General features: G+C 39.5%; 2 protein-coding genes and 1 pseudogene across 2 annotated transcripts in view; 1 reads left to right on the forward strand and 2 right to left on the reverse strand.

The window, feature by feature from the left end:
* The window catches only part of MMP3 (matrix metallopeptidase 3), an 8,505-nt gene extending 6,434 nt beyond the window's left edge, over window positions 1–2,071 (reverse strand). The window contains exons 1-4 of the mRNA XM_030917858.1: window positions 1,824–2,071; window positions 1,057–1,301; window positions 816–964; window positions 553–678 (exon numbers count right to left, since the gene is read on the reverse strand). Of these exons, the coding sequence (XP_030773718.1) occupies window positions 553–678; window positions 816–964; window positions 1,057–1,301; window positions 1,824–1,928 (625 nt within the window). The 5' untranslated portion in view covers window positions 1,929–2,071. The remainder of the gene's footprint in view (window positions 1–552; window positions 679–815; window positions 965–1,056; window positions 1,302–1,823) is intronic.
* A 19,051-nt stretch (window positions 2,072–21,122) lies between these two features.
* MMP12 (matrix metallopeptidase 12) lies at window positions 21,123–33,443 on the reverse strand. Its single transcript, XM_010379064.2, has 10 exons — window positions 33,245–33,443; window positions 31,270–31,517; window positions 30,193–30,341; window positions 29,983–30,108; window positions 26,268–26,429; window positions 25,629–25,752; window positions 24,673–24,806; window positions 24,135–24,294; window positions 22,515–22,621; window positions 21,123–21,573 (listed from the first exon to the last, which is right to left on the reverse strand). The coding sequence occupies exons 1-10, from the start codon at window positions 33,344–33,346 to the stop codon at window positions 21,473–21,475; spliced, it is 1,413 nt and encodes a 470-aa protein (XP_010377366.1). The 5' UTR covers window positions 33,347–33,443; the 3' UTR covers window positions 21,123–21,472.
* A 5,786-nt stretch (window positions 33,444–39,229) lies between these two features.
* LOC104674674 lies at window positions 39,230–39,581 on the forward strand (annotated as a pseudogene).
* Window positions 39,582–72,089: the final 32,508 nt, after the last annotated feature.

Consider the following 72,089-nt stretch of genomic DNA (forward strand, 5'->3'; position numbering starts at 1 on the left):
GAGTGCAGTGGCCGGATCTCAGCTCACTGCAAGCTCCGCCTCCCGGGTTTATGCCATTCTCCTGCCTCAGCCTCCCGAGTAGCTGGGACTACAGGCGCCCGCCACCTCGCTCGGCTAGTTTTTTGTATTTTTTAGTAGAGACGGGGTTTCACCGTGTTAGCCAGGATGGTCTCGATCTCCTGACCTCGTGATCCGCCCGTCTCCGCCTCCCAAGGTGCTGGGATTACAGGCTTGAGCCACCGCGCCCGGCCGAATGTTTGCATTTTGATAGGATAAACTTTTCTTAATAATGGTTACCCCTAGATCACAAAGATCCACAGTCATTAAAGAAATACTTAATGATATTTCCTATAGTATGCTTACCAATGTAGGAAAACTGTTAAAGCATCTGAAAATATTTTCAATAATAATTAAAACAAAAATATATTCTGCTGATCTCTGATCCACTGGAAAATCCAGAACATCTGATTTCTTGAGCTTTCTTGGTTATTAAGAGGTTTCTACATATAAAAAAATTAATGCCAAAATCATTTTGAGAGATGTGTAACTAACCTGTTGTATCTTTTGTCCATTGTTCATCATCATCAAAGTGGGCATCTCCATTAATCCCTGGCCCAGGGGCATAGGCATGAGCCAAAACATTTCCAGGTCCATCAAAAGGGTAAAAGTCTCCGTGTTCTAGTAGGAAAAAAAAAATATTGGAAAGATAGGTAATGAGGATCCCTTTTGGGCCTTTTCCAGTATAACAACAACAGATAGATGAATGGATACATTTTGTTTTGTTTTGTTTTGTTTTGATTTTTTTTTTTTTATACCTCTGACTGCGAAAGAGATCATTATATCAGCCTCTCCTTCATACAGCCTGGAGAATGTGAGTGGAGTCACCTCTTCCCAGACTTTCACAGCTTTCTCAATGGCAGAATCAATAGCATCTTTTGGCAGATCTGGTGTATAATTCACAATCCTGTAGGAGAAAAATTGAAGAGCATACTATTTTCTCCTATGACATAGTTTATAAAATTCTAATCTCATGTGAAAACCTTTCTGAACCATTACCTGTATGTAAGGTGGGTTTTCCTCCACTTCGGGATGCCAGGAAACGTTGTGAAGTGACCAACGTCAGGAACTCCACACCTGGGCTTGCGCATCACCTCCAGAGTGTCAGAGTCCAGCTTCCCTGTCACCTCCAACCCAAGGAACTTCTGCATTTCTCGGATTTTTTTAACAACAGGACCACTGTCCTTTCTTCTAACAAACTGTTTCACATCTTTTTCAAGGTCGTAGTAGTTTTCTAGATATTGCTAACAGAATAAGTATAGTTTTGAGGTCATTCTTACAATTTTTACTATAACTATTTATAATAAGTTTTGCAGTTGTTCACTTTTCTTAATCTATTTGGAGTATTTCTCTAGTTTGCTGAAATAATACCAAATTTTATAATATGATACTAGCAACATAAATATTTAGCTAAAATTACGTTGCATTAAAAAAAAACCTGAAGATGTTCCAAAGTAAGATACGGTTCATCCACTCTCCAGTTGTTATTCATGTGCCTTAAGCCCCAGTGCTGCTACTGCTATGGTGGTGTGTGATCTTAAGAAAACACCTAACCTTTCTGGCCTTTGTTTCTTCCTACATAAGAGGAGAAGCCCAAATGGTGTGATAATGAGACCTTTTCCACTTCCAACACTCTATAACTCTCTATTCTTGACCTGTTCCTACACAGTAAGCTCAAGCATTCTATGTAGTTTTTAAGACACACAGAATGGTTTGAGCTTACTGTGGAAGTTCCTCACCTGGCCAGGTCAGTTAGTGTTAATTACCTGAACAAAGTTCATGCTGGTGTCCTCATCCCTTGTAGCTCCATTCAACGGATAGGATGAGCAAACTGCCACACACAGCAACAGTAGGATTGGAAGACTCTTCATTTTCACTGGCTTTACTTCGCTCTGTGTTGTCTCTATGCCTTGCTTTCTTGCCTGCCTCCGTGCAGGTCCACCCTCGGGAGCCCAGCTTTTAAAGAGTGACAGTGTTTGTTTGGATCACCCGCAGCTTGACTCATCCTTGCTTTCATCCAAATGGCAGCAGGACCATTTCCAAAAATTTCAAATTCCAAGTGGGATGATACAACCTACTTTACTAATTTCTCTTAACCTTCCCAATTTTGCAAGGCAACGTAATGATTAATCTCCAGGAAGTGCTTCCTGTCTTGGTAGAGGAGAAAACTGAAGCATTTTTTTTTTTTTCCTCTGGAAAAATTGACTGGAGTTCTCTAGACAATTTATGTTTGTGTTTTTGAGAGAAGAAGTAGGCTGACTTGGTAAAAGTCAGAATTGTCCAGAACTTCTAAAAGGAGTTTTAAGAAAGACATTATAAAAGCAAAGAAAAGATGTAAGTGGAAAGTGTACATATATAGCTATAGTCTATACTATATACAGTTATACTCAAAACATAGAAGATAGTATCTGGAAGAAATTTAGAAGGGGCGATTTATTTTTTTGAAACTGATTTGTAACGGCTGTTATTGATTGTAACTGGATTTGCTGGTTCTTGAGGAGGAAAACCTCATGGGCAGAATAGAACAAAGAGGGTCTGTGAAAAAGAAGGAAGTATATTCCCTTTGGGTGGTTTTAATTCTGTACCCAATTTATTAAAGGGTGATGGGCCCATGTAGCTGCTCCATAAATAGTTGTAGAATTGAGATGAGTTACATTGCTCACTGGACTGAAATTCTCTCTGTCCTTGTCTTCTACATGTGTCTTATTCTCTTTCAATCTTTTCCCCTCCTCCCTAAATTCAAATTAGCAAATGCTTTGAAGTTGAAGAACAGAATCCATTCTAAATTCTCTCCTCATGCTCTTCTGTTTTCTTCCTTTCTTTCTTTTCTGTTTCTTTGTCAAGTAAAGTGTTTCTCACATTATTGGTGTATAATAAAAGCTTGAACGCAAGACTCTAAACATATTCAGAGGAAGACATTTTGTAAAACTTTCGTAGTCATTTTGCCACCTGCCACCATCCATCTCCCCGACACGTCCCTGATCACCACATTTTGTTTGTTCTTTCTTTCTTTGCTGACTTGCTTATTAGTTTGCTAAAGAGAAGAGCATCTTGGGAGTAAGAACTCAGTAGAATGATGGATACAAATGTGCATTTATTAGACCTTTAATAAGTGCCCATTTTTCTTCCTCTCATTTACATCTCTTTTGCATTTTCTTCTTTGCTTTATTTTTTGTGTGTTTCTTAATAAACATTGGAGAGATTTTACCCAACAAATTTAAAGGGATTTCTCTTTGGTATTAAGATCCCTATGACTGAAGATGCCCACACAGGTGATAGCCTACTTGGGAGGGGCTATACATCATACTTAAGCCTGCATTTTTAGACTAGATTCTGTCTAAAGATTTTTCAAATTTTATTTGAAAAATGGGGAAAGAGGTCTCACTATGTTGCCCAGGCTGGTTTTGAACTCTGGGCTCAAGTGATTCTCCTGCCTCAACCTCTCGAAGTGCTAGGTTTACAGACATGGGTCACTGCACCTGGCCTAAAGACATTTTAAAAGTAATATCCTATGGTTCTCTATTCCTTTGAGGGGGGGAAAAACAACAACAACAACAAAAAACATGTCTTGTCCTGATTGTAATAAAGGGAAAGTATTTGGCCACACTGAAATGAGGACAAGGAGAACAGAGTGGTGGTAGTGATGTGAATTTCAGGAAGAAACAGTGGAGGCCAACAGATAAAATACTGAGAGGTTAAAAGCATAGGGGCTGTGGCAGCTCTAATTCCTTCTAGATTAAGGTGCATCCTTTGTAAATTTTCTCTGGAGTTATAACTTATGTAAAACATATTTAAAGTTTAGAAGAAAGCCTGATAGATAATGTGTTTGCTTTTCCAACTGTTAAGATGTGATTGGCAAAATGCGCTGTGCTGTTACTAAACTAAATACAAAAGTTTGCCATATTTTAAAACAGCTTCAGTGACTTCCCTGGAAGATGTTTCCCAAGTCCCAGGAAGAGTCATTAATTATTGTTCAATGGTACCTTGTACCTGTCTCTGCTACTGTATTTTCCACACTGCACTGTAGTGAAATGGTTTATCTGTCTCTCTCATCCTAATGTAAGCTACTTGAGGGACCATGCCTCATTTGATTCTGTATTCCTAATACTTAGCATGGTATCTGATATGTAGTAGGTAACCAAAAATTACTTAGAGAACTAAATAATATATTAGTTGTGACTGAAAGGCTCACAGCAAATGTCAAACAGGTAAATTAAAAGTCAAAAAAATCCACAAATCATGCAGACGTTTCTAGATTTGCAGATTCTACATGTCATATATACTAAATATTCTAAAAACTAAATTTTTAAAAAGTTGTATTTCCACAAGAAAGATCAAGTTATCATCTAAAGTGTCTCTAATATATAATTGAAGTCCTCATTCATATGTCTGCAGAACACTCAAACTAATCTTGTAGAACCAGGAGTTTTCTAACCTTGCATGAGACAGTCAAATTGCATTTTGTAGAGTACGTTTTAAAAACCAATGGAGTAATGAGAAAGAATAGGTAAAATTAAAGAACAACTGAGTGTAAGAAGGAAGGGAGGGAGAAGGAGGGAGAAGAGAAGGGGGGAGGAAGAAGAGGGGAGGGGAGGAGGAGAGCAAACACTCCAGGTGTAGAGGGAGGAACTGAATATCAGGAGAAAAAAAGTGGGCATTTCCAGCAAGAGATGAAAATGACTGTTCCACAGAACAATCGTTTGTTATATGATTAAATAAATACAAGGGTCAGATAATGGCTAGTCTTACAAATCTGACCTTCCAGGGATCAGAGGCTTAGAATTAAATTTACATTCAATCTAATCCTTGGATTTAAAAACTGGCAGTGAAGCCAGGTAACATTCTATCTCATAACTTTTCACATTTGTCTTCCTATTTGTCATACTTCTCCATGACTAATCAGACATGATTGTGCAGGATCCTTGCTACTTCTAGCTGATAACTGACATAATCATTATTTTAGCTATACATTCATTTATCAAGTGTCTGAGTCTCAAGGGCTCCAGAATACCCAAACTTAGAGTGTAGATTTGAAGATAAAAATTTAGAAAATTTTAGTAAAAAAAAAAAAACTGACTTAAATTAGCTATTTAAAAGCAGAAAAGAAAGAAGAAAGGAAGGAAGGGAAGGAGCAAGAGGAAGGAAGGAAGGAAGGAAGGAAGGAGGGAGGGGGGAAGGAAGCAGGGGTGGAGGGAGGGAAGGAAGGAGGGAGGGAGGGAGGGAATATAACCTAGCCAAGGAGAGAATCCCTTATATAATTAATTCTATAAGAAATAGGTCTGGTGTGGTGTCTCCTGCCTATAACACCAGCACTTTGGGAGGCTGAAATAGGAGGATTGCTTGAGCCCAGAAGTTCAAGACCCGTCTAGGCAACATAGGGAGACCTCAGCTCCACAAAAAAATGAAAATAATTAGCCACTTGTGGCGGTGCACACCTGTAGTCCCAGCTATTTGGAAAACTGAGGCAGGAGGCTCACTTGAGCCCTGGAAGTGAGCTGTGATGGCACCGCTGCACTCCAGCCTGGGCAAGAGAGCAAGACCCTGTCTCAAAAAAAAAAAAAGTAAAAATTTGTACAGGAATTAAGCAGAACGTGCTTGCTTACTTTAGGTGTGTCCTTTAGAAAAAACTCATAGATAAAGTAGCAGATAAAGTGAGCCTGGAATGATCTGGAAATGGAGGAAAAATTGCTTCTTGGCCTTTTGGCTAAGAACAAGTGTGGAAATGGAGGAAAATTCAGTAACAGAGTATACAAGTATGCAGAGTCAAGAAAGAGTCTATATGGAAAATGCCAAAGAGTTACTTTTTATTGAAATAAAAGGTATGTGAAGGGTAATAATGAAAAATAAAAAACAAAGTTGTGAAAAGATAGGTTGGAGTCCAGTCATAGAAGACCATTAGTCTGTAGCTAAGGTGCTTAGAGTTTATTCCATTGTTGGTGGAAAGTCACGTGATATGGTCTGGCTGTGTCCCCAACCAAATCTCATCTTGAATTTTAACTCCAACAATTCCCACATATTGTGGGAAGAACCTGGTGGGGGATGATTGAATTATGGGGGTGGGTCTTCCCCGTGCTGTTCTCATGATAGTGAATGAGTCTCATGAGATCTGATGGTTTAAAATAAGGTAGTTTCCCTGCACAAGTGCTTTTTTTGCCTACTGCCTTCCATGTAAGACATGACTTGCTCTTCTTTACCTTCTGCCATGATTGCGAGGCTTTCCCAGCTACGTGGAACTGTAAGTCCATATTAAACCTCTTTTTCTTCCCAGTCTCTAGGATGTCTTTATCAGCAGTGTGAAAACAAACCAATACACTAGTTTCTACAAAACATTTCAAATACATTTTACATACTTAAATAAAATGTTAAATGTTTATTATAGAAAATTTAGAATATATAAAAAGTACAAAGAAGAAAATAAATCATTTGTAGTCTTGACCCAAAGAGAAAACACTACTAACACTATTAACTATGTACTTCCTCTAATTTTTTTTTTACGCCTGTGTATTCTTTTTCACATCATGCTGATCATGGGAGTTTATAACATTTCCTCTACATTTTCCACAATTTTGAATTTCACTAGCTGGACAGAAGTACTAATAAGACAACTTACTCCTTCTGAATTATAGGGCCATGTTGCTCGGACTGGTCTCGGATTCCTGGGCTTGAGTGATTTGCCCACCTTGGCCCCCAAAGTGCTAGGATTACAACATGAGCCACCAAGCCTAGCAATAAAATATTTCGATACTGGTATGCAATGTGTGCCATCACATTGGGGTAAACGGGGGTATTCATCACCTCAAGCATCGATCATTTCTTTGTGTTACAAATATTCTAATTTATTGTTTTAGTTATTTTAAAATGTACAATAATTACTGTTGACTGTAGTCACCCTGTTGTGCTAGATAAATACTAGATAATACTCATTCTAACTATGTTTTTGTATTCATTATCCATACCCACTCCCACCACCCCCATCTCCATGGTGGTTGTACTAATTTACATCCTCACCAAGAGAGTACGAGCCTTCCTGTTTCTCCACATCCTTGCGAGAATTTGTTATTGCCTGTTTTTTTTTTTTTTTTTTGGAAAAAAAGTCATTTTTACTGGGGTAACATGATATCTCATTGTAGTTTTGATTTGCATTTCTCTAATAATCAATGATGTTGAGCACCTTTTCGTATCACATAGCTTTTCATAGTTGAAATCAGACTATGTATTCTGATTTTTAGGCCTATTTGTAATAGAAACTTTCAAACATTCTAGTTGGAAGGGGAATTAGAATAGAAAAGGGATTAGGCAACATAAAGCCATCTAAAAAAAAAAAAGAAAAGAAAAGGAATTAGGCACAGGTAATTTCTGCACGTGATGTCTCAGTCTTTTTTCATTTATAAAAGCATAATGACTCAGATCACTCCACATGAGTGGTAAAAATGTTGAAATCTATCACTTAAATTCTTTGGGAATGACAATGGCTTTTATGTGGCCCCAGACAACTCTGGTTTTATGGAGGGAAAGAGCATTTTGTAATATTCTTGGCACAAATATTCCAGTTATGTAAAACAGAGTAACATAAAGTTTTCAGTGGTTCTCCAACACGTAGTATATTTCATCTGGTTGTAGGGTAAAATAATGATGCTTGATAAACAATTTTTCTCATATGAGGATTAGAGTGGATACAGGAGAACAGGTATGAAAAACATGGATAAAGCTTAACTCCAGGCTGTCAAATCCACCTGAAAAGATATTTTTCAATCAGAAAACTGACTTTTGCAAACAAGCTCAGTAAAGGTAGCTCCATTAAGCTTTTCATAGCCTGACCTATGCATTCTGGAATTGTTCATTTTTAGCGATTTGGCAATTGTATGTCTTTATGTAAATTTTTTCCAGAGGTGGTTCAGGAGTGAAATTTACTGATTCCAGCATGTCTGAGCATGTCTTTTGATAAAATATCCTATGGGAAATACCTTAGGTGAATATGAAAGTCAGTTCACAATCATTTTTCCTCTCTTCCAAAATCAACACCTGTTCAGTAGAGATACAGCTTCAATGTTTTCTATTATAGTTGATAAAAATATATATTTCCTGGCCCCTAAGAACAAATATCTTTCTAGATCTTTCAGATGACAAGAGATTCTTCAGGTTTCACGAGGCAAACATAGACAGGTTTCTGAATATTTTTTCTAATATAACTCCGCTGTTTTTATAAAAACTGGAAAATCATTCTTTAAAAAAGCTTTTATTTTATGTGCTCTAGTGCAAGTTTGGGAAAGGCTGCTTCAGTGGCTACTAAGGAATTGTCCTTTTAGACTGAAAATGTTCTGTGTATTACTCTTGATAAGTGACATCAGAACTGTGCTTCTGTGAGATTTATCTGGTAGCAGTGACTGAGATGGATTAGAATGTGAAGCAAGTGAAGTTGACTAGTTCAGGGGCTGTTATAATCATCCAAGTGAGGCACAAAGGCAACACGAAGGACTGCAGATATAAGTAAAAAGAATTAAGAGGCCGGGCGCGGTGGCTCAAGCCTGTAATCCCAGCACTTTGGGAGGCCGAGACGGGAGGATCACGAGGTCAGGAGATCGAGACCATCCTGGCTAACACGGTGAAACCCCGTCTCTACTAAAAAAATATAAAAAAACTAGCCGGGCGAGGTGGCGGGCGCCTGTAGTCCCAGCTACTCCGGAGGCTGAGGCAGGAGAATGGCGAAAACCCGAGAGGCGGAGCTTGCAGTGAGCTGAGATCCGGCCACTGCACTCCAGCCTGGGCGACAGAGCGAGACTCCGTCTCAGAAAAAAAAAAAAAAAAAGAATTAAGAAAGGAAAGTGATGTTACAGACAGAAAGTACAGGCAAGATGAGAAAGGCATGGCATGGCATTGAGGCTTGTGAATTGGGAAGAACTGGAATGAGCTAGTCTATAGTTAAGGTTGGGGTCCTTTCTTTGTGACTTGGCAAATCTTTGTCTGGTGTGGAAATAAACAAAGACCAAGTAAATAGGAAAAAGCAAAGGCTGTTTATTCAGAGCTTGCCATAGCAAGGGTGTCAGCCACTGTTGCTTGTGTTTTGGCAGAGACTCTGAGGCAGGTGGAGAAGAGGGAAAGCTTTATAGTGAAAAAAAGGGGGATAAACTGGAGGCTTTGGAATGGGGATGCTATAGGCAGGCTAACTAGCTGTAGGCATCCTGTGTGATTGGTTAGGAGTGCATATCTTTCTCTAAGTTGGAAGCAGGGACAAAAATTAGGGATGCTGTCAGTTATTAACCAACTCTTGCTCATTTGGGGCCAATTGTGATAGAAGCAATGCTTAGCTTCCTGGATTGTCACTAGAGGTAACAATCTGGCAGTCTGCAAATCTGACTTGCAGCAGGCTGGCCTATTTATTGTAGACAATAAATTGAGCTATTTATTGTAGACAAGAGGATTGGTTTCCTGAGCAGTTTGCCGCAGTTTGTGGGTCAAAGTTATATATATATATAAAATCTGGCCATTGTCCATTTGTACATTCAGTCTCTCACTGGAAAACTGTCTTTTAACTCCGTGGCTTAAGTGTCTCTGTAATGGATGAGTCCTGGATATTTCCTTAGCTCAATGACCTCTTCTTTTGCTACTCACATGATTTTTGCTTGAACTCCGGAATTCATAAGTGCTTCATTCCAGAGGTTAGGTTTCTTCATATAGTTATAACCAGTAATGCTCATTGCTCTGACAGATCTGTGGTAATGGTCCTAGGCACTGCTTCACCTCAGCTCTGACACAGCTCATCATCTTCTGAGTCATGACTTCATGAATGCTGACACATCCTTTGAATGGATCACATTATGTAAGAATGACAGAATGAAAGTTTGTGTTGTAGTAACAGCTAAAATTAAGGTTGATGTACACCAAGGCAGAGCTAGCTCATACAACTCCACAGAGCTGCTGTCGGTGAGCCAGCTTATTCCACATTTAATCCATGCTGCGGAAAGAAGAGAATCAGGGTTCTAAACTTTTGTTATACTTTATAGTTTTAGGATAATTAATGACTTTGAATCTTCTCAGAGTGTGTAATGTGGTCAAAAACACATATATACATATATATACATACATATGTGTGTGTGTGTATACATATATACATAACTTGTCCTTTAAGAACATAAATATATATATATATATAACTTATTTTTTATTTCATTTTATTTTATTGTTTTGAAACAGAGTCTCCCTCTGTTACCCAGGTGGGAGTGCGGTCACATAATCTCAGCTCACTGCAACCTGCACCTCCCAGGTTCAAGCGATTCTCATGCCTCAACCTCCTGAGTAGTAGGTGGGGTTACAGGCATGTGTCACTACGCCAGCCTAATTTTTTGTATTTTTAGTAGAGACAGGGTTTCACTATGTTGGCCAGGCTGGGCTTGAATTCCTGGCCTCAAGTGAGCCACCCGCCTCAGTATCCCAAAGTGCTGAGATCACAGGTATGAGCCACCATGCCTAACAAATATATGTATATACATACACACACACACACACGCATATATATCTTATAAGTTATATGTATATATAACTGTCCTTTAAGAAAGAGGAAAACCACCATATATTGATCATCAGCTAGGTATCCAACATGTTACATGTATTATGTCTTATCTTTACACCCACATTGCAAGGTAAAGATTAGTATCTCCATTTCACAGATAAATAAATTGAAGATTAGAAAAAGTCAAAAGGTTTATTCAAGTCCACATAGTCAGTAAGCAGCAGAGATGTACAAAAGTTGTCCAATGTAAATCAGAACAAACAGAAATAAGGGTTTGAAGTCTTTAGACTTATCTCAACTCCTGCTTCTTATCTGTTTATAATACTCTCTTGGACTGGACTTAACCCTTTCTATAAATTTTATCTTTCAAATGTTCATATTCTTGAAAACTGAAACCTGGAAATGTCTCTTAATTCAGTGTCTAATGGATAATTAGCATCAATTTTGGGGGTATGTCTCATCATTTTTCTAACTTCCTGCCCCTCTCTTTAAGCTTGGTCTTTTCTGCCCATCATCTTCCACTGGTGCTGCCCAGATGTGACCCAGTTAGGACCCAAGTCTATGAGCAGTCACTATGTGTCACTATGATTCAAAAATACAAAGCCTCCTCATTCAAGAAGGTTGGTAAATGTTCCAAATCCTGGGAAAAGAACAAAATCTTACTGGCTGTGAATTTGTAAGCACTCATCAACGTCAACAAAATCCAACTCTAAGGTTCTGAGTATACACATCCAATCCAGTACCTTTGTGGTTTGATACACATTTCACAATCCTTTTTTGTTTTGAAAGTCATATTTTATTCAATTATAAGATGGGAACATGCTGTTCAAGATCATGAATTTAGAGTATAAGTGGAAAAACCTCTCCTCAAACCTCACTTATGTTCACTTCTTTCTTAATATTTTCATAGTAACTTGACTGCTCCAAAAAGTACAGAGGATGTTGATAATTTACCAACTTTTAAATTTTGTACCAAATAATTGGGCCAAATAGTATCAAAACATATTCCTTGTTAACTACAAGACTATCAGCCAAGAGAGTCTAAGTTCTATAGTAGAAAAAGCATGGGTTTTGGGGTTAAACAGCCCCCAGTTAGAATCCTAGTTTCTGTACTCAGTAGCTCTGACACCAAACAAACCGCTTCTCTTCTCTATGACCCTTTTTCTTCACTCTTAAAATGGCAACTAAAATGTCTATCTTATGGGCTTGATATAGGCAACAGAAATTGTGTAAGAACTTCATGGAAAATAATAAACATTATTATTCATAGCAATTAGATAGCTAGAGTGAAGGCAAAAAAAAAAATGAAGTATGTCTAACTTTGGATGGTCTTAAGTAGTTGGGACTGAGGGTAATATGGGGAAAACGAAAGAGTGAACACATGAGTTCTCTTCCTTCTTGACAAGTCAGAGTGGTTATTAGGGGATGAATGTACTTAGTGAGGAGGAGAGCAGCAAAACTGGGAAATTCTGGGTCCAGAAGAAGTTGAGATGTGAAGAAATAAGTTTATTTTTTTATTTAGTTCAGCCTACTACGTGTCAGAGGCTTTACCTATTTAATTCTCAGAACAAATCTAAAAGGCAGATATGATTTTCCCTGAGATTCAAAGAGGTCCATAACTTGCCTAAGACCACACAGTGAGTCACAGAGCAGACTTTCTAACTTATCAAAATTGTGGACTTTGTATAACCAGTCACTGCCCGGAACTCTGCCTTTCAAGATATTTGCAACAGGTTGAGACAAGCCACACCTTCACTTCCTGCAACAGAGCAGATGATATATTCTGAAGGACTATTTCACCATAAAACAACTACAATCTTTTTTTTAATTAGGTAAGCACTCAAATTACTTTTATCTAATAAAAGTGAGCAGGAATTTTGCCTGTTTGCTGTTTCATTTTATACGTTATTTTTCCTGGGCCTTCATTTACAGGGTGTAAAACTTTAAGAAAACATTCTCAACTAACATTCTCATTAGAGGTAAATGATTCAAATTACAAATAATACTAACCTAAGCATTGTCATTACTTTTAAAATCCAAGTTTCTCAAAGTTTTATTTTTTACTTAATACAAAAATGACCTGGTTCTCCCTATTAGCTGCCCAACAAGCTGTTTAAAAATTATTCTTTGTTAAAGAGCAGATTACAAGAAATGCTTTCCATGCTCTTATCTTTTTTTTAAAAAAGCTCTTATTTTTAAAAAAACAAGATTCTGATACACATAACAAATCTAAATCAAAATTCACAAGTGGTGGCTGAAATCCTGTCAACTTTCAGCCCAATAAAATAGAAATCCACAGTTATGCATAAACAATTCAAAATTAAAGTTTATAATGGAAATGTCAACAAGTCATAAGTAGTACACATTACTACTGATGAGTTCCACTATACTTCAAGCACAGTAGATGTGCATACCTGACAGACAGACTGCTTAGAAAATTAAAGCTATTGGAGCTATAAAGAAAAGGAATATACAAATATGAACATAGAAATGCCAAAGCATTTGAGCCATTGAAAAAAGTGAATAACGAGGTCAAGAGATTGAGACCACAAGAGATTGAGACCATGCTGGCCAACATGGTGAAACCCCATCTCTACTAAAAATGCAAAAATTAGCCAGGTGTGGTGGTAGGCACCTGTAGTCCCAGCTACTCAGGAGGCTGAGGCAGGAGAATCACTTGACCTGGGAGGTGGAGGTTGCAGTGAGCCAAGATGACACCACTGCACTCCAGCCTGATACAGCGAGACTCCATCTCAAAAAAAAAAAAAAAAAAAAGTGAATAAGATGTGATGTAAACACATCTGATAGTTCTTTCTGTAAGCCACTGACCACTGGTTTATAAAGCTATGGTTTTATAATTCTTTTAAAAAGGAATTTTTTTCTACACTGCTGCATACAGTAATTTCATTGTACATTCTTGACGACAATACAATCTTCAAATCCTCTTGCAGAGCTTGTATGTATCATCAGAATTTCTCCAGAAAGTCAGCTTGTCATATTTTCAGCAGCCTGTGACAGAAAAGAACTTCTTAAACATGGCACTGTAGAATAATAGGCTGGTTAAATTAAGTACATCAAAATTAATTTCAAATGATGTCAGCTGGGATGGTAGAGTAAGGACCTTCAAAATATCGTTTTCCGTAAAACAAGAACATTATCAGAAAAAAAAGTCAAAATCAACTTTTTCAGAATCCTGAAAATGAATCAACTGCGTACAACAATCTTGTCAGCAAAAAAAGTGGTTGAATTTCAGAGAGCTGCTCAGTGGTGGTCTTGTAAGCCAACAACCCACAATTACAGCGAAAACAAGCAATCTAGCAGCTGTTAGAGTCCAGATAAGGTAAGAGCTCTTTCAAAACCCTATCTGAAGAATTGTCATTATTTGACCTGTCTGCCGGTTTCCTGGAAAACACCACTCACAAGGCTTGTTTTTATTTAACCTGACTCAGAACACACCCAGTGCAATCAACATTTTCCCAGGTCATTTGTCAAAAACAATCAGCAGTAGTTGTTTAACATCATAGCTGCCTGAGCAGGTAAACACTTGATAATTTCAAAATGCAGTCATTCCACATTTAGGAATATACCATAGAGAAACTCTTGCATTTGTGTTTTTTGAGTTAGACAGAAATCTACCGCCTCATCTGTAATAGTAAAAGACCAGAAATAACCCAGATGGTCATTGAACAGTACAGTGGATAAACTGTAGTATATTCATATAATGTTTTATAACTTTATTAAGCATTCAAACATATAAAATGCTACAACTATACTTACTATTATCAAATATTATAAAAATAAAGTATATATGAATTTTTTAAAGGGAGGAACTGTTATGTACTTAAGAAACCAAAATATGAGATATAAAAAGAACATCTGGGGGAGATGAAGACCAGTGAAGGCTGGACTTGCTTGTGACTATAAAGGTAGTTAGGATTTGTGTATAAGACCAAGAGTGCAGCAGTTAAGGAGAAAAGACATGAGGAGCAAATGTGCAGACGGGGCCATTGGTATGACAGGAGAGGTTCAATATGAACATATCAAATCATTGCACAATTTTAACAATACATTTATCAGTCACTGTTTCTGTGTCAGTGGTATAGATACATACATATATTATATGAAATCTCTAGCATTTAATAGCCACACTTCACAGATGAGTAAACCAAGATTCAGCAGATTAAGTGACCTTCACAAAGTGATGTGGTCAGATGAGTAGCAGCACTGGTATCCAGATTCATCTTGGATACTTTGGTCTTTTTAAATAATTGATACATTTAAAATTATGAAATGCTCCTCTGTATACAGTGAGTCTCAAACTGTAGCATGAATCAAAGTCACTCCAAGGACTTGCTTGATGAAAGAGACTTCTGGACTTCAATTTTAAATTGATTCAGTAAGTCTAAAATGGGACCTGAAATTTACATTTCTAGTAAGTTCCTGATTTATTGATGCTCCTGGATAAGGAACCACATTAGGAAAACCAGTTTTGTATCCAATTTAGCTGTTATTAACGTACCCACTCCATCTTTCTTATGATTAGTGTTTGCATGGTATATTATTTTCATCCTTTTACTTTTAACATAAATGTCATTATATTTAAAGTGATTTTCTTAGAGACAGGAAATAGTTTCAGTCTGACAATCTCTTTCTTTTCATTAGAGTGTTTGGACAATTTATAATTAATGTAATTATTGATGTGATTGGGCTTAAATCTACTTGCTTGCTGTTTGTTCCTATTTGTCCCATCTGTTCTTTCTTCCTTTTTCCTCTTTTCATATCTTCTTTTGGATTAATAGAATAATTTTCAGTATTCCATTGTATCAACATTATTGGCTTGTTATTTATACTTCTTTGTCTATTTTTAGTGGATTTTTTTGGAATTAAAATTTTTATCTCTATCTTTTCAGAGTTTACCTTCAAATGGAATTATACCACTTCAATTACACCTGTAAGAATCTTGCACCTATATTTTTCCTCACATCCTTTTTGTGCTATTGTTGTCATACATTTATTTTGCTTGTATATATTCTGTCAACTCCATAACACACTTTTATTTCTTTGCTTCACATAGTTATTTTTAATAATTAAACATAGAAAACTGCCTTTTATATTTACCTATATATTTACTCATTATGATACTCTTCATTTCTTTGTACTGATATGTTACCATTTGTTATCATTTTCCTTCTACTTGAAGAACTTCCCTTAACATTTCCTGTAGTGCTTTGTCTTCTGATAATCAATTCTGTTAATTATTGCTTGTCTGAAAAAGTCTGCACCATTTTTTATTTTTGAAAGTTATTTTCACTAGATATGGAATTCTAAATTGATAATGCCTTTTTTCTTTCAACATATTAAATGTATCACTCCATTGTATTCTCTCAATATGCAAATATATATATTTAGAGAGATATTTATTTATGTAAATATGTTTACATAAATTTTATAATGTTTAATAATATAAGATTACATTTTATAAATATAAATAAATATAAGATTACAGTTTATAAATATAAATAAATATTTCTCTGCATATATAGAAAAAAGTCAATAAATGTTTCTAAAATATATATAGAGAAATACATATATTTCTCTATATATAAGGCAGGGTCTTGCTCTGTCACCCAGGCTGGAGTGCAGTGGTATGATCATGGCTCACCTTGACCTCCCAGGCTCAAGCAATCCTCCCTAACTCAGCCTCCCAAGTAGCTGGGACCGCAGGTGTGTGCCACAGCTACCAGCTAAATTTTTGTAGAGAAAAGGTCTCCCTATATTGCTCAGGCTGGTGTCAAACTCCTGGGCTCAAGCCATCCTCCAACCTCAGCCTCCCAAAGTGCTGGGATTAGTCAAGTAATTTACAGATGAGTTTGATCTTTTCAAAGTTTGTTTTTAAGTTTTTTTTAGGGTGGGTCTAGTGCTGCTTTAACGGTAGGACTAACTGAGTCCTACTATTAAAGTGGCTTCACTGATTTCCCCAGGTGTTAAAAGATATCTTGCCATTCAGCCTGGATGAAATTCAAACCTCTCCTAGCCCTATGTAATCTTTGGGAATTGTTGAGTCTACAGTTCCTTGGTGGTGCATATGCAGTTTAGTATTCATCAGCAGACCTCAAGGGGACTTCTCTCCCAATTTCTGGAGTGCATTCTCTATGCAACTTCCTCCTCTTCCTTACTTTTCCCTGAAAATTATAGCCACCTCCACCTCCCTGAACTTTAGTATCTATCTTCGCAACTCATTGAGACCACTGTATTCTACTTGGTTCCTTTCCCCTGTGCTGTGTCCTGGAAATTACCTACAGGTAGAAAGCAGGGAAGACTGGGGGTTTGCACCATCAATTTTCTTCCTTCTTGGACTATTTGCTACACTACCTAGTGCTCAATGAATGAAACCATCTCTTTCATACATTTTGTTCAGTTTTATAGTTAATCACAACAAGAAGCAAAATCCAGTACTAGTTACTGCAATATGACCAGAAACAAAAGTGATCCTGGGATGCTATATTTATATACTAACACAAAAAAAGACAAGAGCTTAGATTTTAATCCTCATGGACTGGGAGCTGTCTTGCATAAATCAGCAAATCCTTTTTCTACGGCATATTATGACCTCCTTAAAATATTTTGGTGTTCCTATACCATAATGTTATAATCTAGAAAATCACCCCAGAGATGATACATATTGGAAAGACTATTATTTATGGTCCTCCTAAGATATCCCATTAACTTCCAAGTTGTGACCTTCTACCTACACACTAAACACTCCAACATTTTAATTTCTGGTTCAGACACCTTTATTGGGCCTTGATCCCATCCCGTTACCTACTAGACGTCTCCTCCTGGCTCTCCAGTTTCAACAGACCTAGTTATTTCCTTTCCATCAATCACACCACTATCTCTTCCGCAACCGGATTTTCCTTCTCTATTCAAAGTCACTTCTTAAACCAGATGCTTAAAAAAATCACCCTATATTATTCCTTTTCAGCTAGACTTCACATGCAAAGCAGTCACCAAACCTTATTATTTCTCTCTTCTAGCTGTTGCTCACATGTCTTCCCCATGTCTATCATTTAGGTTTCTAGTATTTTTTGCATGGACTAGTACAGTACTAAGGTAGTTGTTCTTCTCTGCACATTGCCTTAATTCCTTCTGGCCTATCTTCTATATTTCCATTCAAAAGATATTCTAAGATGCAATTTGGTCTTTATCCCTATTAAAATCCCTTCAATAAAGTCATATCATTTATGAGAGAAATGTAAAGTTTCATGACAATAAATTTTGTTCATGACCTAGTATCTCCTTCTCATCTTTTCCCTTTTTATTTTATTCTCCAATTTTACAAAAATATTCTTTTAGTGAGTCTTTGAGAAGCTCCGTTTCCACCTGGAATGCTTTTAGCTACGTCTCCACCTAACAAATCCCTCTTATATTTTAAAAACACATCGCAAATGTTGTTTCCCATAGGAAATGTTCTGTGGCCCCCAAATCCTTTTACAGAGATAAATTACCCCTCTATTTTGTAAATGCTTCTATTGATCTACTTATTACATCACATTATAATTTGTTTATATGTCTTGTTTGTCTTTACCATATTTTCTGCCTTTGAAGACATAGATTCCTAGTCATCTTTGAATCCCCCATGCCTATCACAGGGACTCAAATCTAGTATTGACATCAAAGATGTGAATCTGGGAAACTTTATGCAGCCCAAACACGGTACATCCTTTCCTTTCTTCTGTAAAGCCACAGGGTTCCTCACTATCCTATTTCAGGATAAGGGGAGAGGCAGAATCAGAAAGAGGAAACTACAGTTCTGGCAGGCTTCAGAAATTGCCTAATTTAAGGTTTTTTCTACTTGCAGTCCACAAGGTAGACAGTCCTGTTCTCTTCCTTGATGACTAATTTGTGCTAACGTATAATTTTTAAAGCCTAAAAATATGATTTTATGCAAATATGAAATGAACTTATTAAAGATATTCTTTAACTCACTAGCTAATGAGGGAATCAGTTCATAGAAGGGCCTGAAGAACAGACGTATATACAGGAAGGAATGCTGAAATAAATTTCCTAATGATATAAATAGGTAATATCTTTATAGGACAGTAAAATGTAATGTTTGAGAGTATCTCTTCTATCTGGCACAAATCAATTTTATCTCTAAGAGGTAAGATTTATTTGCATTGATATAGAACGAACCTTTCATGTAACTGTCAGTTCGCTACTATTTCTACCCTTACAGATTTATAAACTAGTCTACCCAATAAAAAGTCAAAGATGCATACCCTCATAAAATCAGTTACTCCAGAATATTAGCTAGACAATGTGCAGCCCTCAATTGTAAAGGCATCTGTAATTTCCAAGTCTTGGACATTTTCTTTCCTGACATCAACTAAATAATACTCCTCCATTTCCCAGAGAAAAAGTGATATTCCCCAGACGGGACACACACACAACTCCTAAGGCATTTTGAAGACTTTTAATTGAAAAGTAAAAACGCAAAGCTTTATAGAGTGAAATGCCAGAAGTTTTAGCTTTAACTTTTTCCGCTTTATAAATCTAAAAGGCACAATCTATTGGTAACACAGATTTTGGTGTCAGGCTGCCTGACCGTGCATCACAGCTCCAAGGTTACGTGACCTAGAGCAAAGTAAAAACTCCTGATGCTTTAGTTCTCTCATCTGAAAAGTGAGAATGACAGTGCTTACCTCATGTTTGTAATCAGGATTAAATGAGCTATTTTCATTTTATATTTTGTGTGTATACAGCACTTGGAACAGTGCCTGGCACATGGTTAACATTATAAGGATTTGTTTAACAAAATTCGAAAGTATAACACGGATAGAACAAAAGGAAGAAAGGTTCACATTTAAGTCTTTGAAGGCATCTTCATGAACATTCATGATACTGACTCTGGACTTTTATTCCTATTCAGCCATCATTTAAGAGAAATGCCTCCCTCCTGAATTATCTAAGGCCAAAGACAATTCACCCAGATGCCATTCAATTTTCTTTTGATGCTGATTCTGTAGGGAATTTTCTTCTTTTGAGGGAAATCCAGCATTTAGTAACTTTTGGGGAATAACATTTCTTCTGGTGGTGAATTGATTCTATTCCTTGCAAAGACAACTCTAATAATACTGAAGGAGCACATACTTGAGTTAAGAATGGATCTGAGCACAGCGGCTCATGCCTGTAATCCCAGCTCTTTGGGAGGCCTAGGTTGGGGGTATCCCTTGAGGTCAGAAGTTCGAGAGCAGCCTGGCCAACATGGTGAAACCCCCGTCTCTACTAAAATTACAAAAATTAGTTGGGCATGGTGGCTGGCGCTTGTAATCCCAGCTAATCGGGAGACTGAGGTGGGAGAATCTCTTGAACTCAGGAGGCGGTGGTTGCAATGAGCCGAGATTGTGCCACTGTACTCTAGCCTGGGCAGCAGAGTGAGACTCCGTTTCAAAAAAAGAAAAAGAAAAAAAGATCTGAGACACGAGGGACAAAGAGCTCTATCTCCCTCTAGATACTTTCTGAGCCTCATATTTCCCCTGATTTCAGCTCGTTCCACTAGCCAAAAATGATCATCCAACTTGAAATGAACTTGGTCATTTCTGCAAACTTAAGTACATCAATCAGCAATGATTTACCAATATATTGAAAACTAAAAGCATTCCACAAACCCCTAAGCTATAAGTGAGAGCTCTACAATGTATACAACCCAGAAGATAGGGGAACTATGTGTCAGGGTAGTGGAGAAAATGGATACAGGGACAGGCCAAATTGCCAGAATGATGTGCTCACCATGCATTGTGTGGTTTTTCACAATAAACCTGTGAGGTGGGTGCCTCCTAATTCTACTTCCTCCGAAGTTTAAGGAAGTTTAGATTTAATTGCTTGTTAAGGTCACACAGCAATTACACTGTGACACTTGACTGTGGATTTTACCAGAATGGGAAATTCCCACTTCCTCCCTTCTCTCCAGTCTTGTGGCCATACTCTATGAGTACTCCTTGGGGTCATGTGTAGCCTAGAGAATGCTTTCTTGCCTTGAGACCAAGGACACAGGTGGTGCTACCCAAGTGACCAAAAGAAATCTAAGCTTTTTTTTCTACTTGCTATATTTCTATTCATCCCTTGATACAGTCAGAGAGACTTGTTTTTATTTAGGAGTAGATTCAGAGTTATTTTCAAAATACACATTCTGTCTCTCAAGAAAAATATATTAAACACCAACTGATTGTTTTTCAATTTTTTTTTTTTTTTTTTTTTTTGAGATGGAGTCTCGCTCTGTCGCCCAGGCTGGAGTGCAGTGGCCGGATCTCAGCTCACTGCAAGCTCCGCCTCCCGGGTTTACGCCATTCTCCTGCCTCAGCCTCCCGAGTAGCTGGGACTACAGGTGCCCGCCACCTCGCTCGGCTAGTTTTTTGTATTTTTTTAGTAGAGATGGGGTTTCACCGTGTTCGCCAGGATGGTCTCGATCTCCTGACCTTGTGATCCGCCCGTCTCGGCCTCCCAAAGTGCTGGGATTACAGGCTTGAGCCACTGCGCCCGGCCTGTTTTTCAATTTTTTTATTTGAGCCAAAAGAGATATACTTAATTTTAGTTATGCCAAAAGTAATTATAATTTCTCAGTCCAAGGATGTTAGGAACCGACTTACAGAGCATGCTCCAAAAAGAATTCTCTTGGCCTTTGAAGGTATCTATTTTCAAACTTAACAGTAGAGTCAAGCAAGAATTGACAATTAGAGTTTTCAAAATTGAAAAATATTATATATTATATAATCATTATCTATGGTTTACAGATTTTATTTGTATGATACATATCTCTATGTAGTGGTACACTGAGGACATAGCAAATATGCAATAAATACTTATTAAACTGAAGTGAACTAACAAAAACCATTAATTACACCATCTCTAACAACCAAACCAGCTATTGCTTTTCAGTGTTTTGGTGATACGTTGGAGTAGGAAGTCATATTCGAATTGATTAGATCCTTGGAAGAAATAGTAGTATTCTGAAAATGAAAACAAATTAAATAGTTTAATTCCCTACCTGTATTTCTTTACAACAACAATAACACAAATGTGTTTTCATAGATTATCTAGAATAGATGACGTATGGGCTGTGGTTCATGCCCTTTACTACATACTTTGAGAGGCTGAGATGGGAAGATTGCTTGAGGCCAGGAGTTTGAGATCAGCCTGGCCAACATCACAAGACCCCATCTCTATTTTTTAATCAAAAAATAACAAATAAAAAAAAGATGAGATGTGATTTGAGAATGTAAATGTTGGGGACCCTTGGTATCATGCTCCCCAAACATCTACCTACAGCCAGTCATACTCCAAGTGGAGGACTCATGAGACAGGATATCAGACCCAACTAGGGCACACAGGGGCTTTGATGGAAGAAACAACACTGGGGAAGGGAGGGAATACAAACAAAAACTATTGGTCCCTTGAATAGTTGCTTAGGTTGGTCTTGTTTGAAGACATACGACACAAACTCAAGCTTTTCTCAACCCACCCTCAGTCCCCAGTCCATAAGGGCCTATGAGGGCAGAAGGGACTACAGGAAAGGTCAAGAGTGCAAGGTATAGGAAAGGGCGAGACTCCAGACTGCCTGAGTCTTGGCTGCCATGTGCTCACTTGCACATACTGTGTGGCTGATGTGGTCAAAGGAAATTCCAGAGACTCAGGTACATGGGAAATAGGAACAATCACATTCCTGCTGCCTGGCAGATAACCCTGGGAATACACCACTTGTGCCACCAGCCCCTGCTCATTCTAGCTCTCCTATTCAGAGCCACGTACAGTGTGAGTTTTTCCTTGTGGCCCTGTGGGGAACTGCAGAGACCTGTCCCTTTCCAATTTGGAGCCCTATTCTCTAATCTTAGAGGATGTATAGTTTTGAAATGGCATTTCCAGTATCTTCATGGTTTCCTCATCTACTTACTATTTTTAGAGTAGAAGACTGCATCAATTTTAGGCCCAATTCCTTGGAAGTTCTTGGTAATCAGTTTGGGATAACCAGGGTCCATCATCTGTCTCCTTTCATCATATCTGAGCAAGGAAGAAACCAGCAGAAACTCAGTCAGAAAGTGGTTTTCCTGACATGCACCACAAACCTACCTTCTCTACTGAAGAGCTGTTCCCCAAAGGGCTTAAGTTGTTCTGATGAAGAAAACCAAGGACCTAAACAGTTCATTGATTTCCTCTAAGTCCCTATAGGACTCAAACCTATGCTTCCTGACTCTGGTTAAGTCTTTTTCCCACTATCCCATAATACTTCCAACTAGTGCTTGTTCCTGCTTTATAGAGTCTGGCATAGAAGGTGATTTGGCTACAGCATAGGCCTTAGTGACCAATTTTTCAGTTGCCTGTCATTGCCTTCTTTTCAAAGCTATTCACTGAGACAAAAATACCCATTTCCCCCAAGAAAATAATAAACAGGTCAAGGGGCTAAGAGCCGGGGAACCAAAGGGATTTATACACACATGCTTGAGAGAAATTGAAAATAAATCCTTTTGTTTACAGGCTGTATGGTCATATCCTAGTTTCTCTCTTAAATTCTCTTTTACCAGCAAGTGAAAAGAGTTTTGTGTCTCTCTAGACTTCCAAGTGGCAACTGAATCTAACTGTTGTCTTGTTTTTATTCAATTTGGTTCTCTAAGTATTTATGGCTTGCTTAGCATTCTCTCATTGGCCTTTAAGGGAAAAATCGTGGGCCAAGTAGAAGCAGAAAACTAAACAGAACCACTGTTCAGAGGTGAAATGTCAATGTTCATAATAACAGGCTACAGCAAACTACGCCCATTTATGAGCTCTTTGGAAAGTGTTATTTGCTAAAATCAAGTTTTGTTTCTCAAACAGGGCTAAGGGCTGGTGGACAAATTCAAGTCATAAGCACCTGGTATTCAATTGGAATTAGATGTTGAGTTTTAAATGTTTAAGAATAAATAATAGTTGTAAATGTAAGCTTAACATATATGTTACGTCTCATGTCAACCAGGTAAGCAATCTAGGAAATGACTAGCTTACCCAGAAGAAGGAGTAGACAATCCTCTTCTTCAAAATTTAGACACTTGAGACAACAGAGACAGACACTCAAATGAGCTCCTATCCTCACTTGACCATATGACTTTCTTTTAAGGGAGACCTTGCAGGACCTCCTGACCTCCTGTCATTTAGAGGATGGTTTCTCATTTTGTCTTTTGAATCCGGTGATTATAGAAAGGAATCTGGAAATCCATAATCCTCCAAACTGACTGTAGATTAAATACTTGGTCTTGTACATCTATGACACTCTTTTCCAATGTGTTTCCACTATAAGAAGATGACATTTTTTGAAGTGTTTTTTTAAAAAAACACATTATCTACTATTTCATATATTAGAAACAAAAAACACAAAGAACTTGGTTGACAACAATGATTTCAGTCCTATATTCTCTTAATCTCTCTCCCTGGAAGGTCAAGGAGTTTTGGGAACTTGCACAGAAAACGTGCCTTCTAGAAAACCTCATTCCATGCCTATTTCACAATCTGAGGGGTGAAATGACCAACCATTAAAACTCACCTCCAATATTGGTTATCTACGAAGAAGTAGGTCCTATAAAAATGTGGGTTATAAACAGCGGCATCAATTTTTTTCACAAAGTCAGGAAAACCAAAAGAATATATGCTCTTGGGATAATTTGGCTGTGGTCTTAAGTTACTAATTAACCAGTATTTGTCATCTGTGAAGACAAAGAAATAGGGCAAATTTGAATTATACAGAAAGAGTAATAAGAAAATACTGATTTACTATAAACAACATAATTCCTTTCCCACAGTTATAAAATGTATTGCTTATTGATCTTAAACATAGTCTCTTTTCTTTGGTTCCTGTGGTTTTTTTTTCCCACAAGTATTACTATTTTATAGTTTACAAACTTTTCCCAGAAATTGTATGTATTACTTAGGTATTTAGGCTATTTTAGTTTACAGTTCAGAGCCACTATTAATAAAATCAAGAGTACTTTCTTGGCCTATATCTATTAAAAAGTACTAGTCTCTTCTTAATTTATTCTCTTCCTTGAAGTAAACTCAATGGCAAAACTAAAGATTAGAAATACCTTTAAAAAGAAAAACTTGATTTCTGGCTTCAATTTCATAAGCGGCTTCAATGCCAGATGGCAACGTTGGCCATAAGGAAGAAATTAAATTAACACTGGTTCTTGGTCTCTCAGAAAGCTTCAGCAAGAAGAACCTGACATGAAAGACATTTAACACATGTTATAAAACAATGTAGACTCAAGAACCATGGCATGTGAATAGGAAGGACCTGTGAAAAGACCCAATGTTTCTTTCCATTGTCTTCACATTCTGTTCCATGGATGTCTGATGTTCATGGATCCATAAGAAAAGAATATCAATCAACTCTTTGATAATAACAATGACTTTAACAAGCAATCTGATATACAGAAATACCCTGGAGCTTGGAATCCAGGGATCTAAGCTTCTAGTGTGACCCTACAATCCACTCACCAGTTTTGTAACCTCAAGGAAGTCACCTATCCTCAAGTGTCTCAGTCTTATAATCTCAAAAATGGGAAATATTTGTACTACTTGACAAATGTTAGTCTTCCCAACTGCCCCTCCTTACCACCAATATCTGCTTCACTCTGTGTTCTAAGAAAGAAACGAAAAGTTATCCTGGAATTCTCTCCTCCATAACCAGGAAATCAAGTTTCTTGCATAGGTACTCTTTTACAGTCTTAGTTTCAGACTTCACCATTTTTATCTATAATTAAAATAGTCTGGCTTCTGTTTCCTGTCTTCTGATTCCCCATCCCAGATTCCTACTGCAAATCCTTTTTTACACACCAGTTTTCTAGTTAAAATGCAAATGTGATTACACCTGTCTCCTGCTTGAAAGCCCTTAAGATCTCCTCACTGCCTACAGAATCGAGTCCAAGTTCCTGCTTACAAGTTTCATCTACTTCATTTTCAATTATTTCCCACTGTTCTCTGACAAAAAAAATTTAAAGGCAGAAACTTTAATATTGGTTAGATATGAAAATGATCCTACCTGTCTTTGAAGAAAAAGATCTTATCTCCCACTGTAGTGACAGCATCAAAACTCAAATTGGGGTCACAGAGAGCTGGTTCTAAATGGTCAGGCTGTGGCATGGGTTGGTGCTCTTTTGGGCCTCCTGAAAATACATTTCAAGAAGCATCAGTAAACAAAATCTGCATTTTATTTCAGAGGAGGAACTGTTATTTTTTAAATACTCAATTTTCTTAATGAACATTGCATCAAAATCATTTTAAGCTTTCTATAACGTTCACAGGAAGCATAAAGTAAGGTATTTTTTTCCATATGATTGCAATATCATGGAGGAAGAAAATCTGATTATCTTTGCTTTCCTTTTCCGGTTATAATGGATTATTTAATGTGTGGGCCTTCATCAATAAGGCAGTGGTATCTTGGACAGAAAGAACACGAGACTTGAGGCCTCTGGTTCTGCCTCTGGCTCTGACATTAACCTACTAGGTCTCTTGTCCTCATCTGTATAATGAAGGTAATACCTGTGTCACCTGCTACAGAGGGTTCTTATGGAGCTCAAAAAAAGACAGATATTAACATTTTATCCAAATATAGATATTGTTAGACTATTCATAAGAGCGAGTATCTTATTTGGCAAAATGATAAAGAAATTCAACTCACCATAGAGGGACTGAATGCCACGTATGTCATCAGCAGAGAGATGAAATGTGTTGATGTCAACATATTTGTAGGTGGGGAACATTATGGCCTTTGGATCACTGGAATGGCCAAGACCTAAGGAATGGCCAAGCTCGTGAACAGCAACAAGGAACAAGTTTGTGCCTAAGAAGAAACCAATCAAAAGACAGAACGCTGTGAAATGCATTATCATCTTGGACAGTAACATGATATCTGACACAGTGAAAAAGAAACATTTGAGAATCTTTTACTTATTTCTCTACCCTTTTGAATAAGGTTTCTCAACCTCAGCACTACTGACATTATAGGCTAGTAGTCTGGGCTGTCCTATGCATTGTAGATGTTTAGGAATCTCAGGTTTTACCCCTAAATGCAAGTAGCAAATCCTTTTTAGTTTTGACAACCAAAAAATGTCTCCAGACATTGTCAAATATCTCCTTGGGGATAAAATTGCCTTGGGTTAAGGACCTCTGTACTAGTAGACAAATGAAATATATTCTGCTGTAAAAATTCCTGGAATAACTCAGAGCTGCCTTCAACAGTTTTCATTGCTTCTAAATAATTCTCAACTCTCATGACTCAATTCTGGTTTTAGTCTTCATGAAGCTTCATTGGATATAGAAAAAAATGTCTTTAGCAATCATCTTTTCGTAAACCCAAATATAAGGCTATCATTAAGTTTCAGGTACTGTGAGTCACTGAGAAATGTAATACATTATGTCTAATTCCCATACAACTGAAAGGAAACCACCGTGCTCTCCATTACAGATGAGGAAACAGTATCTATAGGATTAATCAAATTAAGTGCTTGAGCCAAGATTAGTGTTTACGCTTTTACTACACATGATTCTAAATAAAATTAAAGAGTCTATATGACTCAAGGAAAGAATGTAAAAAACAAAAAAGAGAAAAAATAACTAATTCTTAAAAGAGTCTATACTTATAATTTAGACATATTTGGACTACCAAGTTACAGTGTTTTCTGTCTTTTCTTTTGAGCCCCACTCAGAGTTTACCATTTTTATCTATGATTAAAATAGTCTGGTTTTATATCTGTCTTTCCTTTTGAGTCCCATAAGAAATCCTTGTTCATTTTTGTGGTATGTCCTAGAGAATACACCTTTGTAGGTAAGAGAAGAGAGAGGAGTGTGTCCCTTCTTTTGAATTTCTCACTATGCAGAATATTTGAAAATTCCTGACTAACAGTTTTGTTTCCTAGTCCAATGCCTTCATTTTTATCTTTTTCTATGACAAAATTGCAGTTCAGGAGAACTGACTTGCCCAGAGTCACACATCACTTAGCTGCAGAGCCTGGCTTTGGAATAGTCTCCCATACCCAAGTGCAAAGAGCCTACACTCTCTTGGGGAGTATCTAGACAAAAATCCTTCAAGAATTTTCTATATCATGGGTCCAGTAACCTTCCCAGCAAGACTGGGAAAAGTAAGCAGTTTTTACAATTGTCCTAAACCTGAACTATTCTCAGTTCCTATAATATGCCTATGAGCCACCACCATTGATCCTCATCTGGAAATAATGGGTTTATGTTTGTATTCTGTTTCTCACTAGATTGTGTGCTCAGGGGTTGGACTGTGTCCTTTTCATCTCTGTACTCAAGTAACTTCATCACCCAAGTAATAGAATAGATCAGCAAGCACTGACCTATTTGTTTATTTGATTTACTGGGTAAAAGAAAACAGGCTGAGGCTGAATGCAGTAACTCACGCCTGTAATCCCAGCACTTTGGGAGGCCAAGGCAGGAGGATCACCTGAGGTCAGGAGTTTGAGAGCAGCCTGGCCAACATGGTGAAACCCCATCTCTACCAAGAAAAAAAAAAAAAAATTAGCAGGGTGTGGTGGCCAGCACCTGTAATGTAATCCCAGCTAGTCAGGAAGCTGAAGTAGGAGAATTGCTTGAACCCTAGAGGCAAAGGTTGCAGTGAACTGAGATTGCACCACTGCACCCCAGCCTGGGCAACAGAGCAAGACTCCATCTCAAAAAAAGCAAATAACAGCAACAACAACAACAACAAAAACTGCTGAAAATAAGCATTTTATGTTATAAATAACTTCACCTTTTATGTTATAAATAACTTCACCTTTTGAAAGCATTTAATCAATCCAATTAAAAAATAAGGCAACATGGACAGATAGAAAATACTGCGTTAAGAGGTAGGAATGCATATTCTCGCCCAGCTTTTCCACAAACTAGCCACTAACCTTCTCTTGGTCTTAATTTCCTCTACCTACAGAAAGCTGTGTTAAATTACTCTTCTAAGGTCCATTAGAATTCCAAAACATTTTTTTGAGGCTAACTGGTACATGTATCCCATTTTAGATGAAGGAATTACAATCCCCCAAATAACGTTGGATAAAATTTAGGCACATATAACATGTCTTGCTGAGGATTTGCAGTTCAGCAACTACCTAATCCTACATGATCTGTCTTTTGACAATACAAAAGTCCTCTTCTCATCAAAAACTTTATAAGCCTCAGGCTGTGTGTTAGATTAAAACAGTCTTTCTGGTGGACATAGTATTTATAAAAATATTGCCATCCAACTTGTGCAATATCAGCTAGAGAGGAGGATGCTGAGTAGAGAATATTATTGATGACTTTCTCCCCATTTACTTTCCACGTGACGGAGTCATACACTCTAAAATTTCCAATAGAAAAATTAAAAAGGCTTCTGTCTTGATGGTTAGGATTTTCCCATGCTAGTGATTCCCCTAAATAACAGGGGAGTTTAATTAACCCCATGTCAACTATCTGCAGGGGATAGTAAGTTACTGTTCTTCTGTAAATGCCCCCAAGGTATTAAATGTTCAGTTGAACATTCTGAAATTTTTATCCCAAGACCACTTGAAAGTACATGACTGTATAATCTTGTGTTTCTCTATAGGGATATCTAGATTCTCTATAACTTTTTCTTTCCTGGTCACTATGAACCTAAGAAATTGTCAGTATATTATGAATCATGCAGATGACCATCTTATCCTCTAATTGTTGGCACACACAGAATTAGTATGTGTTTGTTTTTGAGTTTATGGATTTCACTAGGTCAAGAACTTATCACCTAGGCTGGGCACAGTGGCTCACACCTGCAATCCTAACACTTTGGGAGGCTGGGACAGGAGGATCTCTTGAGGCAACATAGCAAGATCCTGTCCTTACAAAAAATAAAAAAACTAGCCAGGTGGGTAGCACACACCTGTGGTCCTAGCTGCTAAGGAGGTTGAGGTGGGAGGTTTGCTTGAGCACAGGAGTTCAGGGCTGTAGGGAGTTAGCATCATGATATGTCACAGCAGCCTAAGTGACAGAGCAAGAACTTGTCTAAAACAAAAACAAAAACAAAAAACTTACCACCTAAATAACAGCTTTTACCTTTTCATATTATGCTTCTTAAGGTTCCTCTGAGGTTATGCTAATGAACCAGCTCATAGTTCATTGCATCCTCGTGGATTGTTAGAACTGACCTTGAAGATGATCTAGTTTAATATCCTCAATTTATAGAGGGTAAAATCGACACCCATACAAAGTGTTAAATTTCATTTAGAGGCAAAATTATAATCAGAACAAGATTTTCCATCATATAATCATTTGTCAGAATGTAGTCTCTCGAAACCAGAATTTTGAATTTGTCAGGGTTTTTGTTGTTTTCCTTTTCTGTTTGCTTAGTTTTTTTTTTTTTTTCCCACCTTCAGAATGTGTAGTCCAAAATTCGTCATCATCAAAATGTGCATCCCCTCCAATGCCAGATCCAGGTCCAAAAGCATGAGCTATGGTTCCACCTTTGCCATCAAAAGCATGGAAGTCTCCATGAGCTTTTGGAAAAGGAAAGAAAATTAGTCCTTCTATACATCCTATAGATCATGCCAAACGACAAAGATGAAGTACAGGTTCCCTACCTCCACGTGCAAAAACCACCAAAATGTCAGCCACGCCTGTGTTAATCCTGCTGAATTTCAAGGGGGTAACATTACTCCATACTTGGAAAGCTTTCTGGATTGCATAGTCAACATCCTTACGGTTCATGTCAGGTGTGTAATTATTGATTCTTTATCATTAAAAAGAGAGAGAAAAATGTATGGAAGACAGTGTTAATTTTGTCTTACCACAATACTTCATTTTTTTTTTTTTTTTGCTAGCACAATTGGAAGATGGATCATTTCATAAATCAGGAGTCCAGATTTTAAAACTTGCTTCATTAAGTACAGAAACATTTTTTTCTTGGACAGCTTCCTGCTTAACCAAAATCTAACTTAATTTCTTCTTATTTAAAACTCACAGATCATCACTGTGAAGGATTTGCTTTCATAGATGGTTATGCTTTTTGCTCCTGTTCCCAGGTTCTGCATTTATCCATCTTGACTACTCTATAAACTTCCCCTGTCTCTTATTTATAGTAAATTATCTTATTTATAGTAAATTTAGCTTCATTCTCCTTTTATTTGCAGAATTTTTTTTTTTTTTTTTTTTGAGACGGAGTCTCGCTTTGTCACTTAGGCTGGAATGCAGTGGCACAATCTCGGCTCACTGCAAGCTCCACCTCCTGGGTTCACACCATTCTCCTGCCTCAGCCTCCCGAGTAGCTGGGACTACAGGTGCACGCCACCACACCCGGCTAATTTTTTTGTGTTTTTAGTAAAGACGGGGTTTTGCTGTGTTAGCCAGGATGGTCTCAATCTCCTGACCTCGTGATCCGCCCGCCTCGGCCCCCCAAAGTGCTGGGACTACAGGTGTGAACCACCACACCAGGCTTATTTACAGCTTTTAAAATCTGCTTTGGACTGGCAAGCCAAACGATTCTCCCCCGAGTGAACAATTCTTCCTTCTAGAGAAAATGAATCTTAACAGAGATAGCACTAACAATTGAGGGAGGCTACTTTATTTACTTCCAGATTTAGGGCTGTCTAACTGGTTCAGGTTAGAAGTCAGACCTATGGGAAAGTAGAAAAATACAGGGCGACATACACCAACATTACCTGTAGGTGATATAATGTTTCCTCCATACCTGCCCCCCTGGCATTGCCCTGAAATGATGGACGTCGGGGACTCCACATCGAGGTGCGTGCATCATCTCCAGAGTAGATGTGTCCAGTTGCCCAGTCACTTTCAGCCCCAAGAAGTGCTGCATTTCCTGGATTTTTTCCTTCATTAAGTTTCCACTGTATTTCATTTTTGTCGCTCGAAATTTCTTCATCTCAAGGCCATAAAATCTTTCTAAGTATCTCTGGAAAAAAATACATTCAGCAATGCATAATTATGCACAGAAAAGTTTCTGTTGGGAGCTCCACATATATGACTCAATGGCACACTGATGCTTTTGGACCAGGAATTTTGCACATCTTACTCACAGGTTACATTATTGTTGTTTGGACAATTAATTATAATCAGGAAAAAAATCTTAATTTTTTGTACTATCGCAGACATGTCAGCCAGGAGCAGTAGCTCAGGTCTGTAATTGCAGCATTTTGGGAGGCTGAGGCAGGAGGGGTGCTTGAGCCCAGGAGTTCAAGACTAGCCTGGACAACATGGCGAAACCTCCTCTGTACAAAAAATACAAAAATTATCCCAGAGCATTGGTGCATGCCTGTAATCCCAGCTACTCAGGAGGCTGAGGTGAGAGGATCACTTGAGCTTGGGAGGTAGAAGCTGCAGTAAGCCCTGATTGTACCACTGCACTCCAGCCTGGATGACAGACACAGACCCTGTCTCAAAAAAAAGAAAAAACAAACAAACAAAAAAACAAAGACATGTCATAAACTACTAGCTAGATCTATTCCCGGAATCCCAGTGGAAATATCTTTTTTAAAACATCATTTATTCATTTCTAAGAGACAGGAGTCTCTCTTAGTCACCCAGGCTGGCCACAGTGGTGCATACCTGTAATCCCAGCATTTTGAGAGGCCAGGGTGGAAGGATAGCTTGAGCCCCAGAGTTTGAGACCAGCCTGGGCAACAGGGTGAAACCCTGTCTCTACTAAAAATACAAAAATTAGCCAGGAGTGGTGGCACATGCCTGTAGTCCCAGCTACTTGGGAAGATGAGGCAGTAAGATCACCTGAGCCCAGGAGATGGAGGTTGCAGTGAGCCAAGATCGTGCCACTGCATTGTAGCCTGGGTGTCAGAGTAAAACCCTATCTCAAAAAAAAAAAAAAAAAAAAAAAAAAAAGAGAGAGAGAAAGAAAGAAAAGAAAAGAAAGGATACATGAATTATTAATGTTATTCATATAAGTTGGGACACAAATTTCTTGCTTAAAAACTCAAAGCTAAACGAAATGGACAACTATGATAAATGTTAAAATCATCTTAAAAAATAGGGACCAAACTTTTTTAATTAAGGAAAAGAAATTAAGAATTGAAAAAAAAAAATCCATAAAAAATGCTATAAAGATGGGCCCAAGCATGGTGGCTCACACCTGTAATCTTATCACTTTGGGAGGCTGAGGCGGGGGATTGTTTGAGCCCAGAAGTTACAGACCAGCCTGGGCAACATAGTGGAACCCCATCACCATAAAAAAGAGAAAAAAGCTATAAAGATATATCTGAGATAACTGAGGGTAAAGGGAATATGCTTAAATTATCATGGCAGCCTGAAGTGGTTATATTAATCCAGCCATTGTTCAGATCTCAGATTATTAACTGGCATTTAATGATTAGTGTAAAATACCATAACAGAAGTGAACGCCAATTATATTGAATGGAAATTTCTTGGCCAAAGGGTTTGAGAAGAAGAAACACGTTCACTTGCCAATTTCATAACACTCCTTCAAAACCAATACCTCTTTTGTATATTCCTCTTTGGCAAGAAAAACAATACTGAAAGCAGACAGCCTCCTAGACCAATTTTCAGCTGATACTTAAACGCAAACAAACAAACAAACAAACAAACTGGTTAATGCAATAAATCTTAAAGACAAACATCAAGCTAGATAAATACTGTAGAGTCCATACTTACTTCACCAAATAGCACATTATTTTTTTCCAGGCTTGTAGAGCTGTTCAGGGGAAGAGCTCCAGAAGCAGTGGCCTGCAGGAGCAGTATTAGAAGAAACTTCATTGTAAACTTCTAAGTGGATCAACTCAGTTTATTCTGTTCCTTTCTAGTCTAAGTTCCTGAACCGTTCCTCTTTATATAGCCCTTAGTCCAAGCTCTGTGAATATGAATCCCATGAATGACTCATAGTTGATATCATCCCTTGATTTATCTCAAAAACATGCAAACAAAAGAATGACCTTATTCAGACGACAATGGATCAATTAGCATCTAGTCCATCACTCAAGCAATTCAGAGTATGTACCTTCAAAATGATAAATAAGCCCCTACTTCCACCTATCCTACGAAATAAGCCTTTGTAAAAGAAATATCAAGCAACTAAAAGAGAAAGAGAGCTTAAAATATATTTTCTTAAAGCCTGATATTCTCAATTTTCATTATAATACTTTTCTTATATTCATTATAGATAAAAGAGTTTTAAAGTAAATGTTGAAAGATTAGATAAAATCCTTTTGCTGGAGTAAATGAATGCTTTTTTTTTTTTTTTTTTTTTTTTTTTTTGAGGTGGAGTCTCGCTCTGCCGCCCGGGCTGGAGTGCAGTGGCCGGATTTCAGCTCACTTCAGCTCACTGCAAGCTCCGCCTCCCGGGTTCACGCCATTCTCCTGCCTCAGCCCCCCGAGTAGCTGGGACTACAGGCGTCCGCCACCACGCCCGGCTAGTTTTTTGTATTTTTTAGTAGAGACAGGGTTTCACCGTGTTAGCCAGGATAGTCTCGATCTCCTGACCTCGTGATCCACCCGTCTCGGCCTCCCAAAGTGCTGGGATTACAGGCTTGAGCCACCGCGCTCGGCCAATGAATGCTTTTAAACTGGATCTAGCTCTCTAGAGAAATGCGATACAGAGATTTTATATGTAGCAAAAAAAAAAAAAAAAAAAAATTTGTAATATCGTGATACTTTGTTGTTTATTCCACGTGTTGTACCGGCTCAGATCGTGATTCTATAACTTAACATCTTCAGACATCTAAGCTGAAGCTCAGTCCCAACTGGGTACCTGGATAGATTCCAGAGGCAAACTTTCCCTACATCCTAGATTGTCTAGTGTTGGTAGGATGTGGGTTAACCCTTTTCAACTTTAGCAGTTCGGAAAAGTTTGCCTCTGGAATCTATCTGCCTGTCACCTCAGCTTCTTTCCCTCTTGACCTAATTGTCCCATTGCACAGAATCTGTCTCTTACGCAGTAGAGAATATTTAAGCACGAAAAACTTTTACGAGTCAGGGAATAAAATTCCAAAGGTAGAATTGCAAGCAGTGGTGCTGCAGCGTGAGGATAGATTCTACTCAACACCTCTTCAAATCACATGACAAGTTCCCTGCCTCCTGATTGTATGGGGACAGTCTGGACGGTGGGGGTAGGGGGCACATAAGAGTGTGTTAAGATTTAGCCATTGCTCTGACTCACCTCGGTGGCCTGGGAAACAGTCTGCTGGCTTCTTGAGTGAGGCTTAAAGAAAAGGAGAAAAATATAGAAAAAAATAATTTTCCAATTTAAAAATTATCTTGCCTCACTCTTGCAGAGAACTATGCAGATTCTTTCTGACCTGTTCTCCTCTCTCTAGCCATTGATTTGTTTTGTCTGAGTCTATCTAACCTACAAATACAGCTGATCATTCTGCTGTGAGAATGTCACTTTTTAATGACACACAGTTTAACAGACTTGCCTTCTGTGATCTAAACAGTATCTCTAAATCCAGATCACTTGGTTTATAAATGTTTTCCAGAAAATTATTATCAATCCTCTGCGAGATGCTGCATCGGACCAGGTGACACTGGTGTCATGGGTCACTTACTGATCTGGTAGTGTAGAGTACAGGCTACTCCATTAAGATGTCCATTCTCAATGGGGAAGATATCACTCCCAACTGGGTGAAAAATTGGTCATCAAGGGCAAAATATATATATATATATTTGTGTGTATAAAAAACAGATATGCATACAGCACATGAGCAGACATACAGTTTATCTCTGCTATTAAATTTTTATGGGGGAAATCTCTAAAATGTCTACAAAGCCTCTTTCTCAGGAGTAGTGATAAATGTTGAGAAACCCTGATCTACGTATTACAAAGGAAAGAGAACTAACATTTATGGAGAGGCTTTAACAGTTGCCAGCAGTTTCATGCACCGTCTTATTTAATCCTCACAATAGTCATTTATGGATGAGGAAACTGAACTCAAATAACTTACCCAAAGCCACACAACTAGTAGGTGGCATAGCTGAGGTTTGAGGCCAAGTCTGTTTCCAAAGCCTTTCTGCTTCCATTAAACCAGGCTGCAAAGTCAAAGTCAGTTCAGAGATGGCTTGAGTCATTCTCTCTGCCCCCAGATATTTACCTTGTTGTTGGAGAGTAAGAACAGGAAAATAAGCAAATCACTAACAGTACGTATGTATATGTCATTACATTGTCTTTACCTTATGATGTACACATAGGACAAGTTAATTTGTCTATGTCAATACAACTGGCTAAGATGGTTCCAAACACTATACTCCTCGGAGGTGCTCTGGGCCAGTCCCTGGGGAGCCCTAGCAGCTGAAGGCACCTTAGCAGCAGGGCACTGCTCAGGCCATGACAGGGGAGGAGATGGCAGAAGTTTATCCTCCAGAGAACAGATGAGAACTGCTACCACCCTGGGGAACCCAGATCCACCTACAATATTCCTAGGACTGTCTGCTTACTCCTGGCACCTGCAAGAGCAAAGGGGATAGCATGGCTTTAACTAAAAAGCAAGAAAGTATGTATCACAGTATTATTTTTGTAGTGTTTGCAGTAATAAGATACTCATAGAACTTGGAGGGGTGGCTTACACCTGTAGTCCCAGCTACTCAGGAGACTGAGGTCGGGGGATCCCTTGGGCCTGGAGTTTGAGGCCAGCCTGGGCAACATAGCAAGACCCTGTCTTAAAAAAAAAAGATATTCATAAGAAGACCCAAATTTGAAAAAAAATCAAAATGACAAAATGAAATGTGTTGTAGCAACAAGTCAGGACAGGGTCAGGAGACCTTCCAGATGTCTCCTTAAGCAATTCACTTCCCTTTTCTGAATTTCCATTTCTTCATCCATAAAAGGAAAAGGTGAACTAGCCGAAGTTTTCTTCCTCCATGGACAGACTCTCGGTGTGTGAAAGGAATTTCTTTGTATATCTTGGAAGAATTCTTCCTTTCTGGTCCTTGCTGATGACATAGATTTCCCTCTGGATTCCTGGGGATGACACCACAAATGACTTCAGGTGATTGTATCAGGGATATACCCTGGAATGTCCTGGTGTCTGGCTAAAGAAGGAAAAACATAACAGATGCTTTTGGAAGGTTGGTGCTACAAAATCTGCATTATGATAAGGAAATTGCTGTCAGCACTTTCTCACGAGAAACTCTGAAGTCAGCTACTTTCTGCGCTTTCATAAACGTGCTCTTCTTCACACAGAGCATGGACAATGACCCTTGATTCTTCCTTTCCTCAGTGTGGCCCCTGGAAGCTATGTCTCTGCTGGGAACCCCAGCTTCCAGTCTGGGCCTATGTCAGAATCATTTAATAGCTCCTTTCTACCCAGGAGAGAGATCTGGGCAGACAGGTTATCTCCCTTCTCATCCCCTTTACCAACCTCTTTTAGAGGCTTACCTAAGAGCGCAGTAAAGGAAGATGGCAATCATTGACCCCTCAAAGTGTGTCAGGCCGTAGACTAAATACTTTTCCCTATTATTTAATGGAATCATTGTAACAACTCTTTTCCAGTAGTTACCATTATTATTCCAGTTTTACAAATGAAGAAATTAAGTGTTAAAGAGCTTGAAGTGATTGCCCAAGGTCATAAAATGTCAGAGCTAAGATTCCAAGGCAAATCATCTTGAGCATAGCTTTATCAAGCAAGTCATTTGAGCATAGCTTTATCAAATGGAAGTGGAATTCTTTTCTGCCCAAAGTGGTCATCTTGACTCCACCACTTTAGTTTGTTCCATGGCTGCCCAAGGGGCCTTGATCTCCTCATACTTGACCTTTCTGGGTCACTTGGTGAGTCAAGACCTAGAGAGAATCAAAATTTGAGTGTAATATCCTATTTGTATTTCCAATGAGTACATTCTTTCACTTCTTTGTATCTTTAGCAGCTTTTTTCTATATCTTACATCCTACTCTCTCAAGAGACTTCCCACCAGTCTTCCAAGAACAGGTTCCTTCCTGCTGTGGTTAAGGCCAGTTCTTGCTTTCAGTGAGTCTTAGGAACACATCCTCCCTGTAATGACTGTTCCACAAGGGAGGTTCACTCCTGATGTCCTTTGGGCCCTATTGTCCTGCTAGATTCATTCATGCATATTTACCGAGCACCTACTAACTTCAAGGTAGTTCTAGGCACCAGGAATACAGTGGTGGAGAACCAGAGTCTCATCTGGCTGCAGACTTAGATGCACGGTGTTCTCCTCTCGGGCTAAGGGGAAGAGAATAAATATTAGTAAGCAGTGATAGTATGTCCTAGTATTTATAATACATTGCCTCATTTAATCATCACTAAAGCATAAAAAGGCAAAGGTTACTTATTTATTTTTTTAGAGATGAGGTCTCATTCTATTGCCGGGGCTGGAGTACAGTGGCACGATCACAGCTCACTACAACTCCTGGGCTCAAGTGATCCTCCCAACTTGGCCTCCAAGTAGCCAGAACTACAGGCATGGACCAGCACAGGCAAAGGTTATTATCCTCATTTTTTTTTTAAAGATGGAGTTTCCCTCTGTTGCCCAGGCTGGAGTGCAGTGACGTGATCTCGGCTCACTGCAACGTCTGCCTCCTGGGTTCGAGCGATACTCCTGCCTCAGCCTCCTGAGTAGCTGGGATTATAGGCGTGCGCCACCACACCCAGCTAACTTTTGTATTTTTAGTAGAGATGGGGTTTCACCATGTTGTCCAGGCTGGTCTTGAACTTCTGAGGTGATCCACTGGCCTTGGCCTCCCAATGCTGGCATTTCAGGTGTGAGCTACCACACCCAGCCACTATCCTCATTTTCAAAGGAAACACCAGAGGGTCCTAGAGGTCAGATCACAGAAACTTAAAAAAGGTAGGGTTTGCAGGTGGATGCCAGGGACGATGCAGAGGGCCTCTTTTTCTTTTACTTGAGAAGGGAATTATTCTCCTGGAGTCCCAGCCTCAGAGAAATGCTGGGGAGAAGCCACATTTCTTGCCCCGGCATTTATGACTCTGAGCACATTATTCACATTCTTACTTCTTTCCAAGAGCCTAAATCCACTAAAATGAATACAGTTTAAGAAGAGAGTAATCTTTCCTGAAGTGAGTTAATACTGAGAGTGGTGGGAGAGTCCATGGGTTCTGGTTGCCAGGAAGAACTGAGCCCCACTCCATGGCAGCACTGCAAGGATGTGGTGGGACCACAGAGGGAATCATCACAGGATGCCTCAGGGAAGTGAGATGCAGGGCCTGGTGCCTCTAAGTTCCCTGAAGCAAGCATGCCACAAAAGCAGCAGTGAGCAGAACTGAGAAGATATGTAGGCTGGGTGGACCAATAGGGAGGAGATGGAACTCCAGAGGATTACGGCTGAATTTCCTTCCAGTCCAAAGGGATGGAGGCTCAGAATAGAAGTTAAATTTTAGGGAAATGGCTGGGCATGGTGGCTTACTCTTGTAATCCCAACACTTTGGGAGGGAGAGGTGTGAGGATCGCTTGAGGCCAGAAGTTCAGGACCAGTCTGGGCAACAAAGTGAGACCCTATCTTTATTTTTAAAAATGAAAATAAAATTTGGCCAGGTTTAGTGGCTCATGCCTATAGTCCCAGCACTTTGGGAGGCCAAGGAGAGAGAACTGCTTGAGGCCAGGGGTTTGACACCAGCCTGAGCAACATAATGAGACCTTGTCTCTATTTAAAAATGTAGGCGTCAGTCAGACATGGTGGCATGAAACCCGGCCGTGGCAGCACCTCTGCTCTGTGGGATCCACTATGTCCATAGGATGTTTGCCTCCCAGAATGACAGGGAGCTCAAAGTGACCCGAATTCTCAAAGAAAAGTTTCATTGAGCTACAGTGATCAAAGTCACTGACATTTCAGGAAGTTGAAATTAAGTTGAAATTTAATTTAATTAATTCATTTAAATTGAATTTAAAATGAAATTAAAATTGAATCAGAAGAATTTAAGCAGAAGAGAACTGTTCAGCAGTACCACAGGGTTAATCAGGCACTAAAAGAAGAAATCAAGGGATGCACGGATTGCAGATACGTACCTCCGTCCCCAAACACTGACCATGCCCTGGCTGCATGGAGGCTGCTGCTTTAAACCTTGGATGAACTTGACTGACACCATTCTTCCCTAGACATTCACCAAAAAAATGTGTATATTTTGTTCATATACATTTCCATGTTATAATGATAGGAGATGTGTAATCCACTTATATGTTAATTAAAGGAAACAAACAACTGAAGTTTTGAAGGGATAAATAAAAATGTAAAAAATTAAAAATGAAAATAAAACTATAAAAATAATTTTAGGGAAGAAAATGCAATATATGTGGCACAGCTGGACTGAGATTCACACATACTACATACACAGGAGAGATACGTAACATGGTACTTTCTACATAGTAGGTGTGGTATATTATCATTAATATTATTCTTATTATTGTTACTATTAATATATTTTAAACATAGTTTTCTAAATGTTTTGCCTCATTTTTCAAGAAAGTATATAAACTTCATGGACTGTAGACCCTTTTGTAGCCTTCAAAGACCACACACAAAAAATCGTACCACTAGACAGTTCATAAAGCGGCAATAGACTTTGAATAAACTGAAATAAAAGCATGGAGGTGTTATCACTGGCTGGTACAGGCACTTGCTCACTTTTCTCCAGCAGGTAGTCCACTTTCCAAATAAATCAGGGTTCTCAGAAGCCTCTTTTGCTCCAGCTAACTTTTTTTTTTTTTTGAAACAGAGTCTTGCTCTGTTGCCCAGGCTGGAATGCAGTGGCACGATCTTGGCTCACTGCAACTTCCACCTCTGGGATTCAAGTGATTCTCCTGCCTCAGTCTCCCAAGTACCTGAGACTACAGGCACCCGCAGCTGCCACCACACCCAGCTAATTTTTTGTATTTTTAGTAGAGACAGGGTTTCACCGTGTTGGCCAGAGTGGTCTTGAACGCCTGACCTCAAGTGATCCGCCTGCCTTGGCCTCCCAAAGTGCTGGGATAATAGGCGTGAGCCGCCGTGCCCTGCCTCAGGTACCTTTCAGTCAATCCTTACACAAGGTAATGTTCAATGGCTCCTTAAAGAGCTACCCCTATTGTGGGCATTTTCATTGTCACAGACAACTCTGAAAGACTTAACTTCAAAATATTGAAGTAAGACGCTATACTGGAAAAATGTGGAGAGCCACACATGGACTCTCAAGGGAGATAGTTTTTGATGCCAGGCACGGTGACTCACACCTGTAATCCCAGCACTTTGGGACGCCAAGGTTGGTGGATTGCCTGTGACCTGGAGTTCAAGATCGGCCTGGGCAACATGGCAAAACTCCATCTCTACAGAAAATACAAAAACTTAGCTGGACGTGGTGGCACTCACTTGTAGTCCCAAGTACACTGGAGGATCACTTGAGCCTGGGAGGTGGAGGTTGCAGTGAGCCACTGCACTCCAGCCTGGGTGACAGAGCTAGAACCCATCTCAAAAAAAAAAAAAAAAAAAAAAAAAAAAAAAAAAAAAGTAACCGCTAACTTAAAAAAAAAAAAAAGAAAAAAGAAAGAAAAGAATGGAGATTTTAAAAAAGATTTTTGAGCGAGGACTCTTGCACTGGAAGCCGTGTTATTATCCCAGGTTGCCCGCTTTTACTAGTGTCTTGACCAAAAATAAACCATGCATGTTCTGCTGGCAAATCAGATGAGCCCATACAGAAGAAGAGAAGGAGGGTGATTCAGGGAAGGGAAAGAGAAAAGTAAAAGAAACACACACACATGCACACGCGCGCGCACACACACACACACACAGAGGAACAGAATGAAGTCACTTGAGCATAGCTTTATTGAATCAAAGTGGAATTCTTTTTTGCCCAGTGTGGGCATCTAACATATCTTAGACAAACACAGATGAAAAAGAGAGGTCCTTCCTTAGCACCAGGGCATTTCATGAGCCCAAGTTCCACATCTTAGTTTCATTATGAACAACAAATCTCCTGGGATTTTCCAACCCAAGTCAGCTCTGAGAATATCCACACTGTGGAGAGAGCAAGGAACTTCCTTGTTTCTAATACCAAGTCCATCAGATGATTCATAAGCCCTGCAAAGAAGAGTGAATCATTCTTAGAATTCATTTTGTAAATGCAAAGTATCTCATAGTGAGTGACAAGTATGTCTAAACAACTGTGTTTTCGGCATAGTTAAAGAAGTTCAAGAAAGTCTTTCATGTCTTTAGCCATGTTCATGTCTGCTTTTGGAAGGACTTTGATTCTGTTTCTCGTTAATCAAAGCGTAGTCTGCCTTCCCAGGCCCAGATCTGGTATGGTAACTCCCATGAAGCCTTATCTCATGGCCCGCTCCTTCACTTGAAGCCCCATTCAAATTGCCAGTAGGCTCTGTGCTCTTGCCTCAGCGTTTATGACCCTAAACAGAATATTCACATTCTGACCTTTTTCCCAGAGCCTGAATCCACTAAACTGAATTTAATGGCTCTCTTTCCTCCCAACTGTTAGGCTACTGCATTGGTGCCACTCACACTGGCACCTACCCACATGCCACATCCTTGCCAAATCTACTCATCTGGGGTGCATGATACAGAAATCATGACTTATGTGCTTTCCATGTCTCATTTATAAAAATAATGAACTTCATGACTACTAGAATTATGCACAGAGAATGAAAAATGCCACCTGAAATAAATTTTTTTATCACCATCAAATTTTAAGTTTCCTCTGATTATATAAATAATACATATCAGTTACATAATATTAGAATTACAAAAAGGGAAGAAAAAGAGTAAAGAATCAACTTCAGGGGCCAGGCATGGTGACTCATGTCTGTAATTCCAGCATTTTGGGAGGCCAAGGTAGGAGGATCACTTGAGGCCAGGAGTCCAAGAGCAACCTGGCCAACATAGTGAGACCCTCATCTCTATTTATTTTTTAAAAAATTATAAAATATAAATGAATCAACTTCAGAAAATATGAGAAATAGAATAAAATATCAATTGCTGTTCTCCTTCTGTGATAACCACCATTCGAATCATCACTCTTCCATGACTCTCCTTATGCATATATGTACATATATTTAATTTTATATAACTGTGTTCATATCATGCCTGCAGTTCTTACTATAGGCCTTCCTTTTTCAGTATAGTGGGTCTTTTTGCTGTTGTTTGTTTGCTTGTTTGTTCATTTGTTTTATACACATCCCCCTTCTCCTTTACTCCCTTAACTGAATAACTCACTCTCACCTGTTCTTGGTTCCTCTTCATTAACAATCTGATATTTGGTCTTCTAGATTTTTTCTCCTTGCTCATATTGCATGTATACACACACACATACATACACACATATACACATATGTAAGGGGAAAGGAAGCTTGTCATGATTTGTTCTATAAAAATGGAATTACATTACAAAGACATCTCTGATTCTGGCTCTTCTCACTTTTTGATCACAGCAGGGAAAACCCTACAAATCAACTGGTATAGAACAAATGTCTTCATTCTAATAAAATATCTTTAGTATTAATCTCATAGTTTGAATACACCATAATCTTCAAGGCTTTTTGCATTGATGAGTATATACTCTTTCCAGTTTTTTACCTCCACGATAGAAAGGAAATCTGAAGTCTACTCTACTGTAGCAATTTTCTTCTCTCACTTTTGAAGATTTGCTAAGGTAATTTTCCATTTCTTCTCTGTCCCAGTGTCAAGTGACTTGACTGGAGCCATGGTTCAAAATCTTTTGGAGATCATGAGTCCCTTTGAAAATGTCATGAAAGGGATCAAACCTCTCCCCAAATATGTACTGACATTTTTAAGAACTGCATGTAATTTTAGTGGCCTTGAACCTAGGTGACAACTTCCTGAATTTGAGAAAAATTTTGCACAACAAAGAAGATTCTTTTATGGTTGCAATCATCCCCCAAATTTCCAAAACTCTTCCTCCCGATGATGACCCATGACAGATTATGGACTCAGCATGGTAAAGGCAGGCAGCTGAGAAGGTGAAGCTAGGCCACAGTTGCCCACACCCTTCTCTGTAGAAAGGACAAGACACTTCACAGGCCACCGAACACATTCCTTCTTTACCTCCTCACTTGGGTGAGTTTGAGGGGCACTGTGGAAGTGATTGTTAACCTACATGTCACACAATTATCAAGTGCTTATCGTTCATACATCACTTGACTTATAAGCTTGCCATTTGCCATTGGTAATGTTGCAGTGGTTCTCCCTCTCTCTCTTTTTTTTTTTTTTTTTTTTTGAGACAAAGTCTTGCCCTGTTGTCCAGGTTGGAGTGCAGTGGCACATGATCTTGGCTCACTGAGAACCTCTGCCTCCCGGGTTCAAGTTATTCTCCTACTTCAGCCTCCTGAGAAGCCAGTACTACAGGTGTGCACCATCACATCTGGCTAAGTTTTGTATTTTTAGTAGAGAAGGGGTTTCACCATGTTGGCCAGGCTGGTCTCAGACTCCTGACCTCAGGTGATCCACCAGCCTCAGCCTCCCAAAGTGCTGGGATTACAGCCATGAGCCACGGTGCCCGGCTGGCCAGTTCTCATTCTTATAGAGATAATGGGCATAATCATTCCATGGATGATGCATGCAGTCTTGACTCCCTACACCCCTTATGCTTGCCTGTGATCCTATGTTTCAAGGGCAGAAATCAGTCCTGAACTCTAGCCAAGAACAGTATCACCTGTCTGTTCCCACCTTCATAGGGTAGGAAGAGCAGTTATGGCATATGCTCAGACTGAGGGGCAAGAGACCAGAAACCTTTTTAAGTGCCACCCCTGTTTCTGTAGTAATAATAAAGAAATGGGCTGGAGATGCTGAGGTTAGGGACTCGAACTCCATATGTCACTGCTCCTACATCTGTGTCTCATTCGTCACTGTCCCCTGAAAGTCAGAGGGAAGCCCAAGACCATAAGACATCAGGACCAGACAAGGACCCCTCTGTTTCTTGGTTCTGCTGAACCAAGGCTGGAACCCTTGTCACCCAACCACACATATGCTATCACATTTGGAGCAAGTAGCTTTTTGTTTAATATGTGGTTTTAAACAATAAGTGTTCTCTTATTTAAGTGACAGGTGGATAGAATTGTTACTTTACATTTAAGAAACCTCACAAAGAACAACTGGGTGCTGGTGGCTCACAGCTGAAATGCCAGCACTTTGGGAGACTGAGGCAGGAGGATTGCTTGAGCCTGGGAGACCAGCCTGGGCAACATAGAAAGATCTTATCTCTACAAAATATACCAAAATTATTTGGGAGGCTGAGGTGGGCAGATCACTTGAGGTTGAGAGTTCAAGAACAGCCTGGCCAACATGGTGAAACCCCATCTCTACTAAAACTACAAAAATTGGCCGGGAATGGTGGCAGGTGCCTGTAATCCCAGCTACTTGGGAGGCTGAGGCAAGAGAGTCATTCGAACCCAAGAGGCGAAGGTTGCAGTGAGCCAGAATTGTGCCACAGCACTCCAGCCTGGACAACAGAGCAAGACTCTGTCTCAAAAAAAAAAAATTATCCAGGCATGGTGGTGTGCACCTGAGGTCCCAGCTATGAAGGAGACTAAGGTGGGAGGATCACGAGCCCAGGAGGCTGAGGCTTCAGTGAGCCGTGATTGAAATCCTGCAGCCTGGGGGAAAGAACGAGACTCTGTGTCAAAAGGAAAAGAAAACAGAAAAGGAAAAGAAAAGAAAAACAGATATCTGCAAAGAACAAAATGCAACCCATATGTGTCTAAGGTGGCACAGTATGCATGGAAAACAGAACCTCCTACCCAAAAGAGATGGGATGTTAATGGGTGTACACTGAACCAATGATGTGCATGTGGAGTGGATCCCCACGGTAACCACGCTGGCACCACACAGTGCCGCCGCAGGCACCCAAGGGCAGAGGTGAATGAACAGATGGGTTCCTGAGCCTCAGATGGAGTAACCCAGGGGAAGTTTTAAAGCAAAGAAATTCTCTTGCTAGGTGAGCATTGATTGACCAGGTTACCTTCGGCGGCATCAAACTAGGGAGAATAGAAAACTCAGAATAGAAAACTTGTTAAGAACAGCAAGTTAACACCACACGCTGCTGACAGGAGAACATGTCCATTTCCCCAAATCCTGTGTCAGAAGATGGCACACATGAAAATAGCCATTGATTGGATTTTAATGAGTCAACCGTTAAACATTCCTGTAAGACTGGTACCAAAAAGTAAACCCAAATTCCCTGCTATAATCATCCCTGGGAAAACCCACTGGTTTGCTATTTCATATTGCTGTCTGTTTGACTTACCCCTCTATGTTTCTGTGGGGAAAATCTGCACAGTGAGCAAATCCTGTAATTTCAGCTGCCCATCGTTGTATTATCATTGGCACCTCAGCAGCTGTGTTTGGCTGCATTTCAATTATGACGGGGATCCTTTCGCATTTTCCCTATTACTCAGGAGTCCCAGGGCCTGGCTGGCATTGGCTCCTCCTGGAGGCGCAGATGTTCTGTCTTCTGCTCTTCAGCCTTTGGTGCATCGGGTCCAGTAGTATCTCCCTTTGACTTTATTAGGAACTCAGACTTAGAAAGCTAGTGAAAGGCCAGGCATGGTGGCTCACACCTGTAGTTCTAGGACGTTGGGAGGCCAAGGTGGGCAGATTTTTGGAGCCCAAGAGTTTGAGACCAGCCTGGGCAATGGGCAAAACCTCATCTCTACAAAAAATACAAAAATTAGCCAGGTGTGGTGGTTCACGCCTATAGTCCCAGCTACTCAGAAGCTGAGCCCAGGAGGTCAAGGCTGAGGCTGCAGTGAGTTGTGATCATGCCACTGCACCCCAACCTGGACAACAGAATGAGACCTAGTCTCAAAAAAAAAAAAAAAAAAAAAAAAAAAAGCTAGTGAAGTGTAAAATCGGGAAATTTGAGAAAATGAGGACCTCACACAAATGAGGGCATTTTGTATGGCAAGAAGTAGGCCAGACACTTTATACACATTATTTCTTCAAGCTCATAATGACCCTAAGGTGTTGGTATTAGGGAACACAAAGCTCAAAGCATCCTAATAACTAGTTGTGGCCAACCAACTAGTTAAGGAATTGGAATGCTTTTAGATAACATTTTTGTTGATTTATTATATATACACATAGAAAAATGTACAAATAGGCCAGGCATGCTGGCTCACGCCTGTAATCCCAGCACTTTGGGAAGCCAAGATGGGCAGATCATGAGGTCAGGAGTTCAAGACCAGCCTGACCAACATGATGAAACTCCATCTCTACTAACAATACAAAAATTAGCCAGACGTGGTGGCTCACGCCTATAATCTCAGCTACTCAGGAGGCTGAGGCAGGAGAATCACTTGAACACAGGAGGCAGAGCTTACAGTGAGCCAAGATCTCACCACTACACTCTAGCCTGGACGACAGAGTGGAACTCCATCTCAAAAAAAAAAAAAAAAAAAGGAAAGAAAAGAAAAGAAAAGAAAAATGTACAAATAATAAATGCTGATCTCAATGAATTTTCACAAAATGAATATGGCCACAAAATAATAATCAGGTCATTTTGTTTATTTAGCGTTTAGTTTTTCTTTTTGAAACAAGGTGTATTAGTCGTTCTCACACTGCTAATAAAGACATACCTGAGACTAGGTAATTTCTAAAGGAAAGAGGTCTAATTGATTCACAGTTCCACATTGCTAGGGAGGCCCCACAATTAAGGCAGAAGGCAAAGGAGGAGCAAAGTCACGTCTTGCATGGAGGCAGGCAAAGAGAGCTTGTTCAGGGCACCTCTCATTTATAAAACCATCAGATCTTGTGAGATATTCACTACTTCAAGAATGGTATCAGGAAACTGCATCTTTGATTCAATTACCTCCCACTAGTCCCTCCCACAACACATGGGGATTATGGGAGCTACAATTCAAAGTGAAATTTGGGTGGGGACACAGCCAAACTATATCACAAGGTCTCACTCAGTTGCTCAGGCTGGAGTGCAGTGGTGTGGTTATGGCTCACTGCAGCCTCTACCTCCTGGGCTCAAGTGATCCTCCCACCTCAGCCTCCCAAGTAGCTGGGACTACTGGTGTGCGACACCACACCTGGCTGATTTTTAAAATTTCTGTAGACAAAGGATCTCACTATATTGCCCAGGCTGGTCTCAAATTCCTGGGCTGAAGCGATCCTCCCACCTTGTTCTCCCAAAGTGCTGGGATTACAGGAGTGAGTCACTGTGCCTGGCCTTATTTAGTGTTTTTCTTCAGGAGTTTCTTAAATTTTTTGTGGCTTTTCCAACTATTGACTGTTAATAAAATTTTTTATTAGGGGATTTCTTTTCAAGAGAAATTAATTTCAGTTTTTGTCAAGAAGGAATTCCACCCATATCCACATCTGGCATGAACCTAACAACAGTCATTGCATAATTAGGGGTTTCTACTCCCCTCTCTCCAGCAACCTGTCTTCTCTCTTTGCTGGACAGAAAGATCCCATCTCACTACGGTGTGGCACCTCTGAATATGATTTACCCCTGTCAGTCTACACATATGTTCAGGGAATTAAAGGAAGATACAGGCTCTTTCAAAATGCTTTAAAGAACTATTTAAATTTAGCTCCCAGTCTAAATCTGCCTGTTTCTCTAACTGGTAACATAATTTTCACCACCATACCTGAAGCTCCAGAAGGGTTATGGGTTGTGCTGTTTTGTTCATTGATGTATCGCCAGTACCTAGACCAGTGTCTGGGATGCAGTATGTGCCCAGTAGATGTTTGATAAAGAGAGAGAGTGAAGAATACTTCCACTCATCCAATCTCCAACTCTTTCATTTACTTAACAAACATTTTGTTAACTTGTAGGGTCACTCGATACTCTTCCTTTACTCTAGTCCCCTCCCACCACCACTTCTAATCAATTTTCAAGTCCAGTTGTTTCATGTATTACTTATCACATTCATCTTAGTTCTTTTTCTAGTCCCTTCTAGTCCATCAGTTTAACATCTCATACCTTGAGTCCTAAATGTTCTAATCAGTCTTTTAATTCCATTCTCTGTGAGACGCACAGTTTTCAGAATCTTTTTCATACATTCAATTTTTTACATAGTGTTCCTTTTCTCAAAAATTCTCAAATATTCTCAAAATAAACTGAAAGGGGTCATCTCACAGCAGAGCAATTACAAGTAATTTTTACTTCCTCCTTTGTATTTCTGAATTTATAGATTAATTTTAATTCAAAATTTCAATACGTTAAAAAAAATAATATCACTGTTTCAAAGTTAATTCCGCAAATATTTCCAGCTTGTGTGTCAGGCATTGTTTTAGGTGCTAGGGATGCAGTTCTCGTTTTCAGGGTGCTCATAGTGTAATAGGGGAGACCGAAAAGGAAACAGATAATGAGAATCAACCGATAAAGATGTATGCTCTGTTTGCTGCACAAGGGGCTTTACAGGAATCACCATGGAGAGTTATGGATCCTAGAAGGGACACAGGTGGGGCACACACCCTTTTCTTTTTTTCTTTTTTCTTTCTTTCTTTCTTTCTTTTTTTTTTTTTTTTTTTTTTTGAGACAGGGCTCACTCTGTTGCCTAGGCTGGAGTGCTGTGGTGCGACCATAGCTCATACAGCCTCAACTTTCTGGGCTCATGCGATCCTCCCACCTCAGCCTCCTGAGTAGCTGGGACCACAGGCGAGTCCCACCACACCTGGCTACACCCTTCTTCTGAGTCCTAGAATAAGTCAAAGAGAATCTTAAACCAGGTGAGAGTGTGAGGGAAGGCAGAGGGTGAGGAAGTTGAGGCTTACAGAAGTGAGAGAGTGTGCAAAGCCCAAGAGGATTAGGGTGACACAGTTGAAGCACAGAGGTGTGTGTGTGTGTGTGTGAGAGAGAGAGAGAGAGAGAGAGAGAGAGAGATGGGTCAGGGATGTTTCAGGAGTGGAAACTACAGAGGAATGCAGGAGCCCAGGTTCTGCTAAGGAGTGCTAATTCAGTCCTGACAGCACTGGGAACCACTGAAGAATTACCACTGAAGAATTTAAGTAGAGGCAAGGCATGGTCAAATTTGCATTTAGAAACGTCATTCTGGTCACCTTGTGGAGACTGTATAAGATACAGTCAGAAACCAGTTTATCAAGGTCAGATTTCTTCACTTGTCAAAGTCCTTGCCATCTGCCCCCTTCCTCCTTTTCTTGCTTATTCTCCCATGGTTCCCTGCCGCCAACACTGCCAGCCTTCTATCCCTATCCCTCTTACTTTGCTGTTGCAGTTACTTCTTCCTGACAAAGAACTTTCTCTTGCCCTGTGCCCCTTGATCTCTCCAGATCTTAACCTCCCTCTGCCTCTCAGATACTCCCAACCATAGTGCCATCTCCCAGTCACAGTCCCATCTCCCTGCTTTTCATGGTCCTAGGAATTGTGACTTTGCTTTATATCTGCTTGTGGTCCCAGTTATCACCACACACCTACAAAAAGCAAAACTCAAGATGTGCTATTTCAAATGATAGTGACTTAAAATTATGATCCAGGCAAGATTTTAATACCTTAATACCTGCCCTGAGATGGATGTATCCCCAAGTGGTGGGTATGTCTTGGATTGTGTAATTTCCTGTGGGCAAAGCTTCTTTTTCACCTGGGTAAACTCTGAAGCTCTCTTCCTAGAGTTTCATTTTATTAGCTTACACAAGTGTACTCCCTGTTTTTAAAAAATATTCTAGTTTTACATTTTATTTCTATAGAGATGGAGTCTCACTATATTGCCCAGGCTGGTCTCAAACACCTGGGCTCAAGCGATCCTCCAGTCTTGGGCTCCCGAAGTATTGGGATTATAGGTGCAAGCCTCCGTGCCTGGCCTTTACTCCCTTTTAAAAGTTAATTTTTTGATGTAAAAGAAAGCTTTACCATTTATTTTTACTTTAATATGAAACCTTCTCATGTGCTTTTTCTTTTTGGTGTTTGAAAGCAACCTAGCTACAGAACAATGATAATGTGGGGTTGAGAGGAAAACTCAGAAATCTGAGGTTGGGGTGGGAATGTAGATAATAGGAATGGAAGCCACTAAGTCAGAAGACAAGCTTCCCAAACTTCTTCATGGTGTAGGGCAGTAGTAGAGCTCAGGTTCTAGAGCACTGTTTCTCAAAGTGTGGTCCCAGACCAGCAGCATCAGCCTTTCCTGGGAATGTGTTAGGAATGCAAAATGTTGGGTTCTTTTCCAGACTTCGTGAATCAGAAACTCTAGAGGTGGAGTCCAGCAATGGCAGTTTGAGGACCACTGCTCTAGCGTTTAAAGGAAGGATCTACAGAGGATTTGCACTACAATCTGCCTTTAGTGTTTTTTTCCTTTTTTCCTCCTTCCCTGCTCCTAGGCAACAAGATAAAAATACGTTAAAAACTAGGTGCTTCTCTGAATGGCTGGATTTGAAGAAGTTCTATTTTAAAACTACATTTAAAAAAAGGGGGCCAGGTGGTTCACACCTGTAATCCTAACACTTTGGGAGGCTGAGGCTGGTGGATCACTTGAGCCCAGGAGTTTGAGACCAGCCTGAGCAACGTAGTGAAACTCCATCTCTACAAAAAGCTGGGTGTGGTGGCATGTCCCTGTAGTCCCAGCTACTCAGGAGGCTGAGGTGGGAGAATCACTTGAGCCCAGGAGGTGGAGGTTGCTGTGAGCTGAGATTACACCACTGCACTCCAGCCTGGGTGACAGAGTGAGACCCCACCTCAAATAAAATAAAATAAAAAAATCCCAAAAAACCGACAAACAAAAAAACTTCATTGAATACCTGCAGGGCACCAGCCACTGTCTGAGGAACGGTAAACAGAAAGAGAGAAACTACCCCTGTGCTAGAGGAGGCCTGTCAAGGCAGTATGTGTGTGTGTATTTGCATCTGTGTTGGGAATGGGGATGAAGTGGAAAGTGGGAAAGGCCTTTTGGAAATGATGAATCCCAAATTGCGTTTTGAAGAGTCAATTGGAGCACTAGGTCAAAGGTGCACTTTAGCCAAAGGACCAGTTGTAGAAATTCTCAGTAATTCCCTTGTGACTCTTTTGATCCAGAAAGGTATACTAGAGCAATGCAGAAACGCAGCTGCACAGGAGTTTGGTTTTACTGCCTGACTTCACTTTGATTTCATGGCTTGGATGAAAAAGAGACATCTACTTCCTAGTTTCTCTCCATCTTAAAGTTCAATATTGCATCCAACTCCATTTTCTTGCTGTCTTTCAAGGATTTTCCTGAGGCTTCTGTTCCCACTGTTTCTGCCTAGATCTTCCACATACTAGAAGCACCAATCTTCTCCCACCATCCACAGCTCCCTGTGATCAAGATCATCATGGGCAAAATAGATTCTTCTAATCAACATTTATCACACTTGCTTTTAACCAATGAACTTGGTCTTTAGAGCATTTACAAATAAGTATGAGATGCTTTCCCTCAGAAAACTCACAACCTAATTAAAGATACAAACCTTGACATAAAAAAGTAACAATTTGGGCTGAAAATGACTTAGTAAAGAATTATATGAACTGTAAACCCCATAGAAGGACATGGCTTGACAAGTTATGGGCCACAGACCAAATCCAGCCTGCAAGCTAAGAATGGTCCTTACAGTTTTATTTTATTTTATTTTATTTATTTTATTTTATTTTATTTTATTTTATTTTATTTTATTGTTGGTGGGCTTTTCTTTTCTTTTTTCTTTTTTTTTTGAAACAGGGTCTTACCACATTGCCTAAGCTGGTCTCAAACGATTGGGTTCAAGTGATCCACATGCCTCAGTTTCTTGAGTACTGGGATGACAGCACATGTCACTGACCCAAGTTCCATTTTTAAATGGTTGAAAAATAAAAATAATACACAGAGACCCATGAAAACTATATGAAATTCAAATATCAGTATCTACAAATAAAGTTTTATTGAAACACAGTCATACTCATTCAATTATATATCATCTATGGCTGCTTTCTTTCTCCAAGGGCAGAGTTGATCTTTCTTTTCTTTTTTGAGACAGAGTCTTGCTGTGTAATTATGGTTTGACTGTGTCCCCACCCAAATCTCATCTTGAATTGTAACTCTCACAATTCTCGTGTGTCGTGGGAGGAACCCGGTGGGAGGTGATTGAATTATGGGTGAGTCTTTCCTGCACTGGTCTCCTGATAGTGAATGTGTCTCACAAGATCTGATGGTTTTAAAAAGGGGAGTTTCCCTGCACAAGTTCTTTTTTTCTTGCCTGCTGCCATATGAGACATGCATTTCACCTTCCACCATGATTGTGAGGCCTCCCCAGCCAAGTGGAACTGTAAGTTCACTTCTTTATCAGCAGCGTGAAAATGGACTAATACACTCTGTTGCCCCAGCTGGAGTGCAGTGGCATGCTCTTGGTTACTGCATCCTCCACCTCCAAGTTCAAGAGATTCTTCTGCCTCAGCCTCTGAGTAGCTGAGACTACAGGTGCACACCACCATACCTAGTTAATTTGTATATTTTTTTTAGTAGAGTGGGGGTTTCACTATGTTGACGAGGCTGGCCTTGAACTCCTGACCTCAAGTGATCCTCTTGCCTTGGCCTCCCAAAGCACTGGGATTACAGGTATGAGCCATCACACCCAGCCCCCAGTGGCAGAGTTGAGTAGTTGCAACAAAGACCATATAGCCTATTTTCCAAACTTTGATGCTCTGCTTCCCTTTTAAATTTAAGTTCCAAATACAAATCTATCTTTATAAATACATAAAACTGAATGCTTTTAACAGCTCCCGTCCCCTCTTGAATGATTGGCTGCTTTGAAATTTCTTCCACCAGATGCCCTAAATCATCTCTTTCAAGTTCAAAGTTACACAAATCTCCAGGGCTGGGACAAAATGCTCCCATTCTCTTGGCTAAAACATAGCAAGAGTCACCTTTATTCCAGTTCCCATAAGTTCCTCATCTCTGTCTGAGGCCACCTCAACTTGGACTTCATTATCCATATCACTATCAGCATTTTGATCAAAGTCATTCAACAAGTCTCTGGAAAGTTCCAAACTTTCCCACATCATTATGTCCTCTTCTGAGCCCTCCAAACTATTCCAATCTCTGCCTGCTACCCAATTTCAAAGTTGCTTCTAGATTTTCAGGTATCTTTAAGCAGCGCCTCACTCTACCAGTACCAATTTACTATATTAGTCTGTTCTCATTCTGCTAATAAAGACGTACCTGAGCTGGGTGCAATAGCTCATGCCCATAATCCCAGCACTTTGGGAGGCGGAGGCAGGTGGATCACTTGAGGTCAGGAGTTTGAGACCTGCCTGGCCAACATGGCAAAACCCTGTCTCTACAAAAAATAAAGAAAAATTAGCTGGGCATGGTGGTAAGTGCCATAATCACAGCTACTTGCATGGCTGAGGCAGGAGAATCACTCGAGCCCAGGAGGTGGAGTGTGCAGTGAGCCAAGATTGTGCCACTGCACTTCAGCCTGGGTGACAGAGCAAGACTCCATCTCAGTATTAAAAAGACATACCAGAGACAGGGCAATTTATAAACGAAAGAGGTTCAATTGACTCACAGTTCCACATGGCTGGGGAGGCCTCACAATCATGGTGGAAGGTCAATGAGGAGCAAAGTCACATCTTACATGGTGGCAGGCAAGAGAGTTTGTGCAAAGGAATTCCCATTTATAAAATCATCAGATCTTGTGAGATTTATTCACTACTACAAGAACAGTATGTGGGATACCATCCCAATGATTCAATTTTCTCCAGCTGGCCCCACCCTTGACATGTGGGTATTATTACAATTCAGTGTGAGATTTGGGTGGGGACACAGCTAAGCCACATCAGTATTCCATAGTGTATAGGTACCACATTTTCTTCATCCAGTCTATCATTGATGGGCATTTAGGTTGATTCCATGTCTTTGCTAGAGATCTACTTTCTAAGGTCCCATATGTGAGTGAGAACATGCAATTTCAGTTAACATAATGACCTCCAGTTCCATCCATGTTTCTGCAAATGACAGGATTTCATTCATTTTTTTTTTTTTAACCATAATCAAACATGGTCAAAGGATTTAATTTTTTTGGCTGAATAATATTCCATTCTGTATATATACCACATTTTATTTATCTATTCATCTATTGATGGACACTTAAGTCAATTCCATATTGTCACTATTGTAAATAGTGCCACAGTAAACATGGGTGATATGGTTTGGCTCTGTGTCCCCACCCAAATCTCATCATGTAGCTCCTATAATTCCCATGTGTTGTGGGAGGGAGCTGGTAGGAGATGATTGAATTTTGGGGGCAGGTCTTTCTCATGCTGTTCTCATGATAGTGAATGGGTCTCATGAGGTCTGATGGTTTTAAAAAATGGGAGTTGCACTGCACAAGCTCTCTCTTTGCCTACTGCCATCCATGTAAGATGTGATTTGCTCCTCCTTGCCTTCAGCCATGATTGTGAGGCCTACCCAGTGATCTGGAACTGTAAGCCCAATAAACCTCTCTCTTTTGTAAATTGCCCGGTCTTGGGTATGTCTTTATCAGCAGCATAAAAATGGACTAATAGAATGAGAGTGTAGATGTCTTTTTGATATGATGATTTTCTTTCTTTTGAATATATACCCAGTGGTGGAATTGCTGCATCATATGGTACCTCTGTTTTTAATTTTTTGAGGAATCTCCATACTGTTCTTCCTAGTGTCTGTACTCTATGCTGTTCTTCCTAGCAGTGTACAAGAGTTTCCCTCTCCCCACATCCTCACCAGCATTCGTTATTGCCTGTGCTTTTGATAAAAGTTATTTTAACTGTCTCCCGCACTCAAACCATCCTCTTACCTCAGACTCCTGAGTAGCTGGGACTACAAGTGCATACTAACACACCTGGCTAATTTTCTTATTTTTGGTAGAGACAGGGTTTTGCCATGTTGGCCAGGCTGGTCTTGAACACCTGAATTCAAGCGATCCTCCTTTCTCAGCCTCCCAAAGTGCTGTTATTATTGGCATGAGCCACCATGCCTGGCCAAAGGATATTTTCAAAAAATTCAAAACATGGCTTATATGAGGATTTGTTCAATTTGTTAATGAGAGAATTAGCATGATGATAAAGCTGGTCCAAAGAATATTTGAGAAACTCAGTATATATAGGAATTTGAAAAAGAATGTTAGAATAAGTTTAGGTTAGGTTTAAAAATTGGTTAATATCCTACAGGACAATAAAACCATAATCATTAGGGTTATCTTTTCTATTGAACAGAAATCATTCATTTTGCTAACAGGCAAAAGCTTATAAACTAATATGTAACTTCACAAAGTTTAGACTTTTAATAAATAATGAATAGCAAGTCAAATAATAATACTTTCCCCTAAAGGATCAATCCTTGGGTAGACCAGTTACACAAAGCTCAGTAACACAATCAAAAGGACATGCTGGCCAAGTGTAGTGGTTCACACCTGCAATCCCAGCATTTTGAGAGGCCGAGGCAGGCAGATTACTTGAGGCCAGGGGCTCAAGACCAGCCTGGCTAACATGGCGAAACCCTGTCTCCACTGAAAGTACAAAAATTAGCTGGGCATGGTGGTGGGCTCCTGTAATCCCAGCTGCTTGGGAAGGTGAGGAGAGAGGGAGCATAGCTTCACCACAGGAGGCGGAGGTTGGGGTGAGTGGAGATTGTGCTACTGCACTCCAGCCTGGGCTGTGACAAAACGAGACCCTGTCTCAAATAAAAAATAATAAAAACATAAACGTTAAAAAGAGGACATGCTATCTTCTCTTTGCCTTAGTTCCAAGTTTTGTCTACTTTTACTTAATAAGTGGTAAATAAAAACATTCCTTTAAGATTATGTTCCTAGCAAATATTGGGAGGCAAGAATGTATGGAGGTTGTGGAGGCAGGGCATTTAAAAGCAGAATCTCAAAGTGGGTTTCATCCGGTAAGCTAGCAGTAGGAGAGAGGCTGAGGCATTACATTTATATTGTTAAGCAGCTGCCTTTCTTCTTTGTCACGTTTCTAGCCTGAACTACTTATTTGAAGTTTTCAACGTTAGTCCTCCAATTCTCAGAGGAAACATTAAATTCCAGTTTACTCCACCAAAGACATGTATTATTATTATTATTTTATTTTTTATTATTTGAGATGGAGTTTCACTCTGTCTCCCAGGCTGGAGTGCAGCAGCACAATCTCAGCTCATTGCAACCTCCACCTCCTGGGTTCAAGCGATCCTCCCACCTTAGCCTCCTGAGTAGCTGGGACCACAGGTGGGCACCACCATGCTCAGCTAATTTTTGTATTTTTAGTAGAGACAGGGTTTCACCATATTGGCCAGGTTGGTCTAGAATCCTGAATTCAACTAATCAGCCTGCCTCGGCCTCCCAAAGTGCTGGGATTACAGGTGTGAGCCACCATGCCTGTCCTCTTCCAAAGGCATTTAATGGGTATGTTCAAAAAGCCCTATAGAACCAAGAAAATGAAGAAACAAATTATTGTTGCCAATTATTGATAAATAATGGCATCTTATTTTAATTTGTATTTTTATGACTGCTAGGGATATTTAACATTTTTACTTACATGCTTTTCTTTGAATTTTCTGTTAATATTTAGCACATTTTTCTCTTAGATTATTTTCTTTCTTATCAATCTTTAAAAGCTTTTATATTTACAAGGAAAATTGACTCATTTTTATATTCACTCCAAATATATATATATATATAAAATACCTGTTCATCTTCTCTCTTCTGGCTTTTAGATTTCCTATAATGCTTAAAGCATGTGTCTCCCATACTCTTAAAGATATAAGTACATTCTCCTAAATATTTTTTAAATATTTTAAATATTTTCTTTCTTACATTTGGATATTTAATCTATACAGAATTTAATTTTATACAAGGCGTGAATAAGGAGCTAACTTATTTTCTGCATAACCAATTATCCCAGTATTATTTTTCAAACTAACCATCAAGTTCCCAACAGAATTTAAAATACCACATTTGTCTTATATCAAGTTTTTGTATACATTTCACTCTTCCTCTTCACCCTCTTTCTTTTTATAGATTAATTGCTGAACTCTTGTTAAAATCCTGGTTTTGATTACAGGCCAAAGATTCTTCAGGTTCCTGTAACTGTGCATATGATTCAGCTACTCAACTGTCTAGACGTGTTCACTGAAAATGTGCTGTGGTGTTCCCTGAAGCCCTGGGAACTGCACATCACCGCGCAGCTCCTCTCAGAACAATGCCAGTGTGGTTTTCCGTCTCACATAAACCTCTCTGTGGGCTCTTTCTACAGACTAATCCTTTCTAAATGTGATTTAATTAACCAGGAAGACGTTTGAAGGAAAGTAGAAAAAACGTAAAAGTCTGGTTGTGTCTAACAATGGGAGCTATTTCAATAAGGACATTGAGCAGGCACACATGTATTAACATGTCAATTCATTCAATCCTGAGCACCTACCATATAACAGGTACTACCCTAGACACTGGGTATGCAATCATAGTCAGAAGTCCTGGCCCTCATGAGGCAAGAAGGAGGAGACAGAAAATAAATACATTACTTTCTTTTTTGAGACAGAGTCTCACTTTTTTGCCCAGGCTGGAGTACAGTGGTGCGATCACAGCTCACTGCAGCCTTGACCTCCCAGGCTCAAGTGATTCTCGGGACCTCAGTCCCAGTCCTGAGTAGCTGGGATTACAGGCATGCACCACCACGCCCAGCTAATTTTTGTATTTTTTGTAGAGATGGGATTTCACCATGTTGGCGAGGCTGGTCTTGAACTCCTGGGCTCAAGAGATCCACCTGCCTCAGCGGATTGGTGATCTTTAAGTGGTGGGATTATAGGCGTGAGCCACAGTGCCTGACATATATATATATACACACACACACACACACACACACACACACACACATATATATGTTTATAAACATTCCTTAGAAACTTTATTTTTAACTGGGATATAACAAATATCAACTTAAGAACAGTTTAATTAACTTTTACATATTTGTAACCAATACCCATATCAAGACAGAGAAAGGATATTTTCAGCCTTTCAGAAGGTTTCCTTGTTTCCCTTCTAAAAGTAATAACCCTCCAAAGATAACTATTATGCTGATTTGTATCAGTATATACTAGTTTTTGAGTGAAAGAGCCGGACACAAGACACTACAAGAAAAACACGAATGGAGTTACATGTGAGGTGCTGTTTTGTGCTGGCTTCTTCCACTCAAAATTTTATCTGCGATTCACCATGTAGCTGCGCGTAAGTGAAATTTATTCTTTGTTGTATTATATTTTGTATTATAAATATGCCATAATTTTCATTGTTCTCCTGGACATTTTATTGTTTCCAGTTTGGGGATATTGGGAATAAAGTTGCTATGAACATTCTTACATATTCTAACATAACTGATCACACTACTAATTTCTCTGAACTCAGGAGTGAATTGGCTGAGTCAATTATTTATTTTTTGTAGAGAAATTTATATTTTTTATTAGAAATTAAGAGTGAATCAGCTGAGTCAATTTTAAATCTACATATACATTATTTTGTATAGAAAGAATTCATATAGAAAATACATAAAGAACTTCTATAGATCAATAAGAAAATGATAACACAACTTTTTATTTTATTTTATTTTATTTTTTTTTATTATACTTTAAGTTCTAGGGTACATGTGCATAACGTGCAGGTTTGTTACATATGTATACTTATGCCATGTTGGTGTGCTGCACCCATCAACTCGTCAGCACCCATCAATTCATCATTTATATCATGTATAACTCCCCAAGGCAATCCCTCCCTCCTCCCCCCTCCCCATGATAGGCCCCAGTGTGTGATGTTCCCCTTCCTGAGTCCAAGTTTCCTCATTGTTCAGTTCCCACCTATGAGTGAGAACATGTGGTGTTTGGTTTTCTCTTCTTGTGATAGTTTGCTAAGAATGATGGTTTCCAGCTGCATCCATGTCACTACAAAGGATGCAAACTCATCCTTTTTTATGGCTGCATAGTATTCCATGGTGTATATGTGCCACATTTTCTTAATCCAGTCTGTCACAGATGGACATTTGGGTTGATTCCAAGTCTTTGCTATTGTGAATAGTGCCGCAATAAACATACGTGTGCATGTGTCTTTGTAGTAGAATAATTTATAATCCTTTGGGTATATACCCAGTAGTGGGATGGCTGGGTCATATGGTACATCTAGTTCTAGATCCTTGAGGAATTGCCATACTGTTTTCCATAATGGTTGAACTAGTTTACAATCCCACCAACAGTGTAAAAGTGTTCCTATTTCTCCACATCCTCTCCAACACCTGTTGTTTCCTGACTTCTTAATGATTGCCATTCTAACTGGTGTGAGATGGTATCTCATTGTGGTTTTGATTTGCATTTCTCTGATGGCGAGTGATGATGAGCATTTTTTCATGTGTCTGTTGGCTGTATGAATGTCTTCTTTTGAGAAATGTCTGTTCATATCCTTTGCCCACTTTTTGATGGGGTTGTTTGTTTTTTTCTTGTATATTTGTTTGAGTTCTTTGTAGATTCTGGATATTAGCGCTTTGTCAGATGAGTAGGTTGCAAAAATTTTCTCCCATTCTGTAGGTTGCCTGTTCACTCTGATGGTAGTTTCTTTTGCTGTGCAAAAGCTCTTTAGTTTAATTAGATCCCATTTGTCAATTTTGGCTTTTGCTGCCGTTGCTTTTGGTGTTTTAGACGTGAAGTCCTTGCCCATGCCTATGTCCTGAATGGTACTACCTAGATTTTCTTCTAGGGTTTTTATGGTATTAGGTCTAACATTTAAGTCTCTAATCCATCTTGAATTTATCTTCGTATAAGGGGTAAGGAAAGGATCCAGTTTCAGCTTTCTACTTATGGCTAGCCAATTTTCCCAGCACCATTTATTAAATAGGGAATCCTTTCCCCATTTCTTGTTTCTCTCAGGTTTGTCAAAGATCAGATGGCTGTAGATGTGCGGTATTTAAAAACGTAGGCAAAGCACTTGAACACAATAGCCTCTTCACAATACAGGCATACAAATGGCCACAAAGCACATGAAAAGGTGCTAATTGAAAAGTGCACATTAAAACCACAGTTGAGTACCACTACCTCACAACACCAGAATGGCTAAAATTAAAAATGACTTGTTAATTTCAAGGGTTGACAATGATTTGGAGCAGTTTGGAATTTCATACATTGCTGGTAGGATTGTAAATTGGCACAACCATTTTGGAAAATTGTCCTATCTATTAAAGCCAAAATAAGCATGTCTTACAGCCAAGTAGTAAACAAATTTTTTTAAATTAAAAAACAAATAGTGTATTAGAGGTCTAAGTACCGTGAAAAATAAAGCAATGAAGGAAAATAAAGAGTTTGGAGAAAGGGTTGTGATATACCTTCAGTTAATTAGCATTTGCTACATGCCAGGTCTAGTGTAAGTAGTGGAGGATATAAAAGAGGAATAAGATAGATATCTCCCCTGAAAGAGTCCCCTCAAAAAGATGGGTATGTAACCAACTAATTGTGGTATCATAAAATGAGTGCTCTTGTCTCTACTAGGTGCATGCTATGAGAAGACACTAGGAAGGACTGGAAAATTATGACTGGGTCAGTCCATCTCAACTCTGAAACTGAGCAGTGGAGCACATGAGGAAGATAGGAAGATGGCAGAGCTTCAAGAAGGGAAACTGGGGCCAGGCACAGTGGCTCACACCTGAAATCCCAGCACTTTGGGAGGCCGGGTCAGGCAGATCACTTGAGGTCATAGGTTCGAAACCAGCCTGGGAAACATGGTTAACCATGTCTCTACTAAAAATACAAAAAGTAGCTGGATGTGGTGGTGGGCGCCTGTAATCCCAGCTACTCAGGAGACTGAGGCAGGGGAATCACTTGAACCCGGGAGGCAGAGGTTGCAGTGAGCCAAGATCACGCCACTGTACTCCAGCCTGGGTGACAGAGCAAGACTCCTGGGGTCGGAAGTGGTGGCTCCCACCTGTATTTTAGGAGGTGAGGCAGAGACAGGAGGATCACTTGAGCCCAGGAGTTAGAGACCAGCCTGGGCAACATGGCGAGACCTTGTCTCAAAAAAAAAAAAAAAAAAAAAAAAAAAGCCCTGCGTGGTGGCATGCCTGTAGTCCCAGCTACTCAGAAATCTGCAGTGGGAAGATGGTTTGAGCCTACGAGGTTGAGACTGCAGTGAACCATGATTGCACCACTGCACTCCAGCCTGGGTGACAGAGCAAGACTCTGTATCAAAAATAAAATAAAATAAAATTTAAAAAAGGGAAATTGAAGGCATGAAGCCAGAGATAAAGTAGCTGAGTCTATTGGACCATGAGGGCTCATATATCTTAGTGGTTAAGAGCTCAGACAGGATGCAGACTACTTGAGCTAACATCCTGGCTGTGCCACTTACCGTGTGACCTTCAGTACATACCTCAACCTCTCTGTGCCTGTTTCCTCCTGTATAAATGTAGTACCCCCTTCACAGGGTTATTCTGAGGAGTACACGAATTAACACCTGTAAAACATATGGCACTTGGCACATAAGAAAGGCATTATTACTACAGTGAGGATGAATGTGCTTCCTGGGTTACACAGCGTGCTCCTTATACAAATTCAATTTTATAGCAATTGATCCATACTCACATGCAATACTTTTTTAAAAGAGGCTGAAATTTCTGTATTAATAATGAGAACACAAAAGTAGCAAGTATGCAGCAAGACCAGGATGCTATCAACAGGAAACCATTTTATTTTCAGTCTTCAGTTGTCTCTGTTACCGCTTGAATCTGGATCAGTCAGCACATGGGATATCAGTTTAATTTGTGCTTTTCCATTCTTTGTTGCCATCTAATAATGTCTAGAAAGTGACTCAAGCAAAGGTCAGTGATAAAAGAGAGCCCGTGCTTTTTGGGGGCAGTCCAGTTTTCATCAAATTCTAAAAGAGCCTTGACTGTGGAAGCTGAGGCCCTGATGGCTTAAGTTGGACGCCAAGAGTTTTGTTTTTGAACACAGGTTAAAATATTTTAAGGGAATTATAATGATCCCACTGCAATGTGTAACCCACAGTTATGACAATAATATCCAGAAGCTTACAGAGGTTCAGTTTGTTACACAAAGAGAATCTTATGTTATGCATTTATGCACAGACATGGAGTATTGGGATTGCTATAAAACAGTGGTTCTCTCATAATGTGGTCTCCAGACCAGTAACACCAGTGTCCCCTGAAAATGTGTTAGAAATTTTAATTCTCCAGTGGCCCCAGGCCTAAGACTTCAGAAACTCTGGTGATGGGACTCAGCAATCTATATTTTCTGATACAGATTAAAGCTTGAGAGCCATTCCTTTAAAATAGTTCTTCCATTTTCCTATTACCTTTCTGTCTGGAATGGAATGTGCTTCAGAAGGGACAGCCTCAGACCCCTTCCATTTTTTAGGATCTTTTTTCCATCCCCTCCTGCTCACATCAATTCCTGCTTAGCCCTAACTCTACTGGAAATGAAGTGTCAGGTCGCTCCAGCATGAGTTTCCTATTCAGATGGAGGGTCTACAAGATCAAGAAAACTTTCTGTTGCTAATTTTGCCTTCATCTCAAGCAAAACTGATGTAATATTTTGCTATAAAACAAACAAATAAAAACCTGCCTTTCCTAAAAGGGGAAGAATGAAAAAGAAGGAAATCGGTTCTCTCACAAAAGTTTATGGTTCAATAAAGCTAAATCATCTGCCTGCTTTTATCGTATAGAAGTGAGTGTCAGTCTCCAGGTCTTGTTGAAGAGCAGCAGAAATGCATTCTGAAGCTTTGTTGATTCATGCAAATTTTGAGTTGCCTTAAGTGAGGATAATTAGAACAGGAGCAAAACTAAGTAATTCTCATAGTGTGACCCCCTACCAGAAGCTTCTGGTAGGCTTGCTTCAAAGACAGAGAGAAGAGAAGGGCTCCTAAGCTGACCTCAGCACCACACTCTTTAGGAGCTCTTAAATTTTACCAAGTAATTTTCAGTCACACATGTATCACTCTAGAACAATGAGCAAAGTTTTAGTTCAAAAAGAAAACTTTTAGATTCATAGAGAAGGAGGAGCTTCAACAATATCTGTAATATTGTCTTTCTGTGATAAGTATATTAACTATTTGCCAGAGAAATACATTAAATTATTATAGAAATATTAAATATTATAAATTACTATATATAAAGGAGACAGCCAAGTATAAAGGGGTCACTAGAGCATCTCCAACCAGCCTGCGCACTGGGAGAACGGGGTGGAGCCACGGAAGCTTAGGCCATTTGCAGTCGGGAGGAGCCTGGCCCTTCCTGTTCCTGTGTGGAAACCTGGGATTCAGTTGGTGAGGTGGAGAGCCCGTAAGCAGGGCTTCATCACATTTCGCTGTTGTTTTTCCTTTTTAGCCAATACCTTCTGTTCCTCCTCACCCTTTAAAGTGTCTGCGAGCCTAATCTTTGTCAGGCCTCTGAGCCCAAGTTAAGCCATCATATCCCCTGTGACCTGCATGAATACATCCAGATGGCCTGAAGCAACTGTAAAACCACAAAAGAAGTGAAAACAGCCATTTCCTGCCTTAACTGATGATATTCCACCATTGCGATTTGTTCTTGCCCCACCCTAACTGATCAATTGACCTTGTGACATTCCTTCTCCTGACAGCTCCTGAGCTCCCCACCCAGCACCTTGTGACCCCCACCCCTGCCCGCAAGAGAGCAACCCCCTTTAACTGTAATTTTCGACTACCTACTCAAATCCTATAAAACTGCCCCACACCTCTCTCCCTTTGCTGACTCCTTTTTTGGACTCAGTCCGCCTGCACCCAGGTGATTATAAAAGCTTTATTGCTCACACAAAGCCTGTTTGGTGATCTCTTCACACGGACACGTGTAACAATCTTTCCTGGTCATGTGACAAGAGCCCAGTATTTCCTATAACATAAATATATTTAATGATATACTATACATACAAATATAATAAATTATTGTTAATAGAAATAAAACAACAGCTTGAAGCAAACAGAACAAACACATTCAACGCCTGGGCCTGCAGGATATCAATTGTTGCTTTTCTTTTATGACAGTGGATGGTGGGTGAGGCATGAAGGAGAAAGATGTCCTATGATTTAATAGTAATAGTGGTTGTAAGGAGAGCTAAGGTGAGGAACCCAAGAGAACAGAGCCAGAGGCTGGAGCCTCCTGGAAACTAGAAATGGAGAAACAAGAGGAAATCAGACCAGAAGCCCACTAGGGTCAGGCTTGTGAACAGGAAAGCAAGTGGAATGAGATAGGAATAGATGAGAATAGATGGCGCCACTCTAGTTCTTGTGCCAAGTGAAGAGCTTTGAGAACATGAAAGACAGTGGGTATAAATGTGTGAATAAGGAACACGACATTTATTGAAGGCCTAGTTTATGTTAGTCATTTGCTAGATTCTATCAACTACTAAAAGTGGAAATGAGTAATGTAATTATATTTGAGAGTAAAAGTAAAATGCTGTAAAGAAACAGTTTAGTTGGCATTTCAAGTCACCTCAAAATTGATTGGAATGAGCACAGATTGCTAGTAATCAACCAATTAAGGAAATGTGTAGAAAAGAATTGACGAGAAATTATTATTTGAATAGCTACACTTAGACAAGGGAAATGTGTCATTTCTTAAGCTTTCATTAAGCCAAGCACTTTCCATGTGACATAAGCATTATTATTATTCCCTTTTGCAAACAGAGGTAATGAGCCTCAGACTATCCAAGGCCACACAGCTTCTAACTGGCAAAGTCAAGATTCAAAAACAGGAGCTAACTCTGAAGCCTAATTTTCTGAACCATTTTGACAGTGAATTGTCAAAGGACATTCTATTCATTTATATTTTTTTAAATTACTGAACGTTATTATGTACTAGACATTTTTAAGGCACTGAGAATGCAGTGATGAATGTAGAATGAAATTTACTTTTTATTTAGAAATGATGAACCCTCTATGATAACTTCTCTGTGGTATTGAAAATTTTAGAATTTGGTTGAAATCGTACTTGAGAATAGAAAGAAAAAAATGTAAATCAGAGGTAAGCACAGACCCTACATCAGAAAATTTTGTCCTATTTCAGTGGCTCACGCCTGTAATCCCAACACTTTGGGAGGCTGAGGTGAACAGATTGCTTGAGCCCAGGAGTACAAGACCAGCCTGACTAACATAGCAAAGATCGTATCTCTACCAAAAAAAATAAAGAAAAGAAAATTTTATCTATACCAAAGCCATGTTCTAAATGGAACTTAATGATATATAAATTGCTGAGTATCGAGGGAGAATGTCCAGGAGAGTTTAGGTTATATTGTTGTTTGGATTTTTGAAAACTTTTTGTTACATTAATTTTTTTATTAGTTTATTTTAAGTCATATTCATTGAAGTATAATTTACATACACAATTTTGTGTAATTTTCATACAGTAAAAGTTACACTTTGCTGAGTGTTGGCAAATTAAGATGCAAACCACAAGATATAAAACATCTAAGAAGTTATGTCAGCAAGATAGCAGAGTAGGAAGCGCCAGACTCTGCTTCCCCGCAGGGAGACACTGAATCAACAAGAAAACAAATCAATTCGCTTTATAAGAAAACCAGAAACCAGTTAGGAGGTTCCTGCACTTCAAGGGAAGGCAAAACCAGCCTCACTGAAAACAGTAGAAAAACTCATGGCACTCACTCACCATAGTCCTTTCTCCCATTTCAGTGTGAATGATTAGGAGAAAACTTCCAGCTCCTGGCTTCTGCTTGGGGAGGGAAAGAGAAGGCTAGACAGTACATCCAACATTCAGCCCCCTTTAGGGGGCTGGTCAAGGGACTGGTTTCTGTCTTGTCTGAATCTAAGTGCAGACAGGAAAGAGTGTCAGGTTGAAGGCTGCTGAGAACAAAGGTGAAGATTTGCAGCACTCACTTGATGTACTCAGTTTTCCTGGCTCAGTGCAAAATAAGTAGGAGAAAACCACCATCTCCTGGCTTTTCCCTGGGGAGGAAAAGTGTTGGAGCATGTGTTCAATGTTCTGGTTTTGCGGGGAGCTGCCAAGGGACTGGTTTCTTTCTCACCTGTCTCAGAGCACTGACAGGACCTGACAATAGAGAGGTATAGGGACCACTGAAAACAAAAGAATTGGGCAGCTTGATACTGCTCAGGAGGAACTGCGGTATAGCAGATAGAGGCCAACACAGCTCCACAGCCACCTCCTTGAGGTAGAAAGAGAAGAATTCCATGTATGCCCATGTTCCAACTATTCTGGGGGCTGCCCAAAGCACTGGTTTCTGTATCACTAGACTCAGAGCACTGACAGGACCTGGAATATGCTAGAAGCCTGGAGGTTGCTAAAACCAAAAGAGAATGGGGCAGCTTGAAGCAGCTCCAGAAAACCTTCAGTGTTGCAGACAGACACCAGAGGGAGCAAGAGATTATGAGCGCCTGCAAAAATAAACTGGCAAATCCCTTTAATTCAGAATTTATGTGCTCAAATACAGAGATAATGCACCCCCAGAAAAAGTTTGAGAGATCCCCAGAATCTCTAGTTGGGATAATTGGTGAGGGTATTTTCAAAGTCAGACCATAAAGACTGGAAGCGGTGGCTGTTTTTTCAAATGTGTGGATCCCAACACAATTACAAGGTATACAAAGAAACAGAAAGCCTGGCCCAATCAAAGGAACAAAATAAACCTCAAAAAAATGATTCTAAAGAAACAGAGGTATATGAATTGCCTGAAAAAAGTGAAGATAATGTTATAAAGATGCTTAAAGAGCTCAAGAAAATGATACATGAACAAAATGAGAATGTCAACAAAGAGACGGAAAATATAAAAAAGAATCAAGCAAAAATTCTGGAGCTGCAGAATACAATGTGAAGTTACAGTGGAAAGATGTTCCTCTACGAAGGAAGTGGGCCCTCACCAGACATCAACTCTGTTGGCACCTTGATGTTGGACTTCCCAATTTCCAGAACTTTGAGAAACAAATTTCTGTCATTTATGAGCAACACAGTTTAAGGTGTTTTGTTATAGTAGCCCAACAAATTAAGATAAGGGGTTCAACAGCAGACTTAGTCAAGCAGAAGAAAGAATCAGTGGACTCAAAGACAGATAAAATAGACTTTAAGTCAAAAATCATTACAAAAGACAAAGAAGGACATTATTTAATGATAAAAAGTTCAATTCACCACCAAGATAAACAGTTATAAACATACATGCACCCAACATCCAAGGACCTAATTATACGAAGCAAACATTGATAGAACTGAATAGGGAAATAGCAATACAATAACAGTGGGAGATTTCAATACTCAACTTTTAAAAATGAGAAAACATTATTCACATGCAGAAAATGTAATTGGACCCTTATCTTATACCATACACAAAAATCAACTCAAAATGGATTAAAGACATATATATATATATATATGTCCTGAAACTATAGCAACTCTATAAGAAGACATAGGGAAAAACCTTGATAACATTGGTCTTGACATTGATTTCTCAGATGTGACCCTAAAACCACAGGCAACAAAAGCAAAAATAGACAAGTGAGACACCATCAAACTAAAATGCTTCTATGTAGCAAAAGAAGCTATCAACAGAGTCAACCTATGGAGTGGGAGAAAATATTTGCAAACCATATGTCTGATAAGGGATTAATATCCAAAATATATAAGAGACTCTTACCACTCAATAGCAAAAATAACTGACAACTCATTTTTTTAATTGGGCACAGGATTGAATAAAGCTTTCTCCAAAGAAGACATACTAATGGCCAACAGGTTTGTGAAAACATGTTCAACATCACTAATTATGAGAGGAATGCAAATCAAATCTACAATGAGATATTACTGCACACCTGTTAGGATAGTATCATTAAATAAAACAGAAAATAACAAGTGTTGACAAGGATGTGAAGAAGTTAGAACTTTGATATACTGTTTGTGGGGATGTAAAATCCCCCACTGTGCAGCCACTGTGGAGAACAGTTTGAAGATTTCTCAAAAATTAAAAATAGAACTACCATGTGATCCAGCAATACCACTTTTGAATGTTTATTCAAAACAACTGAAAATAGGATGTATCTGCACTCCCAAGTTCAATGAAGCATTATTCATACAGCCAAGAGGTAGAAACATCCTAAATGTCCTTTGAAAGATGGATGGTTAAAGAATATGTAGTAGCAAGGTATGGTGACTCACACTTGTAATCCCAGCACTTTGGGAGGCTGAGGCAGACAGATCACTTGAGGTCAGGAGTTTGAGACCAGCCTGGCCAATATGGTGAAATCCCATCTCTACTAAAAATATATAGCCAGGCATGGTGGCACGTGCCTGTAATGCCAGCTACTCAGGAGGCTGAGGCACGAGAATTGCTCAGACCTGGGAGGCAGAGGTTGCAGTGAGCTGAGATTGAGATCGCACCACTGCACTCCAGCTTGGGTGACAGAACAAGACCCTGAAAAAAAAGAAAGAAGGAAGGAAAGAAAAAAGAAAAGAAAAGAAAGGAAAGGAAAGCAAAGGAAGAAAAGAAAGGAAAGAAAAGAAAAGAAAGAAAATAAAGAAAGAAAAGAAGAAAGATAAGAAAGAAAGAAAGAAAGAAAGAAAGAAAGAAAGAAAGAAAGAAAGAAAGAAAGAAAGAAAGAAAGAAAGAAAGAAAAGAAAGAAAGGAAGGCAGGCAGAAAGACAAGAAAGGAAGAAACAAAGAAAGAGGGGAGGGAGGGAGAAGGGAAGAAGGGAAAAGAAAAGAAAAAAAAGAAAAGAAGAAAAGAAAAGGTATTATAGGGCAGGCGTGATGACTCACACCTGTGATCCCAGCACTTTGGGAGGCTGAGACAGGCAGATTACCTGAGGTCAAGGGTTCAAGACCAGCCTGACCAATATGGTGAAATCCCATCTCTGCTAAAAATTTGAAAATTAGCTGGGCATGGCAGCAGGCACCTGTAATCGAAGCTAGCTGGGAGGCTGAGGCAGGATAATCGCTTGACCCGAGGAGGCAGAGGTTGTAGTGAGAGTGTGCAGAGATGGTGCTGCTGCACTCCAGCCTGGGCAACAGAGTGAGACCCTATCTCAAAAAAATGAAAACATAGTATATAGGGGTGTGTGTGTGTGTGTGTGTGTGTGTGTATACACATTTGTATATATATATACAAAGATATATTATTCAGCCTTAAAAAAGAAGGAAATCCTGTTATAAATCCTAACCTTGAGGAAATCATGCTATACAAAAGGAACCTTGAGGCACCTTCAGGAGATTATGCTAAATAAAATAAACCAGTATTAGCCGGACAAATATTAAATACCACATGATTACACTCAGATGAGATATCTAAAACAGTTAAACTCATAGAAGCAGAAAATATAACAATAGCTGTTTGCCAGGGTCTCAGAGGAAGAAAAAAATGCAAAGCTGCATTTCAGTGTGCCAGGGTCCGAATGTTTGTGTCCCACCCCCAAAATTTCTTTATTGAAATTCTAATCCCCAAGATGATAATGTTGGGGATTAGGAGGTTATTAGGTCTTAAAAGCAGGGTCCTCATGATTGGGGTTAGTGCCCTTATAAGAGAGACCCCAGAGACCTAGGTTATGTCTTCCACTCTGTGAGGACTTAGCAAGAAGGTGTTATCCATGAACCAGAAACTGGGCCCTCACCAAACACCAAACCTGTCAGCACCATGATCTTGAACTTCCCAGCCTCCAGAACTGTGAGAAATGCATTTCTATTGTTTATAACCCACTCCGTCTGAGATATTTTGTTATAGTAGCCTAAAAAATTAAGATAAGGGGTTCAACAGTAGACTTGATCAAGCAGAAGAAAGAATACAGTTTAACCCAGCATTGAAACTTCACGTGACACCCAAGCATTGCTTCAACAACCTAGGCCATACTGTCCTCCAGTAAACATCATGTACTAGACTAAAGGAAGACATAGCCATTTCCATTACCTCAGAAAATTCCTTTCACCTTTTGCATCAGTCCCTCTCTCCCACTCCCAGCCCCTGGAGACCATTGATTTGTACTTTCTAGAATGTCACATGAGTAAATTAGGCAGTATATAACATGTTATGTCTGAATTCTTACCAGTAGTATGTTTTTAAGATTCTTTCCTACTGTTGCATGTACATGGTTTGTTTCTTTTAATTGCTGAGTAGTATTCCCATTTGTTTTGACTTTCTCAAGAATTCAATTGAAGTCCCATATGTAATACTATACCAAACATCTGTAATTGATGTTCCCCCGAAACAAACACAATACCTAAGAAACAGAAGTGATATGGAAACACAAGAATTTCTGAAGGAAGTGAATATCCAAAGTCAGGCTGCTTTGTTGTTGGATGATCCTGTTTTGTTGATTCTGCACACTTTTCTTTCAAGGGCTGTGGTGGATTGAGGAGGTTACTCTTGAAAACCAACTTTTCTCCTCCTAAGGCAGGGATAGCACCAATGTGTGCTGTCTATCATTTAGCGAAATAAAACTCTTGCTTACTAACGGAGGAGGGAAAAAAACAAATTACAAACCTGTCATCCAAGTTACTGGCTCTCAAACCTGCCTAAGTATCAATTTACCATTAGAAACTTAAAATATAAACACATACCAATCTCCACCCTTGACTTTGACATTGGAATCCTCAGGTTGACACTAAAGTGTGAGTGTTTGAAAGGTAGTTCTGGCCGAGCATGGTGACACTCACATGGTGACACTCACATGTAGTCCCAGCTACTCAGGATGCTGAGGCAGGAGGATCACTTGAGCCCAGGAGTTCAAGGCTGTAGTGTACCATGATCAGGCCTGTGAATATCCACTGCATTCCAGCCTAGGCAACACAGAAAGACTCTGTCTCTAAATATATAGATAAATAAAAATGAAAAAAGAAAACATAGACCTCTGGTGATTGGTTCCAATGAATAATCAAAGTTGAGAAATCCAATATTTGAAGCTTTTCTTGATTCTTACAACTTGAATTCTCTAGTTAGAACAAATTCAAGCTTCAATTTTTCTCATCTCTTTTCTGCTCTATTCCCAAGGTGGAACAAAAACTGAGATATGTCATTTTATAGAAACCTTTGACACCACATCCACATTTTGTAGAACTAGGTTCAGGAAGGTGAGACTCATAACTCAAAAGCATCCCGGGAAAGCCCATTATCCAATTCTGATGCATACTTTCAGAGGAAAGGTGAGTAAGGAGCTAATAGTAGGCATGAAAGATTGAGGTCAACCTACTGGTTCTTTTTTTTTTTTTTTTTTTTTTTTTTTTTTTTTTTTTTTTTTGAGACACAGTCTCACTCCGTCATACAGGCTGGAGTGAAGTGGCAAAAATATCGGCTCACTGCAACCTCCAGCACCCAGGTTCAAGCGATTCTCATGTCTCAGCCTCCCGAGTTGCTGGGATTATAGGTACACACCACTGCACCTGACTAATTTTTGTATTTTTAGTAGGGACAGGATTTTGCCATGTTGACCAGGGTCTTGAACTCCTGACCTCAAGTGATCTGGCTGCCTCGGCCTCCCAAAGTGCTGGGGTTACACACATGAGCCACTGAGCCCAGCCTGGTTTACTTCTGAGCATAGCACACCATTCAGAGTGGTAGGTACCACATAACATTAGGAAAGATAACTAGGGCCGTATGACCAAACTGCTGGACTAA

The sequence above is a fragment of the Rhinopithecus roxellana genome, chromosome 15, assembly GCF_007565055.1.
Source record: "Rhinopithecus roxellana isolate Shanxi Qingling chromosome 15, ASM756505v1, whole genome shotgun sequence".
Taxonomy (NCBI): domain Eukaryota; kingdom Metazoa; phylum Chordata; class Mammalia; order Primates; family Cercopithecidae; genus Rhinopithecus; species Rhinopithecus roxellana.

Coding starts and splice junctions, on each gene's coding strand:
- MMP12 (XM_010379064.2), bottom strand. CDS start 33,346: ATGAAGTTTCTTCTAATACTGCTCCTGCAGGCCACTGCTTCTGGAGCT. Junction 30,109..30,192: donor GGTGGTTTTTGCACGTGGAG/GTAGGGAACCTG, acceptor CTTTTCCAAAAG/CTCATGGAGACTTCCATGCT. Junction 24,807..25,628: donor ATCTTTTTCTTCAAAGACAG/GTAGGATCATTT, acceptor CTTTCATGTCAG/GTTCTTCTTGCTGAAGCTTT.